Genomic DNA, 72089 nt, shown 5'->3' with positions numbered 1-72089 from the left:
GAAGCAGGTAAGTCCCGACTTCCATAAATTGCAGAAGCTGCCTGCAAACTCGGCTTTAGGCCTTCTTATTTCTCCCTGTAGCATGCGAGGCATTTGTATTGTCTTAACGATAATGGCAAGTCGTGGGTATGTAATACGAGGTGGGCAAATATTTGTGTCTGTTTGAGTGAGTGAGTGTGTGTGGTGCGGTGGTGCGACTGCTTCTAGGTGGTGCAGGGAGCTGCAAAAGCAATAGCAGAGGCAAAAGCAGAAGCAGAAGCAGCAGCAGCAGCAAAGGTAAACTATTATATTTATATGGACGTCTGCGGATGCTGCTCCGGCCCAACTGTCTGCGCACTTATCTGCAGCTGAGTGGAAAATAAATTCCTTTTAATTAAAACCGCAGCACAGCTCGTGATTTAAATGGCTCACGGCTCAGCCAGAATCAGCGGCAGAAGCAGAATCCCAATGCGAATCCGAATGCGAATGGGAATCCCGATCCAGAATCAGTTTCCAGAATCCAGAATCCAGAATCCGAATCAGAATCAGAAGCGCTGTGCAAATTTATTGGCTTCCATCCATAAATCAGCGACACTGTTCGAGACTGGCCGGCCAAAAAGGTGAATTCATTTTAATTAAATAGAAAAATGTTTTGTTGTTTACCCGGGCTGATGGGCGTGCTAACAAACCCTTGCCGCATGGAGTGTCCTGGCAGAAGAAGGCAGAAGGCAGAAGGACATCGCATCGAGAGGAGCGAAATTCATGGCAGGGAATTCGAAGTTTTCAGTAATTGGCTACTTAAGGTCCTTCGATTGGGGACAAGGACGACAAGCCAGCAGCCAGCAGTCTGGGGACGAGTGCAATAAAAAACATCCTCGTGTTGTAAAATTTTATGTGTGATTGTGTGTCGCTTTACGATATCCTCTTGCCATCCAGCCTGCTCGTCCTTCTCCTCCTCCTCCTCCATTCTTTACTCCTCCTCCTCCTCCTCTGAAGTTTCCTCCATGACCAGGACTCGTTACTGTCCGGAGACAGGATATGCCGGTGTGGTGGGTGGCCAAAAACGGGGCGTGGTCGATGGGCAATGGGCGGTGGGTGGTTCGATATTTGTTGTCTCAGCGAAATTCTCCGGGAAAACGATGCGATTGCCGTTACCTGCTCACCTACGCCCTGGGGGAATATTTCACGGCTATTTGGCAAGTCAACAGCTTGTTTTATTTTGGCATGTAATTTTCGATGAGTATTTTTATGACGGAAGGGCGACAAAAGCCAAAATCAATTGGAAATCAATGTTGCAATAGTTTTCGCTGCTTTCACTTTCACTCACTAACAGCTAACTGCTCTAATTAATGGAACTCCCAATAAATGGAAGCATTTAATAAATTAATTACTTTGTTATGTTATGGGGATAATGGGTGCTAATGAATAAAGTATGCACCATTTAAAATCTCTGCACACTTCTGTGCACCCATAAATAAAACTTCCAAATTAAAAGCTCTTTGACTGACATCATTTTGAACTTTTAAAGTGAGATTTATGCTTACCAAAACTCATACAAAATCAAATGACCAAAAATCAAAACTCAAAAAATTTTGCACTCGCTCTCGACCAAAAAAAAAAAGTAAAAGTAATTAGGCTTACATTAAGCTGCCGTCAATGAAAAATACTCTGCTTCGCCGGGTGATATTTTAAATTACGCACAATTTATTTTATTTTATATTCAATTTAAAAAGTGTCAACTTTCTTCCTCATTTCGACCGAATTTTTGCGGGGCCTGTGCGTCGACCTTCTGTCCATATAAAAAGCCCATATGAAACGCATAAAAAAAGTTATTTATGCCCCGCGGTCGGTCGGTCGCTTTTGTTGCAGTTCGTCGGGAGCGGTCTCGGTGGAAATCGCTAAGCCCGCCCCCTCCCTCTCCCGGAATTTTCCGCAGCCACGCCCCGCGGCGGTGACAAAAAGCTAGAGGCCTTTTTCCGCAACTCTTTCGCCTTGGCCGGTGAGGTCGAAAAGTTTCGCAGCATTGCAACAATTAAAAGTGGCACAAGGGTCATTCAAACAATTGCCCATTGTTGTTTTCGGGGCAGAAGTCCTGGGATGTCGGAGTGGCGGGATGGGGCATTTAATTTATGCCACTAATTACTTTAAGAGCTTTGTGGCCGCTGCAATCCTGCAGATTGCGTTGCCCTGTATAAGATTTTCCAAGCCATTATGTACGCCAAAAGGTTCCAGGTCCTCTCCGCCCCCCGAAAAACGGTCGAGCACTGGCCAAATAATATGCAAATTAGAATTATATTCAAACCGCTTTTTTCCATTCTATGCCACTAGGTAAACGAAACTAAGCCAAAACTTTTACAACATCTTTCGTTTTGGTTCACTGTCTGCGGCTTTGCCGCCTCAAATGACTTTTGCCAAGTTGCCCAAAAAAGGAGCCAAACTTCCAAAGGTTTTTCAGGCTATTTACACTCAAGAGTTGCTGGCCATCTGCTTCGACGAGAGTATCTCGTACTTTCTGACCCAACAAAAAGCCAGCCATCTGAGCGCCTTTGGCGACAATAAAGCTGCAAAACTATAACCGGAGCGGCAACTTTAAAATGTAGTTTATTTTATTGACGTGTTCTTTTAGCCCTGGCAGAGACCTTGACATGTGATTTGCCATAATTACAGTGGGACATCCACCGGAAACGCCCTTTGTGAGGGGTGACACTTCAGAAAACTACGTAAAATACTTTTTAATGGCTAAAAATATGTCCCTTCTATGAAATTCCAATTTAGAAGTAAAGTATCCTGACTTAAAAATTCTCTTTTTTATTATTTATTTTAATTAATTAACATTTATTTATTGAGTTTCTTAATGGTCAAAATTAAATTTATTAATAGATCTTTGATTAATTTGTATGTTATATTACTCCGCTTTTGAATAACATTCTCTCCCATTTTTTCGGACAGTGCAACTGCCCCCGTGACCACATAAATCTCACCTCCGGCACACACGCAACCACATCCTGGGGAGGATGGGTGTGTCAGGATGAAGCTCATCATCGAAGTGCAATATTCTGCTTATCATGCGCTTTTTGCCCGGCACAAACACACAAACAGAATTACATGGAATCTAACGAGTGGCACTGGAGGAAGTGCTCGAGGAAAAAGTGGGCCCATTGAGCATCGACATGGGCATCGGCATTGGCATCACAATTTGCTGATTGCTCGAGTTTTGCGATAGGAAATGAAAACCAAAACCGAATCCCGAATCCGAAACCGAAACTCATTTAAATCAATATTTTGTTGGGCACGTATATGCAGCAGTTGTCCCGCTGGAAAGATGATGTGTGGACTCGATCGGGACCGAGAGGAAAGAGGGGAATTGCTTCTCGGGAATCCCCGAACTCAGCACAATTGTCGGGACTGGTGTCCTAGGCCTTGTTTTAGTGCCATTGTGTCTTTTTGGCCAACTGGCCACATGACCGAATGGCCAGATGACCACCGCAAAACCCCAACCAGATGACGCCTGCATGCAAATGTCCCGAAACACACACGCAATTATATTTGCCTTAGGTCGGCATTAGTTGAAACGCCCAGTAGCGCAGTCGAGATTCCGGAATTGGGAATGCCGGAATTGGGAGAACCGGATCCGAATGCGGATGCGAATGCGGATGCGGATGCGGACTCAACGCTACTGGCCTGCTGCTAAGAGTCATTTCCGTTTCCTTTACGGGCGACAGGCGACTGTTTTTCATATGCCCAATGCCCGATGATGCTTCATGTGTGCGGTTTGCGGTGATTGTTGCGACATCTATTTGATCGAAATGGGATTGTCGAGAGTGGACCGGATTGAAGATTGCCTGACAGCGGGAAGATGGAAGATACACTCCCCGTTCCCCCATCCGCCATCTACTATACTATATATGTACACACACATTCACATCCCGAAATTGGGAGTCAGTCAATTATTTGGGCCAAATATTTGCCACTGACTTGACATATTTCTCCACTTTACGTAGAGTGGCGAGGCGATAAGCACTCGACAAGCCCCAACTCTTGGCTTTCGTTGATAGTGTTTCAGCCAGTGTAAATAGTCAGGAGTATAAAACTTCATAAATTGAATGGGGAAAAAGGAAAGGGAGGTGGGAAAGTGTTTGGATTGCGATGGAAACTACTGATTTCTGGGGATGATTGCATCTTTGAATGCGAAAAACCCTCGTTTCTTGCCGAAATTGAAACGCCTTTAAAGGGTTATTGGGTATTTTGTTCCATTGTTCCACTTCTCCCTTTACGATGTCTTGTCACTAAATGTGGCAATTCGGATTTACTCAATACAAAGTATAATAATAAGAGAATGCTGAAATGGTTAAGTATTTTGACTTAAGCTTAAGCAAGGCATATATAAAATACACAGCAAACAAGGTTACAAATTATCTTCTTACTGTGACAAATCTCTCAATTGCAAAACTATAAAAAATCATACTTAATTCCTTGACTGCGGCTTTCAATTCACGGATTTAAATGCCGGTCCCATCGCTCGTTTCCGTTGAAGAAAACTGTCTTCCTTTGTGGCGTTTTCATTGCGTCCTCCCCAGGGTGAATGTCCCGCCTAAAAAGGACTTCCAGGCTGCGTTTTTTTCCATTCCCTTTGAAGGAGACGTCTGATATCTTGTGCATTCAACTCGGTTACTACGCACTTATCTCATCTCCGTTACTGTGCATAGAATTTTGACAGACAATTAGCAGTGGAGCGATGGCAACGTTGCCAACTGAGTCTTTGACTCCTGGCTTCAAGATGGAAGATGCTAGATGAAAACCAAACCCACCTCCTCCTCCTCCTCCAATCCAGCAATCCTCCTCCACTTTCATTTGCGGGTCTGGTGCACAGTTTTATGGGTGTTTTTCTTTTTATTGTCCTACGCATTTTCTATGACATTTTTGACGCTTACGATTTGAACATTGTCTTAATTGCTGCTTTATGATGTGTGCTCTCAAATGACACGCAGCATTTGCCAACGTTTCCCGTGATTATGATTTAGTTCAGCAAACTGGTAGACTTCTTTATGTTTTTCGAGGGTTGCGGGATGGGGGGGTTGAGGGGGCAGAGGCGCCATAAAGATTAAACACGGGTGTAGTAACGGAGATTGTTGCTTTTGCACCCGTCGGTGAGCCATAAAACAGTCTCTTCTCAACCAGTTGAGTTCACATATCAAGAGTGTGAAGTTCTTTAAATATTTGCCGGCTGGCATAAAATATTTACAGCGTGTAGCATGTGTGGCAATTGTCAGTCCAAACGGTTGTAAACGGGATATAACTCTGTTATTGATTTACCAATTACTCGGGAATATATATCTGACAAATGGGGTTGTCACCGGAGAAGTCATGGCAAAAGCGAAAGCAAAAGGAAATTGTTGATTTTGTGTCATCAAGATCCAAGCATTGGTACCTTTAAACAAGAAATTCATCTTAAATGTATAAACATATAAAACAAACAACTAATTTGTCTAGACAATCTTTGCGTGTCCAAATTCCCTGCCGAAATTATAACATAAATCTAGATCCTTCATTTCTAATCCGCTGAAATCTTATTTTCTCTGATTTAATCACATTTGATTCAATTTGCTAGCTAGCGAGTACCGACAAGATTGATTGGCTTCTCTGACTGCAAAAATTCAATCTGCAAATCCTGACGCCGCTCTCAAAGGACACCCACATGAAGTATTTCCATATTTACGCAAATGAACGACTTGGCCAGGGTCCGGGGAATCAGGACTTGGGACTCAGGATTGGGGAATGGGATGGTTCCAGTCAATTACCCGCAGCGCATGCATCTAAATCAAAGGCCACAAAGGCAATCGCAATCTCCCGGGCTTAGCAGTCCGGAATCCAGAATCCAGAATCCACAATCCAGAATCCGGATTCCAGAATCCGGAGCCATTCCTCACCTGCTGCTGCTGCTGCTGCTACTCGTATCCCGGATCCCGTATTTCGTATTTCGTATTTCGTATCTCTGGCAAATTTATAGAAACCATTTATATTTACGTACCCAAACAGCGATATGTATTTGTGCATTTGTGTTCGTTCGCATGAAAGAGTCGTATATTTAAAATTTGCATTTCAACATAAAATTATTTGGGAAGATTTTAATGACAAATTATGGCCGCGTAAATTATGGTGGCTGCCAGGGTTGCCCTCCCTCCCATCCATCGCACACCTTTCTCCCTTCCTCCTATTTATATTTATATTTATATTTATATTTATATTTGTATTTGTATTTGTATCGTAAAGGCGCGCACACAGATACATCCGCCCACGTCGCCAAAATGGCAATAAAAATATTTCGCTACAGATCTTATTCAGCTTTATTTCGCCATTTTTATTTGTTTTCGTGTTGGAGTTATGTGTGTATGTGTATGTGTCTGTGTCTGTGTGTGTGTGCGTCTGTATTAGGTTAGGGGTAGGGGGAAAGTCTCCCCTTTCCAGCCGAATTTCCCTCCTGGCTTTGTTATATTTGTTTTCTTGCTCGACGTTTTTTATACATTTTGCAGCGTTGCCGGCGAAAAACCTCTTTTATATGTACGCTCTGTATCTTTACGCTTGCCTGGCACTTATCCCGGGGTCCTGCTGGTCCTTCCTCCGCAGGATGCCTTCGTGTTTGCACCAGGAAGCCAGGCCGTGTTCACCTTGCGATTTGTTTTTAAAAGCCGCTCAGCTGTGGCTCAAACAACTTTCTGTTGGCTGCCTTTGTTAAAACAATAAAATTATTATTATTGCTCCACATGTTGGAATTCGAGGACTTAAAATGTTTCTTCCCTCCTCCTCCTCCTCCTCTCTTTTCCTTCGGGTCTCCATATCCGTCTGGTTCTTATGCTCTTATAATCATCATCGTCCATCATTCCTTTGGACCCGCGTCTTGGGAATTTGTCATGCAATTTTAACTTTTTGTTGTTTTCTTGGCCCGCTTTTTTGCGCCATTCAGCAACAATTTTATGTCATTTGTTGATTGTGTAAATTTCGCGTTTAGCCGGTGAGCCATTTGGCCATTCAGCCATTCCTTCAGGCCAATCGGGTTGGAATCCCTTCGTCCTCGGATTCGAAAGGTGCTAAAGGATTTTATGTTCGGCCTAACCGTGGCTTATTTGCGTTTTTAGTAGCCCCGGCCAGCTACTTATGGCCGCGATGTCCTCTCCCCGACTTGGCTACATAAAAAATGATTTACTATATGGCGGGTCTCCCTTTATGACAAGTCGTAAATTGCATTTTATGTCGCATGGTGGCGGGCTTTTTGTCTTCCCCCTCCGCTCCCCTCATCCTCCGCCTCATCCTGCTGCTCGCACTTTTATTCGTTTGTATATTTGTTAATTAAGATTGAGAACGATGTGCGGCAACTGCACACAGAAATGGCCAATTATGCAGCGTGTTTGCATCTGCATCAGCATTTGCATTTGCATTTGCAATTTCAGCAGCAGCAACTAGCCAAGTCGGACTAATCCGCGACCTTTCTTAGCAAAGCTGGCTTGGCAGCTTGCTTATTTTAATTAGACGCTGCCCCAGGATCCCAGCTCCAAAGGTGGCAGCAGGGGCGAAAGCCAAAAATATTCTAATGGGGCTTCCATTACCGAATGTCTTCGTAATTGTATAGATATTGTGGTTCAACCTTGGTATTCCCGAATTCACAGCTTGGTTAATTAAAAACAAGAAGCCAGAACCCAATGAAAACCTATTTGGAAACTACATTTGGTGTTTATTTAAATTTAAGTTGAAATAACCAAAAACGGTTTTGATTTCATTGTAATATATTCAAAGATATATACTCATCAAATTGAAAAAGGAATTTATTTCAGCATATTGCCCAAAGGAATTGTTTATTATTATGGCTCAACAAATATTTTTTAATTTAAAAAATATATTTATTTTTAGTTTGAAATTTCCTGAATAGGTAGGCTAATTCCAACCCCTTTGGATTCGCCACTGGCTAAGAGCAGATGCGCTGCCTTCCGCTGCGGAAATAGCACCTCCTTGAGGAGTCCTCCAAAAAGCACCTGCCCCGCCTCTCCCATTGCCACGCCCACTTGCAGCGAGGTACTTAGATGCAGGTATTTGCCTTTGCATCCGTATTTGTATCTGCATCTGCATCTGTTTCTGTTTCTGTTTTTTAGCTGCACCTGAATCTGTAACTGGGCTTCTTCGAGGATGCGAGGATGTCGTGTGTGGTTCGCCGTCGCCTGCTTATGGAAAATGCCAGCGAAAGAAGCCTTTCTGCTTTCCGCTTTCTACTTGCTGCTGCTTGGCGCTTTCTGCTTTTACCTGATGCCAACCAGCCAAGAGATTACGAAACGTGTCACAAGTGCAGTCTGCACCTTTTTGAAGTTATGTTTAGAATGGCAGCGGACTCTGCTCGCCGCCTAATGAGTGGAATTAGAATTCAACATATGGCAAAAAAGTCACGTTTTGTGAAATTAATGATTTGGGGCGACGGCGTCATCCTCATTGCCTCTGACAGGCACTTGACGCTCAGATTCCTCGGAAGCCTTCTCACAATTGGCCCAAAACAACACACACAACTGAGCTAAAAGCCTTTACAAATCTGGAATATGACATCTAAATAAAGATTGATTTTCATAGATTTTATGGTATTAAAAGTCAAACTTATTTCTTGATTGTCTTTATATACATATCTTTCTAAATAACAAATAACAACTTAAAATAAAATGCAAGCCAACATTAATGGCATTTTCTAGCAAGGAATGGCGACACATTCTTCAGATTGCAGGTGCATCTTAAGCATCGAAGAAGCCCATTATTAATTCTTGGCATTGCATCATCTTAGCATGGCAGCGATTTTTGCTTTTAAGGCGACCCAGTTAGGTCAACAATTTATGGCTTACAAAAGCACTCTGCATTGTAGCAAAATTTATTGAATGAACGTGCCCGCCATAAAGGAGCGTTGAAATCAAAAACCAAATTAGATCGTATTAAGCCCTAATTTGGCTTTCAAAAAGATCAAGCATAACCGGAAACTGGACAGATGTCAAAACTAGTCCCCGACACAATAATGAGTGCCATAAATTTATAATCTGCCCACTCTGCTCCGTTTCATAGCCCTTTAATGATGAAGTGCGATCATAAATTTTAATTCCGTAAGCTTAAAACCTGATTGAATGTAAGCTCAATTAAGATATTTGATTTGATTTGGTTATTAATTCGGCGGCTTTGAGTTCGTTATTAGATGGAATTCAAGTTGTGAATAAATGCGATTATAAAGTTCTTACAAGTAAAATATATTTAATCAATTAAATTGCAGAATACTTAATTCTGATCAACCAAGCGAAACACTCCCCGCATTAATCTACCTGTGTGCAATCAAACAAATAAAATAAATCCACTTTCGTGTCACATGCCGAAATCAATTCGTAATAAATAGTGTGTTTCTTCTGATTAAAACTATTCGGAATCTATCTAATAGATACACATGCTCGACGAGTTGCTTAGCCACACGCACACAGCCGCACCGAACGAAGAAATATGAGTATGCAAATAGGCTTAAAGCGCACAATCGCAATCAAAAACGACAAGAACAATGGCTAACGTAGCGGTAAAGTGTTTAGACACGCAATGTCAATAAAGTATCTTATCTGCGGAGCATACATTCAGCGGGCGATGGATTCGGATTCTCTGATTCGGTTCGGATACGGATACGGTGCGATACTCCCGCTCGTTCTCGTTCTGAATCTCATATAAGGCACGACATCGGCGTTATTCTTTTCTCCCCCCTTCTTTCCTTTGGCGGCGGAAGGGAAAAGTTGGAGGGAAAGGGAAGTGGGGCCCATTCAATAATGCGTGCCTACGAATTCTGATTATATATCGCACGGGTCGAGCTCGGAACAAAAACCAAAACAATGTCAAAGGGTTCGGTTTCTGTGGCGGCCAGTCGGCTTTGGCTCCGAGTTTGCGTGATCCACTTGAAGAAAATTAATCGAGAGTATAAAATTAGTTTTATTTGAAAGTATTAGAATGGTACCTAATTTTATTATATTTCAATTTCTATTTAAATCTTTTAAGCTTATTATTTTCGTGACACATTTGCGCAGTATTCAAAGCGATTCAAGTTCCCAGAATTTGCAAAAATAACTCGTTTCAGTCTTTGCCAAAAGTATATTAACACATTTGTTTTGATGTTAGCAACATTTGTATACAAAACTTCTCTGGAAACCCGGGTATTTTTGCTCTGCTTTTTACGACTGTTTGCCTTAATTTTCCAAAGGTTTTCTCCGTGTGCCTTTGGTATAAACGTGGATGGAAGAGCGTTTCTGTTTGTGGCAGTGATCTTTGCATGTTTGAAAAACATTTTAGCATTCAGGGCGTGGCAAGTGCGTAGCGGACATACCATACCAACAAAACGGGGCGACAGATGGGTGAAAAGGGGGGAAATTGGGGGGAGGAAAGACGGATTTACCGGCGGATAGACAGACAGCGGGTCGAAAATTGCAAATTGAAATGTTACAGTTAAGCACGTATTTGGCCATGGAGCCCGCGGCTCCATTTTAGCTATATATGTATGTGTATCAGTATATGTGTATGTGTGTGTGTTTTGGCAGCGATAAATCGATGCGATGTATAGATTTCAGCGGCATTCACTCCAGCGAAAGCGGAATCATTCCCCATAAACGCTAATGAGCCGCAACACGGCAGCATCGCGGATTCGAGTGGCCGAGATGGAGATACCCTCGAAAAGCTCGAATTACGAATGCCACGCGTTGCAAGGTCAACTCCGCGTTAAAGAACCCACTTAATATGCAGTTCGATCGATTTGGAAATTTATTCGAACGTGTGATTTACATGCTAATTGATGGCAGCTTTATGGATTGGCCGTCCTCCCAGAAAAGTGCGACTTTGTAAGCCAGCGCCTTGCCCCATTGATATGCTAATTTTAATGGCCAAATAATCGCATGTATCTGGCTTGTAACAGCCTAATAAATTGATTAAATTCTTCGACTCTGTGGCTTTTATTAGGAAGTTGTCATTAAGTCATCGGTGCGTTGCTGCCATTAATTGCTGACTTCGACAAGCAATTCGTTAGTCGGAGAACAGCGCGCAAACACGCCGAAAAACAAAGCCAACATTTGGCATACTCGTATGTAAATTAGCCAGAAACACAGAGTCGCAGGCACTCCTCCAGCGATTGGTATAATAAATGTTGGAGCCGAGAGAAACACATGTAAGGCATGTGGAAATGGGTTTTTAAACGCTTAAGCCGAAGTAGCTGCTGCTGCTGCCGCTGCTGCTGCCCCCCGGCTCCAGTTTTGCATAGATAGTATATATCCCCGGTGTATCTGATGCCGAGATGAGACCCGGAGACCCATGACGAATGCCCGGCAAATGCAAATGCGAATAGAAATGCTCGCTGCTCAATGCTCGCAATACACAATGGACTTGAGAGTCGAGAGTTTCCTTGGAATCGCCCCCAAGTATCGCTTGCAGTTGCTCCTTTCTCATCTATTCTAGCACGCGATCCATTAGCTACGCAGATGTATCTTTCGGTGCGGTGCGGTGCGGTTTGTTTACGTGGCGCGTATCTGCGCTCGCTATTTTTACATTGCATCCCACATAACTCCGTTCAATTCTAAATATTCCGTGTATTTCTTCTTAATTTGCTCGTTGCTCTTCTTTTTATTGAACAGCCCCCGGCCGTCGAGGGATATTTATTGATGATATGACCACACCTATTTTACGGGCCAGCCTCCCAGTTCACAGTGGGTGCCAAAAATAGACACAAATCCCTGGTGCTAAGTCCAAAATAAAAGCCAAGTCGGTGGGAAGTGGAGAATGTGACTGCGGCTACCGCAGCAGATTGGTATTTGTGCACTACGAAAAAATGTTTGCCACGAAACTGGAAAGAACTGATATGAACAGGAGTCAAAAAACCTACCTTTACCGAATCGAAAATTTAAGGCCAGTTCGTTTAGGAATTCCATCGCAAATGTTTAAAAGTATGCCACTTGGAAAGCGGGTAAAAATTATGGGAGTTATGGTTAATAATTTTGGTAACCTGTTGAAATTCATGGAAAATCTGGCATGAACAGGAGTCAAAAATTCGACCATCTCCGATTTTTAAAATGTGAACGCAGCTCGTTCAGGAATTCCATCAGAAATATTTAAAGGTATGGAGTTGGATTAAAATTGGGGGAGTTATAGCTTCTGAAAGTGCGAATTTGAGTCTCCTGTTGCAATTAATCAGAAAATTCGAATTAATCTGACATGAACAGGGGTCAAAAGTTCGACCATCTCCGATTTAAAAAATCTTAACGCTGTTCGTTCAGGAATTCCATCACAAATGTTTAGAGGTATGTCACTTTATAATTGGATTAAAATTGGGGGAGTTATACCTTCTGAAAGTGCTAATTTATCAGCTCCATCCAAACAAACTCCCAGATCCTTTTTTCCAGTGTTCTGCATGAGGGAGTCTGGCAGTGGGCGGCGGTGGATGTGGGTGGGAGTGGGAGTGGGAGTGGGGGAGTGGGAGTGTGGGGAATGGTCTGAGTGCACTGCCATCTCACTTGAGAATTCTCACACCTCGTGGCTGTCAGTCCAGGTTTTTCGGGAGTTTCGGGAGTTGCATTCGGTTTATGTGGGGATGCGCCGCGGCGCATTCACGTGCCAGGCTTTTGATCTGTTTAGCATTCCGTGGCACATCGGAAAGTCGTAACTATTGACAAGATCTGGAGCACCGGCGAACTCCCGGGTCATTGGAGAGAAATTGCTGGGCGTCGAGCGCATTTCGTGCGGCACTCGTGTATTTGTTTGCATTAATTTGTATATGTTACTTTAACGATTTAATGCGCAGCACGGCACCGACCCGACGCAGATTCCCTCGAATCGAAGGGGGAGTTGGGAGGGGAATCGGGGAATAGGGGAATCGCTGATTCCGAACACCCAATGGAGTTCGATCCCCCATTCCCGAATCCCGATGCCCGATCCCCGATTCCCGTTTCCCCATTCCCCAGGTGATTGCACTCCGCAGAGGATTTTATCTGGCTTTTTGGTTTTCGGGTTTTCTGGCCGGGCGCAAATTGCTCGGGCGCTTCTTTACTACTTCCTTTCCAAATCAAATTGTGTGGATATTGCACATCAATCACTTGATAAAGAACAACAATGGCGCACTCGCATGATGAATAACATCTGCTCTGCCCGAATCTGAATTAAGGCGCAATATTTTGCCGCAAATATACTGTATTTTGTATGCCTGGCCATATGTGTATGTGCCTGAGTTTATGGAAATCCACTTGAAAAGCCCCACCGACTTATGGACTTGTTTCGTCAAAGAATAAACACATTGATTGATAAGTGAGGAATTCCGGCGAGCAAATATGTTCGCTTTAATTAATTTCCAATTGGCTGTCTAGGGAATTATTATTAATCGCGAAGACCGTTTCCCGGCAAACCTTATTTCCCGCGGATTTTAAATATTTAGTTTGGCTTTAATTTGATTTACACAAAGGTAAGGTGTGATGAGGAATCTTACAATTTGGCGGATATTCACGCATGCAATATTATTATAAACATAAGCAATCCATTTGAATCAGATATTCAGATGAACCAATAAAGCTATTTCTTTGAAGCAATTTTGTTTTTTTTTTTTGGGTTCGATAAATTTAAGTAATTAGAAAAGTTTTTTGACTTTTAATTTTGTAGTTTGTTTATTGCTAGATTTAAAATTCTCAAAGCATTCTATAAAAATTTAATGAATTATTCAATAATTAAAAAAAATATTTAAAATCTTATGTTATACAAATAAATAAGCTTGCTTCAAATTGCTCATTCTGAACTTAATTCTTCTCTTTAGAATAATCTTTATCTGAGTGCAGTAAATTTCTTGCAAACTAAACCCCATTTTTAGGCTTAGCCTGACTTTAACTGCCTGCCAAATCTTCCGCAATCCCCGGAAAGCCCTGAGAATATTAGGCGAAACAATTATTCATCTGTTAAGTAGGCAGTATCTGCTGCCGATATGGAACATGGTGTAATCGTGTCTAGCTCTAATTACTTTTACAGCGACAACTTTTATCGCCCATCGCAGCGAATATCTCCGGTTTGAGGGGCAATATTTACGCATAAATAAGCACAAAGTCGACGGAGACGGGGAAGAAAATTTGTCAAAGCGTGTTTTTGGTAGTGGACTTTAAAGAGGCGAACACAGTACGATATTCGCGGCTGTTAAGTTCCGAATACCGTTTTCCAAGTTTCCCGGCAAGCCAAGTGCTCTTTCTCTTTCGGGGTTTTCTCTTTGGCTGGCTGTTCGAATCGAAATTCGAACTCAAATCAAAGCTAAAGTCGCGAAGAAAACGCATTGACGACCAAAACGACGAAGTTTGGTTTCAGTCCGTTAACTGGTTCGGACTTTCGGTCTGAGAGAGTTCGAAACTCCTAACAGAAATACGCTTAACAGAAATTGAACAACGTTTTTATTCATTTGCAGCGCAGCGGTAAAGTTTGTGGTCAAGATTTTGACGCTGTTCTTAAAATTGTTGTCCAAATCTGTTAAGCATTTCTGTTAAGTATTTCTGTTAGCAGCTCGAAAAAATCACCTCCAGCACACGAAAGAGACTACAGAATCTTTCGGGTTTCGGTCTTGAGCATTTAACGGACTTACACACCCGACGATACCACTTTATACTCCACCATAGTCGCGAGGAAAACGCATCGACGATGGGTATCCAGTAGATACGCGAAGCTATAACGGTACACATGTTGCTGTCGGAAAACGCGAGCGGTCCAAGTGGAAATGTAGCCCAATCCGTTCGCTTCAGGGTTTCCATTTAAAGCGCTCCCTCGCACACGTACACACACACATACACACACATTCGTACATCGTAACGCACACCAACGCGCACCCACTCACACACAAACACAGACACACACACACAGAAACCCAGACTGGCACGCACAAGTGTTCTCGGCTCTTGTACTCGAGCACGCACCACTACAGGCGCACAAGTGCGGTGTATCTGTGTGAGTAGAAGAGGTGTTTGGCATTGTGCTCATATACAGGATTTAGTGGCGAAGTGCTTAATAAAACCCATCATAAACCCCAAAACCGTCGAAAGTGATAAATGCAAATTATCCCTAATGAAATACAACCAATCGCAAAAGTGTGTGGCCTCGAGCAGCTAACGATAATCTCAACAAATGGCCAAGTGGTAATGCATCGCCGGAATTCATCTTGCCGGTTTTCAGTACTCGAAATTCTAGGCCAATAATTTGATATAATAAACCCAACTAAAATATGCTGAATCCCAATAAGAAGACGTGTGTATCGTAACAAACTTGAATGAATTAGTAGACAAGAAAATAACCTTGACTTGCCAATCGAAATGTCCTATTAAAAGTTAAAGAAATCACGAAAACTTTGTAATGGATTGCTGTCTGGAAAACAAAATAAGAAGAAGGAAAATCCAGCAATATTTGTCCAATAAATACTTGTCTGCAAACAAGAAACAATTAGCTACTTTAATAATTACCCAAAATATTTTTTTTGTTTTGAAACAAATTCTTGCAACGACAACTGAGTCTTGATTAAAATAGCTTAAATTCCCCAAAAACCGTTAGCAAGTATTTAAATTCTTTGATAAAACCCTCGACAATAACTCGTTGGCTTGTCTGGCCGAAACTTCAAGGATTAGCCAAAATAAAATAAAATGAAATGTTGGAAAAAATCTTATGAAAATCCCGGCAGACTAAAATAGCAACAAACGTTGCCGCGGCTGACTTTGAAAATCGCTCCAGCACTCGAGCTCCAGCTCCATTTGCCAGTTGCCAGTTGCCACCACTTCAGCGGCTCTCCACTCGAAGGAAGGGCTGGCTGCTCGGTTTGTGGTGCCGTGCCTCGAGTTCGTCGATAATTGGAATTTACGACTGTGGCATAAAAAAAAAAACGAAGAGGAGAAACCGGCAGAATACGGACTACAAGGCTGCAAAGGATATAACCGTGGCACGGGCTCCTCGCCGTTGTTTGGTGACTCGTGCTCAAATCCCATTCCTGGCACCCACTTCCCAGCTCCCTCCCACCTTACTGTTCCCTGTTCCCAACCTGAATCCCCCAATAATACCAAACCCGTGCCCCTTAACCCCAAACCCATTGCGATAGTCGGGTGCCGTGTAAATATTTTTTTGTCGTCGCTCCGTGTGCGGTTGAGTTCAATTGGCCCTGTCAGTGGCAGGCGCGCTGATTTGTTATGGTAATAGTTGTCAAAACGAGAGGAGATTCGAGAGATCCTCGGCGGCACTTGATTACACTTGGCCACAATCACACACGTGCGGATAGTGAGGATGCGGATAGTGAGCTTAACGCAATCAAAACTAAGTTGCAACAGCAGGAGGTGCGAACGTAAATCTTGGCCAATTAGGCGTGCAATCAGTTCTGTGCGAGTTTCGAGTACCAAGTTACCCGAGTTCGAGTTCCGAGTTCGTTAAGAGGTTCGAGTTCCCTTGCTTACAAATGTTTATCTCTCGGTTCAATCGCAGATTCCGTTCAGACGGCGTGTCTGTGGCTCATTAGAAGCAAACTAGCCAGAAGCTGGCCGAAAGCAAAACAAACCCTAGTTTCGGTTCCAGTTCGAAGTTCCCCAAAAGCAAAAGCAAAACAGCAAAATCGAAATCAAACAAAGCAGGGCAATAAAAACAACATGGAATATTGAATGAAATCGGCTGGCATATATGCACATACATTAGCAGGTGAGTTATCTGGCTGCTTATTTCCCTCAAAATTTATGCTCATGCATATCTGCATAATCGCAAATTAAGCTACATAATTAATAAGCCAGGAGCCAGCCCCATCGCTGTCACTCGGCGTTGATGTAGCACTTTGGGGAGCCATCAACTGCCTTTAGCCAGCCTTTTGCTTTGGCCTTTTGCTTTGCCGGCCATCTCTTTACCTACATTCCCGTCGTATCGGCTCTTACTATATAGTCGGCGTGCTATATGTGTACGTGCCACTGCTTTCCGAAAAGTATCGATGTCTGTAATCTTAATTAGCAACACCACAGCAACCGGCAAACAGAGACAACATCAGCCAGCGACCAGGCCCACAAAAATCTCTTAGCATTTCAAGCATGGCGTATCCGTACACTGCCGCCTTTTTCCTCTGATTTTCTTTGCACTGTAGAAAAAAAAGGGATTAAAAATAAGAACTTATAATAAGTCAATAATTAAACCTATTTAAATATACTTGTTACTCTACTGGTATTTAGCAATTCTTAAACAATAAAGAATACGATTTTTAAACCAGAATTGAGAATACCTGAAAGTCATCTTCAGATTATGAACAATTAGGTGTACGAATAAGCTTTGTTTTTGAGTCTTCATTAGTCACCTTAATTATCTTGTTTATAACAAAATTTATCCCCACATCCGGAATTGATTTTTATTGGTTCCCCATCTAGGACGTATTTCTCCAAGTGCTAAGCATTTTTTCTGGACATTTCTCACAAAAATCACATTACATTGAAGGCCGAAACCGGTTTCGGTTGATTTCTTGTCATATTTCGTGTAGAAGCCAAAGGTGTTTTGTACAAATGGCCAGCAAACTAAACAAACTTAGTCGCCGGCCAGCGGCAACCCGCAACCGGCTGCCCATCAAAGAGTTATTTATACTTATTAATGCCGACGATGAGTCCGAGGAGAGCAAAGCCCCACCGGTTTCCCCCCTCCCCCTCAAGCCCCCCTCTCCTCCCCAAAGGTCGAACGACATCCCTAGTTGTAGTTTATTCGGGGTATGCAAATATCTTTGATCTGCTTTCAGGCTGAAAAATTCGCACCTCCATGTGCGAACAAAGCGCCCATGGGGCCCACGATTTGAGTGCATAGGAAATCAAGTTTACGACTTTTGCGGATGGGCTGCTCCTCGTTTTAGCCGCAGAGAGAAAGGGTAATATATTTAGCGGGGGCCCAGCGGTTTAATTGCTTCCATTAGAAATCGCTTAGCGACTTTAAGTGGCAGCCGGCGGACGGAAATTGAAATTACAGGTGTAAATTTACAATCCGGTTTATGCGATTTGATGGCTATGATATGTTGGCTTTTTCAAACTCAAATGAGGCTCGACACCTTCAATCAAACAATCGGGAAAATCGCTTTGTTTGCCGCCTTCCAGCTGCTTTTTGTGCGCTGGAAATATTATTTCATTATTTGTTAAGTAAAAACGAAATAAATAATTAATAAATCAACGCATCCATTGTTTATTCTATGTGGCAATAAAAACAGATAAAAGCTAATGAATTTTAAATAGCGAAGAATTCAAGTTCAGTGAGATAACCGGTTCTCTTTGGTGGGGTCAGCTTGTCAGCATTCAAAATATTTTGTTGGAATCGACCAAAAGTGGTTAACAAAGGGAGCTCTTAAAGGGCCACAAAGAGGCTCACAAATACCCTTGGAAATCCATCACAATAAAGGTAGTTTGAGATACATATAATTACGGAGGCAGTTGATTGATATGACTGTATTTGATTTTCATTTTGAATATTTATCGATTCGCTATGGTTCTTATTAAATGGGTTTTACGATTTTCTAAGAAGCCATGAGGCAGGGTATATGGGTATATATCTCTCCCTATCAAAATCGAGTCTGGGCCAAGTGTTTGTCTATCACATTCATAGGCAAATTGCGGACGGCATATTGATGAGCAGCTCTTCTTTTTCGACCGGGGGAAATGGAATATCGTAATAATTAATTAAGTTATAACATTAAATGGCCATAAAGGGGCATTAGGCCCATAACTTTGAGTGGACATATGAGCATGAGCCATGCCACTTGACTGGAATCTCGGATATTCGTTAGCCATAACTCTTTCCCCCTTTGTTATCGCAGTTTGCGATCTCAGCCGAAAAAGGGGGCAACTTGCCCATATGTCTGGCATTCCGGTCATCATCACCATCTTTTACGACTTCAAACTGACTGGCCAACCAGGGACATACTTTCCCGGCCACAATCCGGATAGCTCACTTCACTTTTCTCGCCTTGTCAGTTTTGATTTTTCGGTTTTGGCTTTTTGGCAATGTCAGCTATGTGCCAAAACAAATGACTTCACATTTTTTAAAGATATTACGTTGACACACAGCACCGTAAATTGGATAGTCGACCGCAAATGCGTCATGAATTCCAACCTGGCCAAGAGCTAAGAACGCCATTCGTCAAATGGGGTATGAATACATCTAAAAGCCAGCATCCGCAGTTATTACCTCAATAAAAGTGTTAGTTACACTTTAGCGACTTTCTATGAGACTTCATCAAATCGCCAAAATGAGTGGGACGTGTTGATCCCGGAACGCATTGTTCTCTTAAATACGTGTGATTTATTGGCGAGATGAATGGAATTGACAGCGGTTATTAATTGTGATTTGGTAGACAAAAGACACGTTTACCCAAAAAAATATTTAAATTTTTGCCCTTGGTGCTGACCAATTAAGTTTAGCAATCACTTTGATCGAAGATGGGAATCGTTCTTTTTGAAATGGTGCATATCCTAAAGTTGTTGAGAGCATTGCAAAAGACATTCATTGCAAATTGAGTGCTCGAATTCGGGAGCTTAATAATGCTACGATTCATATCTTAATTGCTTTTCCCCACAGCAATATCAAACTGTTTTACTCCCATTGATGGTAAATGGAGTTGAAGGTATTATGCTTAATGCTATCTGCGCCACAAATATAATGCCTCCCCATTATTCACACAGGCCACATGAATTTCAGAGTCGGTTTAAACTTTAAAGGCCATGGGCAAACAAAGTTTTCCGTATTTTAAATATTTTTCTTCGTGCTGTATATTTAATTGGGTTTGCATTATAGCAGTTACTTTTTTGGCAGTCACCAGTTTATTAGTTTTATAAGTGACAGGCGGGATTTTGCAAAATAGTTTGCGTAACCACAAAATTTATGTGATTGAAGCCAAAAACCTAAAATGCTGAAATTCATTTACAAATATGCGGAAAATGTTTTCCTATTGGTTATGTATTCCTTTGTTTGTTCTGCTTTGAACGTTTAAAATAATTTAAAATTATGGGCTACAGCTGATATGCAAATATGCAAAAAAAAACAGAAATCAATCAACCATTATACATACATTTAAGAATTTAAATATAATATAAAACATTAGTATACTCCAAAGTAAAATGTTGAAAATATATCCTAACGACCTTATCACAGTGTAGTAACTAATGACTTGAACTATTGCATTGTGCAGCTAAAGGATAGCCAATCACCCCCCGTTCGCCCACAAGTTCCGCATCATGGATGAAAGTGCGATAATCTATCAATGGCTATGAGAAAGGTCAAAAGAAAAGTCTTAGCAAGCGATAAGTTTGAGTAAAAGAGAAACCGAAAATCATGCATCACGAGGAAACGTACCAAGTAGTTTGCCGACTGATTGAAAAGGAGGAGCGGGAGGATCGGGAGCCCTCCTCCTCCTCCCGGAGAAGAGCCACCACATCGCCCCACTTATTCCCCAGCTCGAATGCCTGGAGGCAGTTGCTCCTGCCGCTGCTCATGCTGTCTGGGATTCTCCAGGTGCTCGGCACGTACATCGAACAGGATGAACTCATGCAGAATCTCGACCGACCGGTTCCACTCAGCACCGTGCAGGGAGTCCTTGGGCGGCAGGCGATGCTTCCTTGCGACATCTCGCCGCAGGAAAGGGACGACGCCGTCTACATGGTCCTCTGGTTTCGCGAGGGCGATGGCGAGCCCATCTACAAGTAAGTGGAAAGCCAAATCAAATAATCGATATAAAGCTTGAAGCATTAGGTGGAAATTCATCTTTCCTTAGATTCAACTGTTCGTTTTAATTTAAAAGCTTTCCTTTAATCCTGTAGGAAGTTTTGTATAGTGGTCATTAGTATTAATGTTTCAAATCCAGAAACGAATTAATCACGCAAAAACTTAATAACAATTAACAGGCCCTGGGGTGTAATTAAATACATATTATGCGGAAACATTGCAGAAGCAAATTCGCCGCTGAGATTTATGTCCTTGCAGTTTTAGTAATAGTGATTTCGTTTAGTTAAATACTTAATTAGAAAAGTAATAGATTAAGTTTGCTTTAAATAATTGAAGTTTGAATTTTTGTCTTTGATAAATTTTATAGTTATTTTTTTATTAGTTTTTTTTATACCCTTGCAGAGCAAAGGGTATTATAATTTTGGCCAGAAGTTTGCAACGCAGTGAAGGAGACACCTTAGACCCCATAAAGTATATATATTCTTGATCAGCATCACCATCTGAATCGAAATACGTCTGTACGTCTGTCCGTCTGTCCGTCTGTCCGTCTGTCCGTCTGTCTGTCTGTCCGTCTGTCCGTCTGTCCGTCTGTCCGTCTGTCCTCCTGTCCGTTTCTGCCCAAACTAGTCTCTCATTTTTAAAGCTATCTTGCTGAAACTTTCCCAAAAGGTGTGTAGCTATTGCACGCAGTATATAAGTCGGAACGGGCCGGATCGGGCGACTATATAGGATAGCTCCCATACAAGAGATTAAAATACAAAATTCTAACGCCGTTGTTTTTGATCAGATCGACTTGATTTCTTCCACATGGCGTTTTCTAGTTACTATTGAATTTCGGGTTAAATTTTATCGAAATCGGATAACTCTATCATATAGCTGCCATAGGAGAGATCAAAAAATATATAAAGAATTAATGGAAATTAATTGATAAGGTGATTGTTTTTCATCACACGACTATGATTTTTTGAGTATCAAGTTTTTTAACTAGCCTTGGTTTATAAAAAAATGTTCATAAAAATCGGACAACTATATCATATAGAAAGATCGAAAAATCTATATAGAATTAACGGAAATAAAATGATAACATCGTTATTTCTCATCAGAGAATCATGATTTTTGGAATATAGAGTTTTCTAACGACTCTTGAATAACAAATAAAATTTCATCAAAATCGGACGACTATATCATATAACTGTCATATGAACAATAGTCAAAAATATGAAAAATTAGTAGAAAAGTCGTCGTTGCTTCGATGTTGTTTAGCCTTTGTGTATTCTGTTCGAAATATTTGATGACTGCAAGGGTATATAAGCTTCGGTTTGCCGAAGCTAGCTTCCTTTCTTGTTTTATTAAAACATCAGTTAAATTATTAAATTTAAAACCCTTTTATTACAGTTTTGATGTGCGAGGTCGTCAGTTTGGCCAAGCGCGTCTGTGGTCCTCGCCGTCGGCCTTCGGCACCCGCGCCCACTTCAGCAGCACCACCCACCCCGCCCAGCTGAAGATCGACAACATCCGGATCGAGGACGAAGGAGTCTACCGGTGTCGCGTCGACTTCCGCAACTCTCCCACCCGGAATCTGAAGATCAACCTTACAGTCATCGTTCCTCCAGACAGACCCATCATATATGGCCAAAACAGGCACGAAAAAGCTGGAAATGTGGAGTCCTTCAATGAGGGAAACGACATCGTCCTATCCTGCGAAGTATCAGGAGGTAATACATTTGATTGCATCTTGTAAATTAAACTAAAAGTGCAATTATGATTAATTTATAAACCGATACAAAATTCAACTAAAAACCCAAAAGCTAACTTATTATATCTTTTATCATTTTTATCAGAAAAACCTTTCCTCTATTAGACAATTAACTTTCGTGAATTTTTTACAAGTTGAATAATTTATTGAAATGCCCATGTTATTCACTCAACCCATGCAATCAATGTAAAAAAGCTTTGTTTTAAAGTTGGGCAATTAATAAAAAATGCTCGACATTTAAATTTCGTGAATTTTACAAATTGAATAATTTATTAAAACGTGTTTGCTATTCACTCCATCCACTCCATCCACGAAAATTCAGGGCGGCCGCGGCCCAATGTCACCTGGTACTTGGACAACACGGCCATCGACGAGTCCTTCGAGCAGCGGCCCGATGGCAAAACGATTAACCACCTGTCCTATCCAAATGTTGGCCGTCAACACCTGAACTCCCGTCTAATGTGCGTGGCCAGCAATACGAATCTGACGCCACCGAACAACAAGGTGGTTGTACTGGACGTGAATCGTGAGTGAAGCTGGCTAGGATCACCTTTTGTTCGGAAGTTCTAATGGTTTCTGTTACAGTGAAACCCATTGCCGTGCACATCCTCACCAAGGATCGATTTGTATCCGCGGATCGCACCTACGATGTGGAGTGCAAGAGCTCCGGATCGAAGCCTCCAGCATTGATTACCTGGTGGAAGGGCAGCAAGCAGCTGAAGAAGCTCACCAAGAACGTAAGCCCAGCTCGTAATGAGAATGCGCCGACCAAGTCCCGAAACTCATTAATTAAACACAAATTAATATTGTGTACTGTGTGCGTTGCTTATAATTGCCACAAATTTCCCTTCCATTTTCGCCGGGTTTTTCGGTTCGGTTCCATTCGCCTTGGCCTTGGATATCCCAAACTTTGCTTTCTGTTCCGTTCGGTTCGGTTACTTTTCGGCCCCGCTTCCGTTCCATTATTCATTTCCTAATGGACTCTGTTTGCGTTTCTTTTTTAGTTTAATGAACCCGATAATCAATCTCTAAGTATACTGACGTTTACGCCCGGACGCGAGGACGATGGCAAATATTTAACATGTCGGGCGGAAAATCAATTCATCGACGGCAGCGCCATTGAGGACAAATGGCGACTCATTGTCCATTGTAAGGAAAGCTGCGCCGCAGTTGAGAAAGTGAAGCCTAATTGCAAAAAAATCCTTTCTACTTTCTCCTTTCTCGCCTCTCGTTTCTCGATTCTCGTTTCTCATTTCTCATTTCTCCCATGTGGCCACAGACCAGCCGACCACAACGCTCAAGATTGGCTCCTCGCTGAATCCCGACGACATCAAGGAGGGCGACGATGCGTACTTCGAGTGCATTGTGCTGGCCAACCCGAAGCCCTACAAGATGTCCTGGTTCCATAATGTAAGCATGTCCCTGAATAATGGGGCCAACTACTTGGCCTCACTGCGAAAAACAAATCGAATTTTCATAATTTACAGAGTACTTTCACTCTTGATTTTCACTGTATTTCTGATAGTTACAGAAAGTTCGAGAACTCAGTATAACTATATATTGCATTCACCTAAAGTTGAAAAATAAAATCTTGATAAATTCGCTTTTATTTGTTGTCAAGCTAAATGACACGGATTCAAATCATTAATATTTATAATATGTTTTGATATAAACAACTTGCGTTCTTTACTTCAATAATTAACACTAAATCAAAGCCTATGGTGATTAATATGTTTTTTATTGACATGCTAATTATGAGATTTAAATGACATACGAACAGTTTTCATACAAAAATATTATGTATGTCAGTTATTTTCTTGTGATAAGTTTATGCGCCTATACATTCTTTTTTTGATTTCTACCTACTTTATGACTGATTTCCTCCCTTTTTTTCTCTCTGTGCAGGGCAAGGAGCTGCAGCACAACATATCCGCGGGCGTCATCCTGTCGGATCAGTCGCTGGTGCTGCAGAGCGTTTCGCGCGCCTCCGCCGGCGACTACACCTGCCTGGCTGTCAACTCGGAGGGCAAGGGCCCCAGTAATCCGGTCACATTGCGCATACGCTGTAAGTAAATCGCAGCCAAATCCCAACCGTCTCCATCCGACAACCAACCGAAGCACCCTCTCTCCGTCCCCCCTTCCCGTCGCTTCCATCGAAGTTAGCCAAGTTTGGCTTTGAACTAACGTCTCTGTAATTTCCAATTTAATCCTTGAGTTTGAATGGCTCTTAATGTATTTAGAGTACGGGGCTCACTGCTAAATTCTGGCCCGAAGCCAAGAACAAAGGCTGAGTAGGTGTGTCGTCCCAAGTCCCCAGCATATACTTCTCCATCCCTCCCCTTTCCCCACATTTTCCACTTTCCCCTCTTTCTCCACTTTCCCTGCAGAAATTCCCACAACCCGCAGTCCTTGCGACTCACGTTAATGACCAAGATTATGGCGCAATGAATGCATTGCCTTGGCACTTGCCCGGCCTCCTCCTCCTCAAAATTCCCCGACTCTGGCACCGAATGATATTCCAAATGACCAGGAGCTTGGCTTAGGCATCGCAATGCCCAAAATGCGGCAGCCAAATTCGAAATTCGGCATTAATTTCAAGTCCGTTTAAAGTGCATAACTGCGAGAAATTATGAGTTGGGCGGAAACATTGCAAAGATTAAGAATAAGTTGGTAATTCCTCTTCGATGCTCGGTTTATTATTAAGAAGTTTGCTTATTTGGTAGTGCAGAAAGTATTTTCCTTTATTTCTTTTCACTTTTATTTTGAACAATATCCTTTGACCCAATTTTTTTCGAGTGCATTGCCAATCGCTTCCGCCTGCATATCGCCAATCGTTTTGTTCGAACGGCTTGATGGGGCGTTAAATATTTCAATAAGCGCTCTGATTACTCACTTGTCTTCGATAGACGCCCCGATCTGTGCCACGGACCACGAGGAGCTGCTGGGGGCCCTCAAGCACGAGACCCTGCCACTGAAATGCGAGGTGGACTCCTCGCCGCCGGCGGACTCCTTCCACTGGACCTTCAACTCGTCCGGCGAGCAGACGGAACTGCCAGCCCGCCTCCACTCCAGCGAGGTAGCACTTGCACTTGCTAACTATCTGTGTATCTATCTATATACTCTATATATTCCACTCAAGACGGGCATGTCGCGACTGAACTACACACCGAGCACGGACCTCGACTATGGAACGATATCCTGCTGGGCGAAGAACTCGATTGGCACGCAGAAGAGTCCCTGCGTGTTCCAGATTGTGGCAGCCGGTAAGCAGCCCTCATCATCAGCGCCATTATTTGATTTGGCCCAGTTAATCAGGGGTGAATATAACTCTATCCGCAGGTCGGCCGTTCCCCCTGCAGAACTGCTCGGTGACCAATCAGTCGGTGGACTCGCTGCAAGTCGACTGCCTGGAGGGATTCGACGGCGGACTTCCGCAGGGATTCATGCTGGAGCTCGTCGAGCTGAACACTCTGCGGCTGGCCAGGAACATCACGGTTTCGGTAAGCCGACCGGTCGTCTTAATTACTGGGCGGGTGGCGCAGTGGACCGCTTTATCGGGATGCTTCCCTAGCCAATGAGGGTTCTGTGTAATTAATTGCCGTGAAGTGTTCCGGGGAACCGTAGATAAGCGCCGGAAGATGTTGCATACTTTAAGGCGCCCTCTTTTTTAAATGGTGAATTCCCGTAAAAAAGCAATAATTGGTTGAATAAATTATTTTAAAGATGTTAGGCCATGTTTGCCAGACAATTAATGAAGTTATTTTGCAAGAAAAAATAATTTGAAGGGCGCCTTAAAACGACTCCAAGAGTTCTGTTCAAACTATGTTTTATGGGATCTAAAATTTCGCATTAAAGTCAGTGCTTTAAAGTTTAATTATTTATGATGCAACCTTTTATGTATTTTCCCGAAAGCCTTTGCCATAAATTAAATTTGTTTAAATACTGAGCTGTAATAAAATGGGTCTTAAAGAGCGGGTCAAAATGTACTAAACATTTTTAATGGCATTTCAATTTAAACACTCGAAAACTAATTCATAAATTCGTTCGTTCGTTGTTTGCATTCCCCTTAATTATTTAGCACACGCCGGTGACCTTTGTGATAGACAATTTAGACCAGGCGGCCACCTATCGCATGGTGATATTCGCCGTTAATGCCAAAGGTCGTTCGGAGCCCACCATAATCGACGACATCAACTTCAAGGGCGTGGCGAAGTTCACAGGTGAGTGCCGCGGTCCGAGAACCCTTGGTAATTGGGAATTATGTGGCAATAATTTAATTGCGGCCTCGCAGGCGCCTCCACCGGCCTCTCGATGCCCCTCTCGCCATTCCTGGCCGGATTGACCCTGATGTGCGGCCTGCTCTTCGCCATCTTCTGCATCATGTTGGCGGCCATCTACCGGAGGTTCTCCAATCGGTACGAACCAGCTAAGAGCTAACAGCTACCGGCTAACAGCCACTGGCTAATGGCTAATGGCTGCGGCTTTGCGTTAATGGCCCTCCAATTTAAATTGCAGGCGCAGCGACAGCAATCTGAAGGTGGCCAAGCACACGCAGCTCACCATTCCGGCGGACTGCCAGCTGGACCCGTTGCATCCTGGCGTCCAGCCGGACGGATCCGGCAACCACCAGCCCCACCACAGCCTCCTGCCGCTCAACTGTGACGGTCGCAGCGCGGTCGACTGCCCCGCCCTCGGCGATGTGGGCGGTGTGGGTGGAGGAGGGGGCGTTGGCCTAGAGGGCGGGCTGAAGGGCAGCTCGCCCATCGGCTTGGTGGCCATGTCCGGCGACACACTCCGCTCGACGGCCCGCACTCGGCACAGTCCCATGGCCGATCAGGCCGATATAGACGACACCGATCCCGATGTAATACCAAATCAGTATGGTGAGTATCGGTTGGTCAAGAAAATATATGAGCCTTACACTAGTTGTATTACTAAATACAATTCGTTACAATGTAATCAATAAGAAATACATTTTCGTAAGCTTAATTTTCACTTACATAATTTCAGAATAATTAATAAAAGGCTAGGGCACCAGCTGTTTTGAACCTTACCCAATCCTCAGTTACTTATTTGGCTTTCCTCATTAATATTCTTGCAGAAAAACGTCCGCTGAAGAGCCTGGTTTCCCCGCCGGGCTTCGCCAGCCCCTCGAATCGACTGATGCAGCGCGATTACCTGCGGGATGCGGAGCTCTCGAAGGGGGCGAGCGAGGGGGGACTGGGGGCGGCGGAGGGGCTGTCCAGCATCGGGCTGATGAGCAGTTCCGGGAACGAGGTGCTGCACTACACTTTCCGGCCCAGCAAGCAGATCGTGAGTATCTGAATCTAAAATAAAAGCTGGCAAACTTTCAGTTTTTCAGTTTTTTATTGTATATCTAAAAAACATCGATAGATTTCGATAGTTTCGATAGTTTGCCAGCTTAGGCTTAAACGCTTTTGGTTGTTGGTATATCATACCCTATTTCATGGTGCTCATCTTGTGGCTTTCCTCTCCCGCTTTCTTCCCAAAAAAAAAACCAAACCCGATTACCATACCGCACAGAGCTATGCTACACTGAACAAAAAGGGCATCACCACGTGCAGTCCGCCGCTGGGTTCGCTGAACTACAACGTGAGCACCTCGACGCCCTCCTCCTCGTACCACCTGACGCCCCAGCCCATGGAGGTCAGTCTGCTGAGTCCGAACAATCCGTCGGTGACGTCGTCGCTGAGCGAATACAGATTTCGCACCGGTCCGGAGATCGTAACCACCTCGAATCGCATACAGGAAAGTTGTATATAAAGCTCTCACACACCCATACTTACTTCTGAGTGTACAAAAAAAAAAAAAAGAAAGTAAAACCAAAAGATATAGAGTGGCAAATGTATTAATACATGAGTATCGTACCGCATCGTATCGAATAATATCCTAGCAGCTAGACGTATTTATTCGCATGGTTTGAGGAAAGACTTCTTCTAGCTCGTAAGCATCTTGTGTACTTAATGCAATGCCAAAAGTGTAACTGCAATACACTCGTTTTGTAAATAATCGTTGTCATCTGTTGTTGTAATTAAGCCCGATAAGGAATATTCTCATCGAAAGGAAGGGAAGAGCGAACGAAACTACTTCTAAAGAACATATCGTTTAACGTTTCACCCACACACCATATCCCCCGATATCCTGTTTCCCTAACATATCCTATATCCTGTTTCCTATATTCCGAAATCAAAAGCTGTCAACTTAACATATCGCCGACATCCTAACGCTCGCTAAGCTAACCCAAGGTCATTGTTGTGCGCCAAAAACCAACACAAACAAACAAACAAACAGAAAGCAAACTGAGCAGGCCGATTGCAACTAATTTACGCCATATTTAGTATACCAATAAACGTATATATATATCCATTTAATCTGAACAGGACCTGCACTCTTCCAGAGTTCCCGGCAGAGTGCTGCGGGAGTCGCATTTGTGAGAATATCATGTCCATATCCTCTATGAAAGTATTACCTATTGATTTTCGTTTCGATTAGCCCGAGTGTTTAAGTGTAGCTACCACGTACGTGTATTTAACTAGAGCTAAGTTGTAGTCCTAAGTATCGGTTATAAGCGAAGTGTACATACATGATTACGATTATGATTATATAGCAGGCCGGGACTCCCTACACAGACTCTCCCTGTAATTTGAAATTGTCTAACTGCTCCAACCGAACACACAACTGACAACTGACAACCGACAACCGACAACTGTACATAGGTCATAGGTCATAATTTATTGTGAGGACGAAACGCCGTTCGCTTCGATGTACGTTGTGTTGCCCCCCATCATCTAGGAGTAAATTAAGCATTTATAAAACAATTGCTACGCCGCAACGTGTGTACAAATCTTCGGAGCGATCCGGAGGGAGTGTGTCCCTTCCAGAGCCCCGCCATTCTGAACTCTGAACTGTGAACTCTAAACACTGAATTCTGAATTCTGAATTCCGAATCTGGCCGTTCTTCCCTGGAGCGGACACCCAACAGCTTGAGGATAGTTATATATATCGGATTAAAAATGTATGTATCTTGGAGTATTGCCTCGTGCAATACGAACAGCAAGCGCAAAGATTAGTATAATTTGTCAAGCCTAGTTTTTGTAACTATTAGGAGAAATATTAAATACAATTAAATTATAACTAAATGGAATCGAATCACTGGTCACTTCTTCATTGATGGACAACTCGTCGCTTTAATAAGCACTTGGGCAGCAGGAGGTATTGCGGATAGGAACCTAACTCCTGCGGCACTAGTACTTAGGAAAGCGAACTCGGTAAGTAATCACTCGTTAAATATATATCCCATAGTCACCCTTGATCTGTGGGCCTTGATCTCCGCTCCCTGGTTGCAAGTTCTGAAATGATAAATCAATTAGTATGGAAGTACTTTCTCTGGATCGCTCACAATTGACAGCTTGAAGATGCTCCATCCGTTCGGAGATAAATGTAAATGTGTGTGTTTGTGCAAGGTTAATGTATTCTGAACTATGCCTCTTATCGTTTAGTTTTTGAGTTATTAATATCTATCTGTTCGAGATACTTAACCTTCTGTGGCAACTGTCTGCTCGAAATGCTGTCCTCCCCCGAAAAATATTTATATTTCCTCACCCGCCCGCCGCTCGATTCGAATGTAGATGTGTATCATTGCAAAGTCGTGTACGGCTAGTAACCTCTTGCACATAATACATAAGTTTATTAAATTTAAATTGGCTTAATTGACCCTCATTCGTTTTCCGTTGCCCGTTTGCCCGTTGCCCGTATTTGCCGACAGCGTTCAAAATTGCTCCATGACAGACGACAACGTCGACAACATCGCTGTGTGTCTGTGTGTTTTTGTTGCTGCCTTGGCTGCCTTGCTGCCTTCATTGCTGGAGCATTCAAAGTCAATTGAATTTAAACGAATAAAACGAATATAACTACATACAATGTGGCTGTTGCTGCTGCTGCACAGTCTTATTGTTGCCGCATCGCATCGCCCGATTATGATTGCTGTTGCCGCCGGGGCAGGAGCGTCAAGTACTTGTCAAAAAAACATCAGAGGAGCTCTCACATTCAACAATTTGTCAGCGCAAGATGCACAAACGGAGCACAATAAATAGCTGGCTGAATGCATTCATCAGCTAAATTAGAATATACATAGATTAATCAGAGTACAATAACACTTAGTTAAGTGAGTCCATTTAAGCAGCGGCCATAAGAACAACAACAAGCCAGCAACAACAAAAACAACGTTGAAAATCTGTTGCATTTCCTGATTTGCATTAACTACGGCTATTGTCATCGCAGCCAATTTTGATTTGGCTTAATAGAATTTCATCTTTAAGGGCGTCAATTGGTTGAGATTCGAGTGGAATTTAATTTATTGCCAGTGATTCAGATACTCAATAGGTTTATATCAAAGAGATAAATTCTTATCTCAATTAAATTATATTTTTTGGAGAGTGTTCTTAAACAAAAATTTAATTAAATATGAAAAATATGCAAAAAAAAAAAAAAATTCATAATTTGGTGAAAGTCAAATGATTTCGTCAGTTTAAAAATCAGTATATAATTTGTTCATTAAAAATTAGGTTATGGTAAAATTTCAAATTTTTCAATTAGATTAAAATTTTATATTTTCTTTCTTCATTGAGCAGCTCTTTCCTTTTAATATTTATACGAGGCCTTTTAAATAAATTGCATTGCTTTAAGCTGAGATGAACTGAATTATGTAGGAAATGCTGCAGTATCACATACATACTTATATATTCCGGAGAATCGGGAAGAGAGAGTGGGTGTGAGATAGAGATCCGCACGAGGCGAACACTCATCGCTGATGTTGCTGCTTTCCATGTTGCTGCTGTTGCTGTTGGTGTTGCTGTTGGTGTTGCTGTTGGTGTTGCTGTTGGTGCTGCTGTTGGTGTTGCTGGTGTGCCTGTTGCCGCTGTTGACGACGAGAACGATGATTGCGATTATCGCGCCATGGAAGGGTCTTAACCCCGCTCGGAGAATTGACCAGTAGTCATCGATCTCAAACGTATATGTATATATTTATAGAGTTTATAATTATTGAGTATTTTGAAGGCAAAAGCTAGATTGTGTTAAGCACCGAGTTTTACAATTCCTTGAAGAGATTCGATTTGGAATTATTTCACAGTTGGGGTTTCGGTGGTCCAAGATATGAGATCTGCGATCTGCGATCGGAGGTCCGAGTTCGAGAACGCGGAGAACATTGCCGGTCGAGGGCGATTCCACAACTGATTTGTGCAGTGATCGCGCGGACAGTCGTTGGATTTTTGAAAATAACCATCAATTCATTACGCTCGCAGTGTGTGTGAAAATCCGTGTGTGTGTGCGAGAGATCGCCCTCATATATGCGTAGCATTGGGTATTTGTATTGGTGCGAGTCAATTCCGCAACAAGAAGAGCGATTTCCCCGCCCACTTTCCACTCGACGACGACACTTTCCACCCCGAACTGCAGTTGATTACTGACTGACTAAGCCGGCCATCTGAACTATCCCGCATATAGTCGAATTGAAACTGAAATTGAAATAGAAGCACTCGACTCGCCTCGAAATAGCCGCCTTCCATTCAGATGCGAGATTACTTAATCGGGCTCTCTCGCTCGTTACAATTTCAGTTCTGTTTTTGAGATGGAAAACTCGGATCTTAAATCACCACCGCCGACGGCTTTTCACACGAGCAGATTGTCCAGGCGCATAATAGATTAGGCTGGTCCCCTGTTTTTCCCCACTTGGTTTTCCTAATACGCTTGCCGGGATTATATCCACACGCTGGGGAGATTCAATTTTTGTCCACTTATGAGTCCGGCATTATGCACTTTTAGCGCTTAAGACGATCAAGTGCCATCATGTGGGTTCCTCAAAGGTGCCAAATGAATTACCGAGACTCTTATGTTCTCACCCTCATTTTATGGGGTCGCCATGTCCCGTTTGACCGCAAAATAAATGTCTCAAGTTGGAATTCCAAGTACTTCCTATCCACATTCATTAATTAAAAGGAAAAAGAAGAAAATGAGTCAGAAATATTTTTATTCATTTAAATTTTAAATTATACAGGAACTTGAATGAAACATTTTATACTTCTAGCATCTGCTTATTAAATTTAATCTTTAATGTGTTTGATAACACTTGACCCAAATTTAAGTTACGTTTAAGATACAACTGGCCTTTTGTAACGAAAACATCTCTAGTTGCCAAACTAATAGAAAGCTACATAGAACTTTTGAGATGAGATGAAATGTCTGTAATTAATTGAAATTACTCATCCAATCGATTCGAATGCAAGTTGACGCATCAATTATAGAGCTTTACTCCATTGCCTTCTTGTTTAAATTACAATTGCATGTATGACCTGAGGAATTACAATTCTGGCCCCTTCAAGTGTTAAGTTTCTATTGATTTTGGTTTGTGTAGAATTTAAATTATAATTTAGCCGATTGTAATCCTCAAATTAAACGGAATACAGACCTATCCACATGCCCCGCACTGTGGAGCTGCCCTAAAAATTAAGACTTGAATGAAGGAACTAAACTTGTGATTGCTGCTCGTATTTACAAGTTCTCATGAGCTCACAGATTCGTTTTTGTGTGCGGTCGCTTAGTTGAGCGAAGAATTTCAATTAATTCAATTGAAGCGGATCGCCAAGTAGGTAGTGGGCATCGTCAACAGCGCTCCGTTGTCCATTTCCATTTCCATATCTAGTGTGAATTCGAGATTCTTTTCGTAGCCACAGCCATACGAGTCTGTATGTACAGCTTCCTTATTACGGGGCATACATCATCAAATAGGCCACGAAATCTACACACATAGTACACACTTGTATGTGGAGCACGTAATTCCGAATAAGCGATTGTAAAACTCGAGGGCAGGACAAGTCAACTTAAATAGCTCTTACGGCTACCTCGGGGATCTAGGAGCCACCGTAGTACCACGGCCCCGCCCCCTTTTTTGCTGGCCACAAAACCAATAAAAAGGGACGAGGGCGTAACCCTTTCCCGGCCGTAACTTTTAGCGGGATAAAATGGAGGAAGTGCAAACCCACTCAATAGGTACATCGATTTTCGCACACTTTGTTGCGGGATGAAGTGGGCGGGGGGAAGGTAGAGCCATGAAAAGATTAAGGTGAAATCCACAAATTTGGCGCAAATGAATTTTCTTTTTATGTTTTTTACACATCTTAAATTTTTTATTATTATGCCATCCTTTGTTGTACGTTTTCGATCCTCATTCTATTACACTTCGCATCGGTTTCGCATCGCCAGGTGGCCCCTTTTACCCCACTTTTCCAGCGTTTCCCTTTTTTTCTCTCTAGCAGCGAATTGGAGAAATTTGCGTGCGTGTTTTGAATGAGAATTTGTTGCATATTTGCCTGCCTGTTGGCTTTTTTGGGGTTTTCGTATTTTTGTATCCTGGGCAAATGGAAAAAAATAGACGCGGTAAGTCGAAAGTGGAAATAGTAGGAGCAAAGATGGAGCCGGCGCCATCTGTAAACCCCTCTGCACTCCTCGGTCCCTCTTTCATTGCCCGTGTCTGCTGTTGTACAATATATAAACATTTACACACAGCCACACACACGCATTCGCATATCGTAAAAAAAGTAGCAAATTCCCCTGTTGCGTATGAATTTTTGGCTTCTTCGCTGAAGTAGAAAGCATTTTCGCTCTGGGTAAATGTGATTTATATTGATTGTAATCGCGGGAGTGGCGAAGGGAGTCCTGGCAAAGGCGAATGCGAAGGCGGAGGCGGGACTGCTCCTCCTCGCATCCTAACTACAATATCAGTGAGCATCCGACAAACAGCGATTCAGTTTGCAGAAATGAGAAAAAATATATATCCTCTCAATTTGTACACACAATCTATTCTGCAGCTATAGTTATGCCCTTGCCACCATGAGCGCAGCTTTTCCGATGCTTGGCTCAGTGCACTTGGAAAAAAGGGGGGTGTAAATATGATGTCTAAAATATTATTTCGATTTTTCTACTAATATGTATGGTATATACAAAGTGCTGATACAATACTGAATGTAAAGTTATTGAGAGTTATCAAAGCAACAACTATCAATCATTACATGACTTTCTGCTAATGGTATATTGATTTTAAAAGATTTGAATTGGAAGTAACACAATTTAAATGTACTTACATTTTTTTTTAATTTTTGTTTGAAGTTGTTAATTTTTTTAGTGCATATTTAGCGACTTCTGTTCGGATGCAGATGCAGATACAGATGCTGGCGCACTCAGCTCGAAGCCCACCGCCAGCCGCCAGCCGTCAACCGCCGAACGTCAACCGCCAGCAGCCTTGGCTGCAGTGCCACTTACATTTGACATCAAGACAACGGCAGCGTGTGCGGGTACGAAAACACCCCTGACCTCTGACCCCCCACCCCCCACCCCCATCCTCATCCATATCCCTCTAGCCGTAACCCCCATTCCGCAAACCGTTGCGAATCCCCTACCGAAACCCTCCAGTTGCCATTAGCATTAGCACGTTTTGTGTGCGCATTAGAGATGCCCTCATCTGGTCATAGGTGTACCATAATACTGGCTATGCACTTCAAGAAATGTGGTTAAATTAATTATAATAGTGGTTAAAGACATTGGATAATGAAGTACTAGAATGCTATTTTCAGTTAATCAAGGGAAAGCTATTTTTTTCTGAAAGGAATACAGATTCTTATGTTATAAACCTTGTTTCTTCACTCTGAGTATAATCTCATAATTTTATTGGATAGTATAATTAATTAGATGAAATTTTAAAAAATATCCCTCTTGGTATCACAGCCTAATCCTCTTTTTTTTAAGTGTGCTACGGATACGTCCATGTCTGAGTGGCGTTTCGCTGGAGGGCTGCCACGAATTTTGACTTTGTGTGACGTATCGCTGGCTCTTCTGAATGTCCCCCCCCTGCCTTCCCCTTTCCCGAGGACTTGGTAACCCCCCGCTGGGTGGTCGTGTCAAGGACTCGAAGTCCTTTTTTAATTTTAATTAGGTTGTAACACGTTGCTACGTGCTATAATTTGAATGAAGGCGTCGCCGGGAGAAAGGGAAAGCGGATCGGATGGATTGACAAACAGTCTGCCTAATTGTCTGCAACCGGGACAGCGGAAAGCCCAAGGACAAGACCGCCCCCAAAACCACCGCAACAAACGCCCAACGCCCACACACCCACACACCCGAGAACATCGCCATCTCACACACGCCCACACATAAATCAATCCTCTAGAACGTCGACTTACCAAAACGTAGATACATATATATAAATTTGTACGTATATATATTCGCATTCGGAGCAATTTGTCAATTTTTCGGTGCTCGCTTTTTTCGTCTGTCCCGTGATTAACATAAACCGCAATTTTCATTGCCGACAGGGCGAGACGACAACGGGCTGGAAACTTTCTTAATAATGTGGCCCGGACAACCCCAGCACACGCCAACCTATATATCTCCATATCCTCTCACCCACATCCACACCCACATCCCCTATTCACATCCACATCCACCTGTCTGCCAGGGGTTCGGACCCCAAAAAACCACCAACTCTCACCTCTCCCCCCGTCGAGAGGCTGTTGCTGTTGCAAAATTTATTGCCAGCAAAATAAATACGCAAAAGATGACATATGATTTGACCCGAAAGATAAAACTGTCTGAAAACAAATATTTCCGCTTAGAGTCCATCCGTAATGCGAGATGGGCGATTCGAGGATTCGAGGCGGTCGTGTTTATTTAAGGTTCTGGTTTGCTCCTTCATTATTAAGGACATCATTCAACTAGTTGAATCGGCCCCGTGCCCTTTTACCCTTCGACCTCTTTGGCCTCGCAGCCCCCTTAGAGCCAACAACCAACAGCCAGGCTGTCTGTCAGCCAACCATTCTTTTTGGCCGTAATTTGTACACGCATATGGATGTGGAAAGGCGACGCCACTCCATTTTACCCAGCAGCGAGCTGAGCTACTTATGCAAATAAACATAAGGAAACTCGCATATGGCGTGGATATACTTATTGTATATCCTTTCGCAAAGCATGGGGGCGGTGGTTCCCCCGGAATTTGACTTGTTATGAACGGTGGTTTGCGGAGCTAACTTGCGGCGCTCGGAAATACGATATTGTTAATTAATTTACGCCTTTATTGGAGCCCTCGCCTTGGCCTTTAGTCAGCACTTTCCCGCACCCATATCAAACTGAAATCATGTCAGGGGTCAGTGTGGGGAAAAAGTGTATCAAAAGCTCGTTAACGAACTGCTGCTGCATTGGATCCCAGAAGTTGGGGGCTGGAATAACATGACCAACAAATGATTAGGAATGCCGAGTCGAGATATGGAGATGTGGAGATATGGAACCCGGCCTCAGAAACACACCGTAATTGAATTAGCAACCGGATCAGTGCATCGAATTACTCCCGCAAGCAAAGCCTTTTTCAAGCACACTTGTTGATGCTCACTCATCTTGGCAATGTTTTTAAAAAGAGAAAATAAGGCAGTTTCTCATAGAAACCCCTCTTCGCAGACAATTGTATGTTAGTCTGGGTTAAAATCGATTGCAGTATCATTTGAAATAAATTATGTGATGAGTTTTAATTGGAAAGCATCCAACAGATGTTTAAATAATTGGTCAGCTAACATGTAATTAAACACAATGTGCGCTAAAGAAGAAAAGTAAGCCAAAACTCTTATACACCAAACCAAATTTAACGTATGTTAATCCAAATGTTCAGCTGGATTTTTGTTGCATTTGTTTACTAAGTTTTTTTAAAAGACCATCAAACGTAAGAAAGACTTTATTTAAATACAAGAATCACATTTTTATAAGATCCAACTTTTGAGCTGTGTATATTAGAATCTTTCATTTTGTGTAAAATAAATGTAGAACATGTAGATAGCCACGAATTGTTGCGCCACCTACCGGCTTTTAAACTATCTGGCAACCTCCATGCATTTAACGGTTCTCAGATAAAAAAAGAAATATTAAAAACAGATGAAGTGTAAATTTGTTTTTTATTCACAATTTGATATTTAGTTTTTCGTAAGTTTTAAGTCCATAAATTCTTTCTGTGTCTACTGGTTTCATATTTATCTGCCCACAAACACACTTTAAAGGCGCTAAGACTCATACAGTAATTTTCCCCTTTGGCTAAATGGAAACCGAATTTATTAAAAATGATTTATGGCCTAACTGAGCACTTATTCAAGGCGGCTGAATTAATTGAAGCAGCTCGTTTAACAAAGTGTGAATAATGGCGGCCAAATCACAGACAATTATTTTGTTACATCCCTGATTGGCTGCTAACAAGATTGGCGACGTGCAGTGCATTTTCATCCGCTTTCATAATATTTAATATCATATTTCCCATGCCTTGCCAACTCTCGTGGCAATATATTTTGCAATTTACTTCACAACACCTCGGGTTACCATCGGACATACTTGTGGATGGCCGGCCGGCCAATACATATTCATTGGCCAATCGATTTGTGCGCCAATATTTCTCGCCAATTTGCGGCCCCAGCGCCAGGGTCTAGGTCCAGTCGCCTTTTGTGCCAAGACCTGGCCTCCACTGCCCGTTCCAAAGTGGCAATAGATTGGTGGAGAGAGGAGGGGGAGGGGTTGGCGACTGGTTCCTGTTTCGATCTTTCTGCATGGGCACATTTTTCAGCTAGTTCTTCTAATCAATTGCCCCAACTCGACGTCGATTACTGCCAGCGGTTGCTGCTGGCTCTGGGCCTAAATCCTTACCTCCCCCTCCCCACCCTTCTTACCTTCCTCCTCCTCCTCCTTAACTGTCCCCGCCCCAAATTGGAGGCATGTCCTGCTGTCCGTTGTCTCTGTGCGTCGGGCACTCACGGCATTTGTTGCCAGTGCCAGACTCTCTGGGCCTGCACTCAAAAAATTGCACACGAATGTCACATTGGGTTTTTATACCACATTAAATAACTATTAAATATTGAAAAGATAAATATTAAAGTAAAATAACACTATTATTTGTGGAACTACTATATTCTTGATTTTTTGTCTTTAGATAAATACCATGTGTTCAAATATTTCTATTCAATGGTGATGTATTTAAATTTGTGTTCATATTTTTTAAAATGTAACTAGGTTAAAAATATATTGTCGTTTTTCTCACTTAAAAAAAAAACAGATTTAAAAATGTCGTTGAAAAATGAACGCTGAAAATCAAAATAATATTTTGAAAATTTGCCAGTGTCGGACCCCTCGCTTATACCTCTTTTCTCCACCTCCCCCTCCCCCTTCCCCCCTCGACTAGTGTCCGGTGTCCGCCGACAAAAATGTCCGTCGTCCGTCGACTGTCGACCGTCGGACATCGACCGTTTGCCCAGCGGGCGGGTTTCAAGCGCGTGTCAGCGGCAGCCGTAAATGATGTCCAGTTGGCCATAGAGGCATATATTCCACGATATATGTATATCCGTGTGCGTGTGTGTGGTTGTGCAGGGTCTGAGGCTGGGGGATATATCGGGATATATCTGTGGGTGGGTCGGAGGGCGTTGGCTGGCGAGTCCGTGACAGAGTGCTTCCACTGGCGACTGCACGCTGCGTTTTGATTTCGAGTTATTGCAGTCGAACGGACCAGCAGCAACAACCAGCTGCATTTATGGCTTGTAATCTGAATCTCAGTTGGTCAAAAAACGGGGAAAAAATTAATTTTGCACACAGAACAAGTTTAAGTGGCAAAAGGGGCGAAGGGCGAAGGGCTGCAGTTTTGTTTTTGCTCCTTGTTGCCCCTTTGGGCTATTTTGCCAAACTAGTTTGCCCGGTAACAAAACTTAAAAATAAAAACAACCACCTAGCTGACAGCAACAAAAACTGTTGCACATTTCGAAAAATAAAAAAAAAAACAGAAAAGGTGAAAAAAACTAAGAGCGAGCAAAACAGCAAATTGCAGAACGAACTCGAAACAGCAGAAGAAAAATAGCAAACAAATTTACTGCCAATTTGCTGCTCATTTCGTTTAGAAGGTGACATGGCCATGGCTCCCATGCGTGGTTTTTACTGTGGGTTCGGGGGGCGGCGCTGGTGGGTGGGGTGGCGAAAGGGGGCGTGGCAGCTGAAAGTGCGCTTCTGGTGGTCGTGGTCTTGTGTGCACTTTGCGCGTATGTGTTTCGCATTTTTACACTTAATTGCTCCGCTTTGCTCCAAATTGAACTGCCCAGAAATACTGAGGAGAGGCGGTGGGGGAAAAGAAGGGGGGCGTGGCAGGACAAGCCAAAGCTCGACCCGTGCACAAAAAGCGCAACTGCAACTGCAACAACTTTTTGGCAGGCAGCAACATGCAACACGCACACAAGCTCACACACACACACACTCATTCACACTCACATACACATTCGCATGTTCGAAGGGCTTATAAATTTTTGGAGCACATACACACATGCAATCGGGGTTTTTGGGAGTTTTCGGTTAGTTTCCGATAACGTTTAAAATGCCAATAGACCCAGCGAGAAACCTTTGAACAAACACCGAACAGCCAGCAGAACAAACAAAACTATTTTCGCCGCGATAATCGCCGTCAATTGCAATGCAGCAGTTGCAACTGCCCCTCTTTTTTGCCCTTTTACAACTTTCCTCGAATTGCGCAATTTGCGGCAAGTTGTGTAAAACATAATTTTTGGGCAATTTATTGCGTGTTTGGATGGGCGGGCACCGATTGTGGGTATATCGAGGCGTGGCAAAAAGGCATAAGGGCGGCCAAAGGGGGCGTGCCGCACCCATCACTCATCATCTGGCCATCCACACATTGGTGAATAGCAATGGGACCATCATTTCATTCAAATTTATGCGCTAAAACTTCCGTTCATTTGGCCCTTGAATCAAGTCAAGAGAATTGGCAAAGGAATGGTGGAAACAAAAGCAATGAGAGATAGTTCTGCATCAGGGGAAAATCTTTTCAAATAAGGGAAAGGTTATCCCTACTGAAATTATAACAATTCGAGTATAATACGTTTACTTACTGTTACCTATGTTTAATAGATAACTACAATTGAGGTTTCAGTACCAACAATTTTTTTAATAAATCAAAGTGCTTTACATCTTTATATTCTTTCTATCTAAAACCCCCATTTAAGTCACATTTTTCCTGCAGTGCAGTCGAAGGAGATTGGAAGCAGAGAGGTAAGAAATGGCTGGGTTATTCATTTAAATTATAAATGCATTCGGAATGTTTAATTTTTGAATGGTGTGTGTGGCCGGGAATGGAGGAGCCATGCTGCTGGAACCGGGGACCTGCACTCCTTTTCCTTCTTACAAAAGCAGCACATTCGATTCGCATTAATCTTCATTTGTTTTAGAATAGACTGGCGCTGCTGGTCGGCTCCTCAGCTGCCCCTCCCCCTCCGTTTTTACCGCCCTTCGTGGCAAGCTGGCTCCTTGCTGCAAAAGGACAAATACAAATCTAAAGCAGAAATGTCTGCGGAATCGATGGACGACGACATGGTCGAAGGACGAGATTGGGGGAGCTGGGAAAACGCAACGAACAGAAAGCCATAGGTCATAAATTAGATTTTCCATTAAGCATATAAAAGCACCTTTTGGTTATCCTCAAATGCGTTCGCCCTCTCCTGCCCCCAATTCCCCCCTTTTCGCCCTTTTCCCTCCCCTTTTTCCCTTCGTCGACAAAAGGAGAAATCCAACTTTGCTGCAGAATCGAAGAAAAGCATTGAATAAACGAGTGAGCTGGCATGCGACAAGCGGCAGCAGGCAGCCTAAGATTGTCCGCAGGAGGTGCTCCTTCCTGTGGCCCTCCACATCTCACCTCGTCCTTTTCCCGGAGACCCCTTCCCCAGTCGAAGCTGTTAGCCGGAGAAAGGGCACACAGGAAAAAATACATTACTATATTAATAGTTAACCAAACTTTTCTCTCACACCTCTGCATTTTAAATTTAAATTTCTGTAAACGTCTTAAATATTCTGTTCATTTGGTCCTTGAATCAAGCAAAAGTAATTGCCAAAAGAAAGAGAAAATAAATATAATAAAAGATGGTTGAAGAGATTATCCCGTATTCCAAAGTCTTAAAAAAAAAATAAATGCTATTAAACGCCTCTAAATGTAGTTTCATAATAGGATTATTATTCTCTTTGTCCCAGCCACACTATAGAATGTATATCCTTTCTGGCCATTCGGATAGATAAAATCCTAAAACAATATTAACCAAGGACTTTTTTCCTGTGCAGTGGAAGCGGCAACGGCAGCCATATTGAATGGATTTGCACAAACGTGCAGAAAAACTTTTGCTGACACAAAGGATGCAAAAAGGTGAAAGACGCAGCGCAGTTTCCCCCAGGGAAACTTGGACAAAGTAAATTTAATGCAATATTTTTACATACCTATACATACAGTCGCTTCGCCTTCAAGTTGGCAATGGGGGGAAACTCTTATTCCAACTCGCACTTTCCCTTTGCGGAGACTTATTGGTGCGAATTAGTTTAATCAGCGACTGGCGCTCCATCGAAATCCCGTTAACGTAATGGGCCTTTTTGGCAGACCATAAAAAGTCATATAAACATTTCAATTAACGAGTCGCCCACGTCGCATTTGGCCACGTTTCGCATCTGGATGGAGGTGGCAGTGGAAATCTACCTGACAGGCATCGACGAATGAGCCGTGGATTTGATAAATTGAAGGCAATACCAGACGCTGGCGACCATCGTCAGCAGTAGCAGCAGTTAGTGAGCCATCCCCATGGAGAAATCGCAATCGGAGAATCGCAGCTAGCCAGCCAGCTAGCTCGTTTCAATTCATGCCATTGCCTGGCTAATTTAGTGAGGAAATGGACACGGGGGCGTTTGGGGTGAAAGGATCCAGGGAGTCGCAAAAAGTCGAGGGGACGAAGGCGACGACACAAAAGTGTCGTATTCAAGGTCATAAAACGTGCGTCATGGCCGGTAATCAAAGCATGAAATTAATTTCCAATTGATTTTGGCCCCCCAGTCGCCGGGGCCAATCGCTGCAGGAAGTTGACCGGCGGAAGTGCGAAACGATAAACAGCAAGGACGAAGGACGAACCCAGCCACCCAAAACGGGTGACATCCTTCAGCGGTCGAGGGAGCAGCTGGTGCAACCTGGAAAGCGGCAAGGGAAGAGGGGAAGGGAAATGGAAGGGGATTAGTGGACGCCTGGTCGAGAATGTGCTGAGGGGGCATTAAACGATCAGGCATTTAATGACACCCGGTCAGCCATTGATTTGCCAAATACATGTACGATGTACGAAGGACTCGAGGTCCGAGGTCCTTGTTCCTCGCTCCTCGCTCCCCAGTTCTCCGCAGGATGACGAAGCGGAGGAGAACACTGGTGATGACTTCGACTCCGTTTGAGTCAACACAGCCGCAGGGATTGTCAATACCAAAAAGCCGGTCAGGCATGGCACATACTTCATCCACGAGGGGCGACACACTTTAATTGGGCTTTGACCTAAATTTGTACTTCCTTTTTTGCAATTTACCTAAATTAACAGATTAAGCTTTGTGCTAAGAACCAAGAAAATCAAACATTTATCTTTAAAATTATGTATAAGTAAATATTTTATCAATATTTTTGTGAGAATGTTAAGCAATTTATTAGTTTGCATATTTCATTTTGAGAAATTATAATTCTCTTTGCTTGTGAGAGGAAGTTATTTTCTCTGAAATAAATGTATAGCCTCAATTATCAGCAGGGCTGCATATTTACTTTGGGAAATACTTAATGTTTTCATTCTATAAAAAGCCATTACCCTAAGCTTTAAAATTGAATTTATTTTGCTTTGTTGTTTTGCCCATCATGTTTTTAATTCCAGAGTTTAAAGTTCAAATATTATTCCCTCTTGTTATTATTTGCGCTTCGTTTCCGAAAAATGTGCGTTAATCAAACTGCATGTTTTGATTTCATCAACTGAGGAAGCGGCCCTCGCTGCTCGTAAAACTGGCGACCAACCGCGCAGAGTCGGCCGAGGCAGGCATTGTTGGGAGGCGCCACTGCCATCAATTCGAGCGGAATGCGGGATGAAAGAGGAGGGAGGAGGGGGTAGAGGAAAACTGGGGGGAGTGGAGGATGGACGGCAGATGGCCATCTGGCCAGCTGACAGACCCCGCTCTCCCGAAACCAAAAAGCTGATGCTCTGCATCTCCATCTCCATTTTCGTTTTCATTTCTCAGGCCTAGACCACAAAGCACAAACAACTGAAGCGGGGCATTTAATGTCGCTCTGGCTGTCATCGCCAAAATCGAATAACCAAAAACAGAAAAGGCAAAAAGGAACCGGCTGAGAGAGAGAGAAAAAAAACGAAAAAGGCCAAGTAGTGGAAATGGTCGGAATGGCTAGCAAAACGAAAGCGAGTGCCTGACGAAAAAATATGCACAGCATCCGTGACGTTTGTTCGCTCGTTGACGCCCAAGCTGCTGCAGCATGGGGCAGCTGATGTTGTCCCGCTTTCCCCCCTCCTCGCCTCTTCCCCTGCTTTTCCTGCCGCCGTAGCTTTTGCTGCCACCGCCGTTGCCACAACCACCAGCGGTCCATTCCCCAGAGCTGTCACTGTCGCCGAGGCTCAGGCATAGGCTGTTGCTCCTACTCAACTAGGCACTCAAAAAAAAAAACCTAGACTTCAAAAAATGTAAGAAAGTAAAAATACAAAAATAATTATTAAAATAGAAAAATATAATTCCCGAACTTTAAAAGGATACAAGTTTCCATTAACATATTACTTTTATTCTTTTCTGTTAATCTAGGTTTATATTGGTTACAAGTTATAAAAAAAACTAATGGCAAATCTTGTGATTTTACGCCAAAAGCATAAGTGCCTTTATCACACACACTTACATAGCAGTTAAAAGTTTTATTATGCTGTCAACCCATTTTTTTTTTTAGTGTGAGCTCTGGCCGAGATGTGTTCATGTCTAATGTCGAAATGGTTAGTTTCACTTTTTGCGTCAGAAATCGTAAAATTGGATATAAAATTTTACGAGCGTGTGGCTGGCTCTCGTCCCGATTCCCGATTCCCTGCTCCCGGAGTCCAGAATCTCGAGTCTTGAGTGTTCTGTTAGCTCTCTCGTCCTGCGTGGGCCTCACACAGATACAAAATGCCCACTTACACACAGAGACAGAGGCAGAGACACAAAGAAAGCACAGAGTGAAATTTGTCCTGCAAATGGCCGCCTGTTTTTGGTCACGGCACAAATTTTGACGCTTGACTAGCAGTGGCAGCTGAAGTTGAAGCCGAAGCCGAAAGCTGAAGTGGCAAGCAGAAGCGGCCAAAGACGAAAAGCGTCGACGGCATTTTGTTTGCGGCTATAAATCATTTATGCAAGTTGCCCTGCCCGTTTGCGTTGAAATAAAAATTTAACAGAAATTTGTTTAGCAATTTTGCTGGTTAAAAATGCAGCAGCCCTCCCAATCTCCCAATCTTCTTGTTTGGCCTTTTGTTCGAACGCTGAATTGTTGCATTGAGAGGGCTATAACATGCAATAATCTCACATCACACAAGACGGGAATTGGGGGCGCCCGCTCCGGCAGGATACATATGTCTATATGTATATTCATGAGCAATATATTTTATAAGCATCATTGTGCATATTGGATAAAAAGTAAGCTTAAAATACAAAAATATTCCCTTGCAGGCAGCAGGCAGAAGGCGGAGGCAAGTAAAAGCAATCAGACGCCTAGCCAGCCAGTTTGCTTTCCCGGGCCATTTTTCTCCTATCAGAAGTTCACCATTGTGGGAAATGCTGTGCGGGGCCCCAAACATCCTTTCCCTTTTCCCCACAACCAGAACCAGAAGGCAGAACCCAGAATCGAGAATCTAGAACTCAGAACGCAGAACCCAGAAGCCAGTAGCCCGAATACTGAATACCCAGGGAGAGGAAGGATGTGCCGAGTTTGGAATGTGTTTGTAAGTCTATTGTAACAGCAATATAAGTGCGAGGATGTGGGGGCGACTAAGAGCTCCAAGTCTACGGCAGCACCAGCAGCAACAAAATATTTACAAAATTGTAATGGAATATCAACAGATCATAAAATCATGCACATTTTATTTGTCGTAGTCGTAAAATGTAAAAAAACATCTACCCACACACATACACACACACACACACACCCATAGAAACACCCACTTGGAAATCCTGGCTGGGAATGGATAAAGTATATTGAAAATAAAATGAAAATATTTTATGTGCATTACAATGGCAGCGTGTGGCAATATCTCGAGTACAAGTACAAGAAGGACGGATAGAAAATTGTGGCATTTATTAAATGGCTTTGGCTTTAGCTTTTTCTGTGCCTTTTCATTCGACTCGGCTTATTTCATTTTACTACCGCACAAGGCTGGCTGCTTAGCTGCATTATCCTCTGGGTGCCACGCCCCCTTTCCACGGCAATTACTTGATTGGGCGGCATATAGAGCTGGGCTTTAAATTGAATTAGGAAAAGTGCAGTGGCGGTGCAGGAATACGACCAAAACAAAACTCAAGCCACAAAATAAGCTGTGCACGGAGAAAAATTAGATTTATTAGGTATAAAATTTTAATACTAGGTATATAAATAAATATATAGTTTAATTTTTAGGAAGTAAATAAATAACACTCTCATATAAACTTTCAAAATTTTTGATGATAAAAAATTACAGAAAATAAAATCATGTTCCTTATTGCCATATAATATTTATAAGGTTATTCCCTTAAGTGTACCAATACTGCCGCAATAACACGGAAGGCCAAACGACTTAAACAAGTGTCGCCTTTCAAAACTTTTTAGCTAATTTCCAATTTTAACGAAGAATTTTTAAGCATCAGGCACGCCCTGCTTTTTGGGGGGCGTTCGAAAGCCTGGACAGCATCAAATTCACTTGGGTGCTCGCAGTTAACGAGAAAATGTCTGGCAAACACTTAAACTTTTACGATGAGATGCAGTCAACGCGGTCTGCACAGTGGGCTGAGTGGAAAACCAACGCCAAGTTCTTGAACTCAATTAATAAATATGTATTCAAACGAATATAGGGAAATAAAATAACTTTAACTACAGAGAAACTAGGACATTAAAGCTGAACCCACAAAACCTACTCAAAACAATAATGTGAAAGTAAAACCTGATTGCTTGTATTATTCTTTTATGTGGGTAATTAAAATCAAGACCGAGATATACAAATACGACACATTCATAATCAAGAAACAATCTACGGTGACAATCCCATAAAAATCTGTTTTATAGTTTAAACAACCTTTCCAAAGCTCATAAACAGTTTAACATTTATATACCCATACTTATCTTTATATGTGCATAGATGGCTTAAATGGAACTCCGATATGAATATCTGGATTTGTCCATTTAAACGACACTTTAACTGATGTTGATTGATTGCCCAACATAATGAGTTGCAGGTGCATTTGTATGGGCCGCGGTCAATGGGCTGTGAAATGTGAAAACTAATCCATTGGAACGCCATCGGTTCAATGACAATTGAATGGCGGCCAAGAGGAGTCATGGGGGAAATCAATTAAGTGGGTATATGCGTAACAGCCGGTCGCCATTAGCAGTTAACAAAAGCGAGCACCGAAAGGGATTTATATAAATTAGGTTTCCTTAATTAGAAAGGTAAAATGTGGGGGAAACGTATCCCGGAACAAACTGCGATACGAAATCAATTACCTTAACCGCAGGTGCTAAATTATGCATTTAAGGTAGCTCCACTTTGCGATTCCGATAGGATTTCGAGTCCACCGTGCGATTTTGAATGCTTTCAGCCCTCGGGAATTGGGCCTTATGTAATCGCCTTGGAAAACAGTCAGTGTCGACGTCAGTTGAGTGCTTGAAATAGCATTGAAAGGCTAATCCCAAACCAAAACTATTAACTGAATGCTAATTATTGGCAGCGCCTGAGCGTCGGAAGTGCCGAGTGTCCCCGTAAAAGGTATCCAGCTATTTTTAGGCCATTCTCTGGGGCTGACAATTTCACTTTATGTCCGCTTTATGTGCGGCCACGCCAAAGAAAACAGAACCTGGACAAGTGCCGAAACGAAACCTACGTAATTGAACACGACTGACACTAAAAACAACCAACCAACCAACCAACCAACCAGCCAACCGACCGACCAGCCAACTGGCAGACCGACCAACTAACCGAGTTACCAGGCTTTCGACCAGGTCGAAAACATCAAGCAGAACCCCAGCTAAAGAAGCGATAAAAAGGAGATAAAACCCTCAAAAAAAAAAAAGAGCCTGGAGTGAGAGATAGAGGTAAGAGTGGTAGGAACACTATACTATTCACCGATCCCCCATTCCGACCGATACCGTAGTTATGGCCACAACGCAACTGAAGTAAATAGTCTTGTTTTATGGTTTATTTAAAAGTCAGCCGCCGGGTGGCCAGCAAAGCGATAAACAAGCAAGTCACTCCCAACTAGACAGGACCATTCCGCACTCTTCTCAACTCAACTCGAGTCGACTCGACTCCACTCCGTTTGACAATTGAACACTCGGAGCTGGTTGACCTGCAATTCCAGCCAGGAAGAGCAGCCGGCAAACCTGCCGAACGCCTGTCAGCCAGCTTCCTCCACATTCATCCTCGTTCCCCTCTGGCTTCTCACTCCCAAAGCCAAAAATTCATTTGCCCGAAATTACAAATTACGGCACTTGCAGTCACTGCCACTATCGCAGAACCATGGCTCAGACACCGACACTAAATGGGCACACCGAGAAAATTTACATCGAGAACTTACAAATAATGCCCTCTTCAGTTTTAATTTGTATTCCTAGATTGACTGCAAAAGAAGCTTGCTTTTTTATATTTTAAGCTAGCTGGAAAGTATCTAAATAAATTATTTAATATTGTTTGGATTCTCAGAAACTTAATTCTTTTTATTTGGAAACAAAAGTTATGAAAATAAAGAATATAAAAGAGTCATCTCTCCAATTAAAACGCTATAAAAAGACATTAATCTATTCCTAAGAAGCTCATGAGATAGTGCTAATTTATTTATTTTCTAAAAAATCCTACTCATTAGAAAAAATAGTGTTGATATATAAAACAGAAATAGGACAAGTAGAAATAAGCTTATAAAAAATCTACCCCTGAGAATGAAATGCAGATGGTAAGCATTTTTAATCTAGTTTTAACCTACTTGCCACGCAAAACGTGCTAATTATGAGAGAAGCCTCTTTTCTCTGGCATTTAAGCCAGGTTTTTTTTCCCCTGTGTGCGGGCGATTGTTGGATTGGTGGGGGGAGTGGTGGGAGGGGGAGGGGAAGGGGGAGGTGGAACGCACCGAAAGCGGTAGTTGGCTAGCAACTATTAACTCAACAAGCATAAAATGAAGCAGTCCCAGTCCAAGAGGATGCCCAGGTCTGATTGCGGTGGGTTTTTGGGTGGCTGCTCCACCGGGTGGGGTCTGTAGGATGCTGGCTGTTGGATGCTGATGTCTGGGGGCGAAGGTCGGCGGCTGAGCCCCGGCAAATATGCCGACAGGAGCGGCTGATACCGTTGACGGGCGACCCGGTGACAGGAGACAGGAGCCAGGAGACCGGAGATCAGGGTGCAGACAAGCGGAGAAAACTGAAGCCAATGCCAGGGTTATTACATTTGCATGCGGACCCCATTCTACCACCAGCCAGCAGCCAACTTACTATGGCCCATATTTCAAAACCGTCGACACTCTCTTCACGCAGGGTGTTTTAAAAAAAGAAAATCCTGCAACCCACGAAAAAGAGAGAAAAAAAAAAACAAACTAAAAGTGGCGAAGGAAAGCGCACAAGTCAAAAGGAGGCGCAATTATGACAAAAGTATGCCTGGCATAAATTTCCCAACAACCTCGTTTCGCACTTGTTAGTGTTGGTGTTGATGTTGATGCTGATGCTGATGGCCTTGCCACCGAGCCAACCAGCCAACCAGCCAAGCAGCCAACCTTCCAACGAGCCATCGAGCCACCCAAAAAGCACTCCACACCACCCAGCACCACCCACTCGAGGATGTTGTTATGACATTTGTTTGCTGCTAAATAAAGCGAGGCATTAAAGTTAATGACGCCCGGGCAGGTTGCTTAAAGTGCCAACCACCCGCGGCCAGCCACCGCCATATATATATATATGTATACTTATATATATATGTATGCACACACTTAACCCACAACCGCCGGGCAGGACAGACATTCATCCAACAAACCAGAAAGCACCCGCAGGGGCGTGGCACCGCCCACTGGCAGGGCGGAAATTAGAAATTAAGTCGCGCGCTGTTTGAATATAAATTTAATTAATGTTACACAAATGCTTAAAAGCTGTAGTTTGTTTGTCCTAGACCGCCGACACGACAGCCGCACCACTAGCTCCACCAGCACCACCCATTGGGAGCAGTAACAACAACAACAACAGCAACATAAACAATAGATGGGGACCCACCAGCAGCAGTCAACTCTGACAGGCAACAGCACGCGCCTTCCGCCTTCCGCTTTCCATTTTCCATTTTCCGCTCTCGGTTCTGTGAACTTTGGACGCTGTTTAATAGTTTTCAAACGCCTGTCTAACTGACGCCTTCCGTCACTAATATGTAACCGCAGGGCGAGGGTCGATCCACCAATTAGGCTGGCAAAGAATTAAATTAATGCAGAGCAGCAGAGAAGTATCTTAACTCCAAACAGAAAGTTGCTCTTCATGCGTTTGCATGTATAAAGTATATATTTTTTATGTGCAAATCATTTGATAGAAGATCTTTATTATAACAAGATATTTTCAGACATTTTTTTATAATTAGTAAATTTATAAATTACAATTTAAAAAAGATAACTTATACTTTTTTTATTTATTTCGTTGTATAGTACAACCCCAATTACATTTCATTCATTCTGATTTAAGTACAATTGTGCATTTGGTTACTTTTTTGTAACATCCTAGGGCTTTAAGAATTTCGCTTGCAAAGATAATGGGCCAACCCTCTGCTAGTTAAGCCTGACTCACAGGGAAAGCCACTCGGAGTGGTCATCGCATTTCGGGATTCGTGGGAAAAGACCAGTCCGAGTGGGTTTATTTGTACGGAACTCCCGCTTGCGTCATGTGTTAACCACCTCCAACCTCCCGCTGATGCAGTTCATTAATTATTTGGCCGAAAGACCAGCGGGTTGTCACTGCTAGTCACATTTCCCCAACTCGACCAACTCGTCCAGCTCGTCCAGTTCGTCCAGCTCGCCTTTTTCCTCAGCTTTTACCCTTCGCTTGTTTGCTCGTGTGTGAGAATCGCTTTGGCCAGCGCAAAGTCGCTTAATTAGTTTCAGTTGAAGTTTATTATTAGCGCAAACTTTGACATCGATAACAACGTAAAGTCATTAGCATTTGCAGCCAGAGTTTGTCACGGTGACTTTTGCTAGTTCGTTCTTACTTTCGTGGGAGTGGAAATGTTGATGGACTTGCGATTGGCTAAATGGGATTGCCGGTGGAATCGGAGATGGCTGTGGAAGTGGCAGTGGAAGTTGTTGGCCACTACACGACAATGCTTTCAATGCCACTTGCTGTTTCTTCGTCCAACTTTGCATACAAGCCAAATTACATTTCACTCCCTGCATTCTGCACCCCGAATTCTCCATTCTGCACTCTGCACTCTGCAGATTTCGGCCATTTGCATCTTACAACAGGACGCCGCTGGCCGCGTTTCATTAGATTCGGATCCAGATTCGGATCGGGAGGCTATATGTCTCATCCCCGCGGCGGTGTCATTAAATCATGCTAAATGTCACTGACTGTTGCCGTCACTCCGAGTCGCGCGCTGCGCCAATTGCCCCAGGCGTTGCATGCCCCAACACCCGCGATTCCCCGCACACCCCTTCTGCCCAACAAACAGACCCTGCTGCGGTCTCAAATGCAAATAGCAGTCGCGCAACAGCATTTCCATGGAATTAGTTAACGTTTACCATCGCAGTGCCGCCGTTGTTGCCGGCAACAATAACCACTAAGCACACGTAGAGAATTGCAGTGCCAAAAACGCTTGGCATTAGCCAAACACACTTATCCCACTATTAAAGCTGATTCCGAAATGGCATACAAGGAATTCCCAAATACTAAGTATAAAACGATTCAAATGTTGGTTAAACAGGAGGAAGATGTGAATGTTAACAAACAAAGTGAAATGATAATTATTACCAGTTACTTAAATTAGTTAATTTGTTGAAGTTGCAAAGTTGCACTGAAAAAAACAAAAACAGACATAATATTTAAGATATATTTATTGGTTCTTCATTGTAAATTGACTTGCACTCACTTAATTAACAAATAAAAACCCAATTAAATATTTAGTCAAAAATAAAAGCCAACAGAATACTTCAAGCCAAATGTTTACAGTTTGTAAATAAATTTTGTTCGAATATAAATTTTAGCAAGTATTTGCTGTTCAATACTCAAAGACGTACGATGACAACTTAAAAATCTGAAATTTCCTTTCAGTGTCCAGATTTTTCGAGTGCAGTTGAATCCTCGGCTGCATGTCGCCGCTGTAAGCCGGACAACAAATTGACAGTGTTAAATTAATTTGAAAATACATGCTAGTGTTTGATGGCCCATTGCCCGAATGCGAATGCGAATGCCAACTGGCAACTGGAAACTGGCAACTGGCAACTGGCTGCTCGATTCTGGGCCACTTCTCCATAGGTGGATGGATCGGATCCGCAGAGTTGTGGGCCAGACTAACTGGCAGGCGGACTGGCAGGCCCTGATGTCAGTTAGATGCTTTCCACTGATTTTAATTAATTCATCTGTCAAATAAGATTAGTTTTATGGTTTACATTGTACACACGGGCGGGCAGAACACATGGAAATAGCAATACAGTTGCCGTATTTGGTTGCCGGCTCTGTGGTTTTTGGGTTTTGGGGTCTGGGGTTTTCGGTCAGACGGGTTGTTTTTGGGATTCATACCCTAAACCTAGGATACTCAAAGTTCAGTTTGCCTTGTTGGATTTCAATAAAAATGGCTTTAATAAACGACTAATTGATGTGCGCCCGAGCTAATGCCCTATATCTGGCTAACAAGCTGCAAATGTCACCGATAAAGTTCCGGCGGACAACAAACAATTCCCCGGAGTCCAGTTTTCGGGGGTCGAAGTCGCATTTCAGCAGGCCCATTAATGAGCTATAATAATTCAATAAACTGAAGGCAATATAAATTAACCTGTTGCTGAGTGCGCTGTTGTTTCGCCCATTCAATTCGAGCCCCTTCCCGTCCCTTCCTTCCCTCTGGCAAAATCCACAAATTTCATTTTGACATGCATTGCAGACCACCTACACATGTGCACACACAAACAAACTCACCCACACACATACATATACAGGGAAGTGAGAGGGTAAATAACCAGCACAACCGCATACTTTGGCCCGAAGAGAGATTGCCATGGGTATTTATACACAGTCATACGGCCCATTAGCCACAGATTTTGTAAATTATGTCAATAATTCAATACAGATATGCCTGCGCTGCTGACATTTGTCAACCACCCAACCAGTGGACAACCCACCACCCACCGCCCAACTCCAACTGCCCCACTGAACTCCACCACCCCCTCGATTTTCCTTTACGACAGACGCAGCCGTAGTCGTGTCAAATTTGTGCGCCGCTCATTGTTAATCGCCCGGCCATAAGCCCGAAAACAATTAAGTTAATCAAATGCAATTGAGCAATGTCATTTATGATTGTTCTGCCACTTTCCCTCGCCGGGCAGCGATCCCTTTCTTCTTATTGTTTCCACATCCTGTCGCAGGATATATGTGCTAAGCTGCTCAGCTTGTAAACTTCCTTGGGTAACTCATCTCTGCAGGGGAACTCATCTTGATATAAGAAACAAATAAGGAAGAAAATATATATAATATCTTTTTTATTCATAACAAAATATTATGTTTTAATCACTCAAATTAAACTTCAAATTCTTTGATTATTAATCTACTTATAGAATTTCCGTACAATTTTTAAAGCCTCCCAGCGGGAGAACCCTAATTATTTATTAATTGAAAAGCAAACAAAAGTGAAAATTTTTTAAATTTCTGAAGAAGTTCCATCTGCTAATTGCCTCGATTTAAGCCGCACCTTGTTGACTTTGGCCGAAACGCAGGTGAGCCAGCGAATAATTCTGCTTAACGAGATCATACGCACTTCGGTTTGCTGGATGTATAATACGTTCACCATCCTGTTTATTTATGCCGGCAAGTTGAACTATGAATGCTGCCCAGAGCTTCTGGCTGCTCTTGTTATTAATAGGATTGTCAATCGCAAATTGTGGCCCTGTCTTTGCGCCAGATTCACTAAATAAGCGTAGAATTCGGCCCAGGATTTCGGCTGGGTAGCAAGTCCTTTGCCCCCCGGTTTCTCAATCCTCGCCGACGACGACGACGACGAATGGCGCCATCATCATCATCAAGAACATTGTCAGCATTGTTGTTCCCATAGCTCGATTTTGGGGCCTGCTGTTGCCAGGCTTTGGCGTTGTGGCTGAAAATTATTATAGCGGTTATTATTCACAGTCAATTACATTGCCACACAAACACACACACACACAAACACAGAGACAGAGAGGCATTGGGATATAGATCCGTCGGTTGGTGGGGGTTTATGCCGTAGTCATAGACAATCGCCAAAGGAACCGCAGTAATCGCGTGGCCGTCGGTAAGACAGCGAGTGACAATTATGGATGCCAGTCGATTAATAACGCCAACTCGACTCCCGATTCCTGGCTGCCGTCATCCAAACTGCTCTTAGTAGCGACAACAAAGTGCCGTCAATTTATGGCTCCCGCCGCCTGGAGAAAATATTTTCGAGTGTATTAAAATTGTTCTAGTTGGGAGGATGGGTTTCCCCACTGGGTGGTATATAAATGAAGCTCAATCTTCTGTCAATTTCACCTTACTTAATTTCGCATTTCTTGCCAAGTAAATGGAAATGAAGAGGATAAAAAACCTTCAGCTTATTAAATTCTGGATTTAAGTTATATCTTGGAGGGAGTTATAATTTCAGTTAGAAGTTGGCAGAGAAGTAAAGGAGACACCTCAGACCCCATAAAGTATATTTATTCTTGATCAGTATGGCGATCAGATTAGAATTTTTGCTTCTATATAACTAGTCTTCGAAATGTAATTCCATAGACCCGCTTTAGTCAAAGGCGTAATTTAACTAAGCTTCAACTTAATTTAAAGAATTTTCACCAGCTGAAATGTGTAGTGTAATTTGGATGCCTTCTAATATATATCCTTTCAGCGCAGAGCAAAAAGTTTGATTGATTGCGAGTGGCTAAAAAGTTCAATTAATTGCTCCTTAAAGTTTAAACTGCTATCCATTCATCAGTACTTTTGGAGGGGCTATCCGATTTCAAAAATGCTCGCCAGCTTTAAAATTTAATTTATTTATAATCGCAGTGAAGGGCCAGAGAGAGCGTGTTGTGAAATATATTTAGCCGGCTTGCGATAAAGTCGCCATCGCAACAGCCAGCTCAAAGCTATCGACGTAATTTCAATGGCAATTATTTTAATAGATATTTCAGGGGATTACAGCTCCATCATCAGTAGCCGAACTTCCATTGCTGTTTCGTACCCATTGTGGCTGATTATTTATTTCGCCAGAAAATTTCTTGAGCGACAGGCGGGCTTAAGTTGTAGCCGAGGACTTTGAGTTCGCATTGCTGATGTAGATGTTGCTGCTGCTGTTGCTGTTGTTGCTGTTGCTGCTGCTGTTGTTGCTGTTGCTGCTGTTGCTGCTGTTGCTGCTGTTGCTGCTGTTGCTGCTGCTGCTGTTGAGCGCCAAATCGTTAGCGCATTTTAATTAAACTCTAAATTAGTCATTTTCATTGCCTTTTGGCACAAAGTAAAAGTGCCCTTCTGCTTCCTCCGCGGCGTCCCTTTTTGCCATCGGTTGGTCCTTGCAATTCGTTTGAAAGAGTGAAGATGGCGCCGCATTGCGTGCTCCCTCTGTTTGTCAATGTATGTGTGTATCTGTATCTGTGTGTATGTTTTATCTATCTGTGTGCGTATCTCTGTGTTTGCCATCCTTGTATTTGTATGTTTATTGCTGCGCTTTTTGCCGCTTTTGCTTCTGCTTCTGCTGGTGGTGGTGCTTCTGCATTTTCATTTATTTCAGACGACAGATTCCATGGCTGGCTCTTGAGTCTCGCAACTAAATTAAGGTTAAGATTGCAAATAAAATGTATTACCCGGCTCCGATCCCGGGATACCCCGTATTCTGCTCCCCGCCTCACGCCTCATTTGAAATGCATAAACAACTTACAAAGCAAAAAGTTCAACGACTGTCGCCATTTATCTCTTTTAGCTTGTCTCCTTGTCTAATGACACGCCCACCATGGAAAAGGGGTGAGGCGGGGAGGGGAGAGGAGAAATTCGGGGCAGCTTCATGGAAATTCATGGCAAGACAGCGGTGGCAGAGACCGCAATTTAAGCCTAAATGCTGTGCGTTTAAATAACATCCAGCCGACGGCTGCGGACATGCAATGGAGCTCCGTCAAATTCAAGACAAACCAGAGAGCAAATTTGCCGCCAGGCCAAACTCTTGCCTGCCTCTGCCACTCCCCCTTTCCCCTCCTGTTACCCCTTCCAGAATCTTGGTATATGTATCTCCCTGGCTGCCAGATGCTGTCAGCACGCCTCGGGCCTTTCTGTGCCCAGACCAATGCGGCGTATGCGCAATGTGTGCCCCGTTCGCCCCTCGCTCGAATGGCAACGAACTGCAACTGCAGGCCACTAAATTTAACTACAGTTAAATAAATTCCCTGAAATTAGTAATATTTATGCTACATTATTGCACCGACGGCGGCAACAAATGAGAGCCACCGAGTGGAGCAAAGAGCAGTAACAAAGCAGCGGCGTCGTGCGGTTAAGTAACCGCTCTTTATCTCTTTCAATAACAAGTCCAACGACAACAGCAGCCACATCACCAGCAACTACAGCAACAACAACAGTGGCAACTGCAACTAGAACTATGCGGTGCGACTATCCCCAGCCAGCCAGCCTGCCTTTTGTTGCTGCCCCTTGCTGGAACCACTCGGCCGACATGAATGAATGACATAATGGTGGAAGACCACAATTTCAAAAGCATACTTAACAAATATTACGAAATACTACGGAGAAAAGTGCACGCAACAAAAGAATAACAGGGCAGGCCAAAGAATCGCAGACGGGCGACATGGTTGTGGGTAAGGAGATGCACGCCAGCAACATCAGCAGCAGCAGCAACATCAGCAGTAACAGTAGCAACAGCAACATCAGCAGCAACAGCAACAGCCTAGGTGAGCTAGACAAAAAGCGCAAAACAATGCAAACGACACGCAGTGGACAAGGGACCACAATAGACTTTTGAGGGCCAGAAGTCCAGAGATGCCAGCGTGAACGTGAGTTCATTGGCCGTGAATAAAAAACCATTCTCCTAAAATGAGAATATAAAAAAAGTAAACATATATAGCAATAAATAATTAAAAGGAGTGAATAAAATAGACATAAATATAATGAATAATGCAATTACTATTAAAACAGCTCTTAAGTACTTACATACTTGTTGCATCTGTAAACAGACTTTTTCAAATATTTGTTGATTTCCAAACATAAGTTATGCCACCTCCAACTATTTGCAAAACCATTAAGATCTCTCCTTTAGGATGTAATTACACCCCCTTGATTTCATCTCAAGTGTAGGTAGGTAATTCGAAGTTACCTGCTTCGATCACGAATGGTTGGTTTCCCACCGCAGTCATCTCCAATCCAAAGGCGGGACAATGGAGTAACTGTTGCTGTTGCTGCATTAAATAATAATCATAATAAGTAATGTTGGAGACAACGCTCTCGGCCTGCAACATGTGGAGTGCAGTTGGGAGAAGCTATACAGTAGGGTCGAGGGGAAGGAGGAAGAAGGGGAAAGCGGACGGAGGACGGCACTCGGGGCAGCTAAACGTCATGCAAAGTGCGGTAAAAGGACACTACAGGATGCCAGCGCTGATGTTACACTTCCTGCTAGCTGGCAGGCTGGCTGGCAACCAGTCAGGATGGCAGGCAGGTCCTGCCTGTTCATTTGCCAGGCGGCTTTGTGCAGCGAAAATACCTTATACCTTATAGTTGCATGTAGCTGTTGTTGTCGCAGTTGTGTGTGTAGTGTCTCCACTCATCAGCTCTGTTGTTTTCAGCCTCAGCCTCGGCTTCAGCTTTAGCTCCTGGCCACGTCCTCATCCTCACCCTCTACGTCCTCCTCATCCTCATCCTCATCCTTGTCAGTGTCCTCATCCTTTGGCCTGTCATCGTGGCGCGGCCCCTTGTTAAATCCTTTACCAGGTTCTGCATTGTTGCTCACTTTTGCCTGCCAGCCGAGCCATTGTTCATATAGACAAGTTGGCCTGGCCTGGCGTGGCCTACACTGTCTCCTAATAGCTTGGCTTTACACAGAGAGCAATAATTTAGGGAATGAAGGGGATAACTGGGTAGATGGTAATACATCACAAGTGGCTTTATCATTAGTATTAAAATGAAGGGAAAAGTTTAGTGTACCCCCAAAAAAACTAAACTGGATGCACCATAAAAATATTTTAAAATATCAATCATTAGATTTTATATTTTTAATGTGAACAATCATTAAGATTACAAACATTTACTAATGTTATATTTGTTTTTATTTATTTTATTTTATAAACAGCTTACAAAGGTTCTGCATTATGAATGATGGACTATCCACAAGTCATATCTGATTTGTAAACAATTTTCGGAATTATTTTCTTAGTCTCATATTTTCTTACTGTGTATTTTTCTAGCATTGTGCGGTTTATAGGGGCCCAGGTACTGAAAGGCAGGCAGAAGATTTGCACGGGAGCAGTGGCTGGTTACAATGCCTTGGCACACATTTCGCATTCGCCTTTACCATATTAAGCTCAAATGATTTAATGAGCATGTTTTACCCGAAAATGTAGTAATTGTCACGTATTACGTGCTCAGCCTGAAGATTGCGTATGCAGGGCTGACAAATAGCTAAATCTTTTGAACTGCTCTGCTCGGCTCGGCTGTCTATTTGCCTGGTTTTTCAGCTCGGCTCAAGGAGGAACTCAAAATATGTATATTTGCATATGTAATTTTATGGTAATACTCGTTAAAAATATATAAATCTGCGAGTCCCCGTTTGTGGGTAAACAAACAGGGCCAAGTACGAGGACTTAGCCGAGTTAGTTGTTGCCATACTATATACACATATACTGCATATGAGGGCATAAAGCTCAGCATACTCACTCAACTGATGCTTCTTCTTATTCATTCAGGTTCCCTCGCTCACACAAAAAAAAAAAAAAACCAAATTAGAACTTTGGGAGCCGCACGTGGCGAAAACTGTGGCTGCCTTTCTGCCGTTCTGCCGTTTTGCTGTGTTGTTGTGGCAAAAACTCTTGACGAAACAAATTTTCATGTTGAGTGCATAAAAACTCTAAAAAATTCATATAAAACCGAAGAACGCACTTTACACGCTCTTCCGTAGAGCGAAACCCCCGCAAGCTCATAACATAGATACAAATAACCACAAAGGGACGCTGCGATGACGTCCACGTCTGAGTGACATGTAATAAAAACGAAACAATATTGTATGATAAAGTATACGCCCAGTGGGCACACACACACATGCAACCGGGGACATGTGTATATGAAAACTGAATTAAACGAACTACGAATGGGAAATAATAACAGCAGCAGCAGCAGCAACAACAACAACAACAATGCCTCGTGCTGAAGAACAAGAAAAGCAATAGCGGCACAAGACAAAAGATAATGGCAGCAGCAAAAAATCAAGAAAAAAAAATACAAAAATACCGAGAAGGGTCAGCATCAAGCGAAAAGAAGCAGCAGCAATATGAATTCGCAGCGTAAACAGGAAGCACACAATGGAGTCAACTCTCAACTGTCGTCGGTTGGGGTCACCAACGAGCAACGACCAAACAAGGAGAACAACGACAACAACAACAACAAAAACAACAACAACAAGAAGAAGAATGAAAACAACGATAACAACGACAACGATTGCAGGTCTTTCGGTCGGTCACTTAACAGTTCTGCTTCACTTTTGAGCTGGTTTCGTTACGTTACGTTACTGCTCCTCCAGCTTCTTCAGCTTGGCCAGCTTTTGCTGCCTTTGCCAGCTGAAACGACAAGCAGCATACTTTATTTGATGGTCATAACTTTTTCATTAGAACAAAAATATATATTCGAGCACAATATGTCCCGCAGCGCCGTAAACTATAAGTATATAAATAAGTACGGCTCCACGAGTGCCACAAGCAGTTCATATAGTGCTCTTTCCTTATACATCCCTTCATATATATGTATATATATATGTGTGTGTGTGTTATGAGTCCTGGGGTCTAGCATTGTGTTTACTGTGGGTTGTGCGGGTCGTGAACAACAGGAGCCGTAGAGCGGCTGTCATACTTTTTGGATGACCATAAAAGTCGCTGTGAAGTAGGACGCTCTTCTCGGTTCGCCGTTTGCTATTCGCTGTTCACTGGATTCTCTGACCCACGGCTCAAAGCCCAGCGAGCTGGGCGATGAAAGTTTAAGTTTAACTCCAAGTCGCCCACAGGGGAGCGAGCATGGGCGCTAAAAGTCTTGAGAGCCAAACGAGTTTAAAGATAAACAAAGCTGCACTAGAACGCTCCCCCCGCCCACCTAACACCCACCACCCACCACCCACTGCCCAATTTCAGGCTGAGCGGGCTGCCCAAGGCGAATCTCCTTAAAGTCACGCTTAAAGTTCCGTTTCAAACTAAGACAATGGGATAAATTGAATTCGTGTAGTTTAAATGGGTTGCAAAGAGCACTCAAAAAGAAAAAATAAAGGACTTAAAATAACACTATCAACAGAAAATCAAGCAAAAAGTATTTAAATGTATAAAAAATGTAAAGTACATTTCCTGATTTTAACTTTCAATTTATCAATCCGTTTTAACGAGTAAGAACAACACTTAGTGCATCAGTAATTTCCCCGTGTCACATGCCACTAACTGTTTTTATCCAGCGAACCAGGCGATTCTTAATTATTCCAATGCCAATTGCCGATTCCCCACCGTTCGCTTGTACTATCTGGATGTTCTGGCCATTCTGACTGTTGGCTTTACGTCGATAGGGCATGCAATTTTCAGATTAAACAGCAACTAAGGAGAAATGTCTTGTGCTAACGCTGCAGTGGCATGCAACAACGCTCCCGCCCAACTGCCACTTCTCCTCGGATCCCCAGATCCCCAGGTGAGCTCCCCGAACATCTAAGCGGCACATTCCTTTGCATGGGGAACTTTTTGCATTCGAATATCAAAATCAACAACTAGTTTCGTTGTTGGTCCTCGCTCCCGGTGCATTCTAGGTATGAGTACTATACCCCTACATATATCTCCAAAATGGTAGAAGTGTTTCCCTAAAAATATTGTGCTAAATAGTTTATGGTTCCCAAGATACAGTTTTCCAAATCAAACAAATTCTGGTGAGGAAATGCAAGAGCACTCTAATTCAATTCGCTGCGAGGTGTAGTGTTTATATGGTCCAAGATTTCTTGAGCATGGAAATGCTCTCTGCCACAAAAGCCCCAATTAATTGTAGTATATTTCCTTAAGTATGCAAATACTTGCTATTTTGCTGAACACCGCTGTCGTGTAGTATTTCCTTGTGTCTCTGCACTCGGCTTGTATTTGCTTGTTGATGCTGTAAAGCCAAGGAAACTTTTGTCCTCAGTTGCCCAAATAAGACTGTGTACACAATGTGGGGAAGCGGGTGGTTGGGTGGTTCGTTGGGTGGCTGAATGTTTCGGGTGGTTTCTTGGCTTGGTGGATGGGTTGATGGGTGCAAACACAAGTGTACAAACACTCGTGGCGAAAGATTGTCCTGGGAAATACAGACATCGCCGCTGTCTCTGCCGCTGCTGTCTCATTCTCCGACTCGGAGTCGCAGTCTCGGCGCAAGTCGCATATAGTTGAATGCCCCAGAGGGAGCTTACAAAACTATTATGCTCCCGCGCAGCAGTGCCAAACCGAAACAACAACAACAACAACAGTGAGAGACAGAACCAGAACCAGTACAGCAGCAACAACAAAGAGAACCACAACAACTGTACTAATAACAGCAGAAACAACAATACCGCCCGAGAAACATGGCCATAACGGCAGGAGCAGCAGGAGCAGCAGGAGTGGAAACAGGAGTGGAAACAGGAGTGGAAACAGGGACTCGCATATCAGCTTACAAATGCAATGAGAAACTGCAAATGCAAAATACCAGCGCGACTGCAGCCGAAGGATATGGAAGTGGGTGGACCAGGTGGGTGGTCCAAACGGGTGGTTCAAAGGATGGTTACCCACCATGGGCAGGCTTCAACTGTCCGCTTAAGCCGAGGGGAACACACCGAACACACAAACACACACCAAACAACACACTCACGTGGCCAAGACAAAAAGCCAGAGCACTACAAAAATCAAGCCCTAAGTACACCCTCAAGATATTTTTTCAGCTTGTACTTTTTTAATTTGGTTGTTTTGTTTGTCATTCCCGTTTTGTTTATTGTTTTTGTTGCATCTGCTGATGGTGCTGCTGCTGGGCGCTGTTGCTTTGTAGTTGACAAATACATTCATGTGGCAGTATGACTAGCATGGATTTGCTGAAATGGACATGAAAATGAGAAATACGTTCAACGAACCAGCAAAGCGGCTAAGCACATAACAACGTACACGTACACACACACACACACATATCCAGGCAAGCAGTGTGGAAAATGTGGAAAATCAGGGGGAAAATGGAGGGGGTGGAGGCCATATCTTGGTGCTTAATTCCGCCCCACTGACAAGAAAGTATGCGAGAACGTCTAGGCCAGGCTTCATCTGCAGTTACGCATTCAAAACTCATCAGCGGCAATGCAACTGATGACGCTCAGTCTGAGTTCTCAGCAGCATTTCAGCATTTCTGCATTTCTGGCAATGACAGACGGTGGCACTGCGTATTGTCTCTGGTCCCCAACCAATTTTTTTCTTAGCCCCCTTCGGGGATCACTGGAATTCAGGCAAATGCATGCCATCAAGCCTGATTAATGCCCATTTGAGGCACATCGCTGCGTATACTTAATAATGTGCAAAAGCTTTTGACAATGAGCAGCATATTTTGCCGGTAAATTCCAGCGCATTATTTTCAATGGAAAATATTAAAAAATTGTTCCCAACAACAGAAATCAATTCTCTTTGCAAGCGAATACAAAAACTTTTAAGCTTTTTATTATTTCAATTAATGATTGATTAACAACCAAATAGCAAACGATTTTTTTTAAATAAAATGCTAGTTTTTCCATGTTAATTGCGACTCTTGAATTTAAGTGTGTCAAAGGCCTTCTGCATATTTCAGTTTTCCCTGCAGTTGCAGCTGAAAATATGGCTGTAATCTATCCCTAACAAGCTGCTAAGACGAGGAGTTTTTCCTGCTGGGGGAAAAAGAGATTTCGCTGTTCAGTCATCTCTGCAGCTTGTCCCTTTTTTAGGGTCGGCAAGCTAAGTAGAAAATATTACGTATACGCATTGTTATGCTTTTTGCCAAGACAAATAATATGGCGGACAGAAATCACAATGTGCATTGTTATATGGCTCACAAAAATTGTATACCCATCGGAGAGTAGAAGCTTGTGCATGTGCGTGTCGTTATTAGAGTCAAAATTGTATGACAAACAAGTTGAAGCCAAATGCACGCATAAACCGGGCAACAGCCACATCGCTGGAGGATTATCCCAGGGGTGGAATCGAAAAAATATATCATATTGTAAAATATTATAAGATTGTAAAAAATATTTTTTATTTTAAGCAGCTTCGCGTGACATATAAATACAATTATGAAAAATGTCAATAACGAATTCTAAAAACAGTATAAATATTTTTAATTATTTATTTGTATAAACTGCTTTTTACCCACCATTGAAAGGGGTATTCTGTCTCCTCTTTCTTGAGACCGCCACTGGACTTTGAGCATTTTTGGGGGTTGGGTATCCAAAAGACAAGACAAGGCCATGGACAGCCAGCAGAAACAAAAATCTCATATCTAATGGATGTGCTCGCTCATGTGTGCGTGTGGCTCTGCAGGCATCACGTAATCATTGCACAACTAAAAGGCAGCCATTATTATTTGAATGAGAATGTGAATGCGAGTGCGATTGTCAGTGTGAGTGTGACTGCGAGTGTGAGTGCGAGTGTGTTGGGAGCGTAACAGAAAATTACAAGCAAAAGATGTTGGCATTTACGATAAAAGCCCTGGTAATGTTCTCCTTACGACAAACACATACACACACAAACACAGAGAGAAAGTCCCTAAGCCGGTCCGATTTGGCTCTGCTTGTTAGCCGAGTTTCGAGCTCCCAGCTACAGGTTACCATTTCGGTTGGAAGAAGGAGAACGGGGGAATCCCCCTTCTGAATCTGGGCGATTTTTCAATACTGCGAAACGAACACGTACACATGCGTGTGTAATTGCTCTTTGTCTGCATTTGTCTGCAATTAATTTCGTTAATGAATGCATAATCGCATTTTTGCGCACGCCTCGAAGCCATTTGGCCCCGCGGCCGCCTGAAATTATTGCAAAAGAATTCAAATGAAAATAAATTTACGTAAAGGAAAAACTCATTAAAATGAGCCCAGACGTAAGGAGCAAAAAACAACGAAAAAAAAAAAAAAAAAAAATAAACTCCCAACTGAGCTTCCTGCATGTGTACACACACAAATATGTGCATTATTTTATATCATTCGTTTGTTTGCTTTCGCTCCGTTCTGTTTCGCTTTTTTCCAATTTGATTATTACTATTTTTTTCGAGAGCGTACGAATAATGAATTTAATGAACCATTAAGATGCTCGGCCAGTGATAAATTTCAATGCGGGGCATAAATTAAATGGACCCTGGAACCAGCCTCATTCGCTCCTTCTCTCAACTTTTGATTGGAACTCCCATCGTCGCCGACCGCCAGTCTCCGTTTCGCGTTTCAATATTTGTATTTGCTGAGCGCCCACTCTCGTGTGAAACGTATATATAAGCCCATCCCCCTTTGGGAGGCCAGTAGCCACGTGTTTGAATTTTTTAATTTTGATAATTGCACCACAAATAAGCAACACCCCACTCTGCCAACTTTTTGCCAACTTTCAAATGCGACTTAAGTCTGCAACTTGCTGCTGCTTCGCTGCTTTTGCTGCTTTTGCTGCTTTTGCTGTTGCTGCTGCTTTTTCTGCTACTGCAGGAGCAACAATAAGTCGGGCAAATTTTTTTGACAAATTGCTGCAACAATATATTTTACTTTTTCCCCCCCTTGGTTTTTTGCCCTGGCTTTGGGCGTAACAAAAGTGTTTTACATGCCAACAGATTCATGGTATTTACACGCACGCAGCATTAATGTCGCAGCTTTCCAGGCTCCACCCACCAGCCCCCAACCCCCCTTTACCCTCTACCAATTTAACCCCCCTCATCCACCTCTCATTTCGCACATGGAAGTCTCACGTTGTCTGTTTGTCTGGGTCTGTGGTAAAACTTTTCTTACATGCAAATACAAGAGCCCAGGGGGGTGCCGTATTTGCTCACCCCCTTCGCCGAGAGCACCCCCTTTATCCACAGCAAACTCTGTACTTTTGCATTGCATACTTTTCAGGTTGCGTGCGTGAAAAAAAGGAAGAAAAACGAACTTTTAAGCTGCTTTAATGCGTTTGGTGCGTACGACGAGGGTGTCCAAAGGGGGGAAGGGGGTGAAAAACTGGTGAAAGGGTGGGGGATTGTGGTCGGCAGTGCGAGCGTGAGCCACCTTAGCCAAGTTCAAGCCGTTGAAAGTGCTTTTAAAGACGCAATTTACATAAACAAAGAAATGGTGAAGCATCGACTGAAAAATACCTCTTCTGATAAAAAACTTTACATACACAAAATATGTATTAAAAACAAAAATGATTTATATTTTTTAATTTATACTGTACCCGAGAAGTCTGTGAAATACAATAATAAAATAATTGGTATTTGTTATTTATTGATAATTGATACTTTTCTATTCATATAAAAGGATGATACGAAAAATTTACATTTGAATTCATTGAAATTATTTTTTTAATTTATTTTGAAACTAGTTATAAATTACAATTGATTTTCGCTATTATTCATGCAAGCAAAACGAATATATGCATTTATTTGGAACATAAAGTACAATTAAATTGTCGAAGTATTCGTCAACCAGTCGAACAGACCCTATTAAGCTCTTTGGGAATTAAAATGAATAAATAAATAAGAATAAAAGCAAAAGTTCCCATTTCAACTTTAATTACATTCTGCTCTCCAGTGTGTCGGTGTAAGGCTTTTTTGCGAATGTGCTCCTGTGCGGAGTGGTATTTTCAAGTCAATGCTTATTTAGACGCTTTCATTGTTACTGCCCTGGCAATAAAGTACGTGAAGCAGGCGAACCGACGAACAAATAAGCACCGAAAAAATGTAAGCAGGCACTTATACTCCCACTCGTCTTTTATGTTTACATTTTGACAGCTAAGGTGGAAATAATAATAATAGAAGCGCTGCTTTGTTATAAGGACTTATGCTCACCGTTTAAATTCGAATTTATTTGCTAGGAAACGCATACATTGAACTTTATCAAAATATATTAAGAAAGGATTTATTCTTTGAATGGTAAGCAGTCCTTCCTTTGGGTGTTACTATTTTTTCGCACACCGCTGTTCATATATAGTGGCTGACTCTTACTGTTTCTGGCTGCCACCTTCGTAATGACTTCATTCAAATGCCAACCAACTTGAAATGCCAAATGAAATAACTTGTGCCGGGTAGCAAAAGCTGTAGAAGCAGCAGAAGCGAAGGCATGCTGCAACAACAAGCTGAGTTATGAGTTGGCATATGACTTTCATTTTGAAAACCAGCACACACACACACACAAATGCACACTCAAGCGCAGACACAGACACACACACAGAGGCCAAAAGCGGAAACGGATGAGATGGAAACGTTGTTGCCATTTGCGAGTGCAGGGACCAAAGTCAAAGTCGGAGCGGAACAGCGTTCACACATAACGTGTGAGCCTGCTGCTGAGTCCATATCCTTGTCCAGGATCCCCCTCTCCCCTCTCCCCTTTCCCCTGCATCCCTCCCTCTCCTCCTTTTATTCCCCCTTTTCTCAATCTCCATTCGTTGCCCGCAAATGTTTGCATTTTTGCACATTTCTCCTGTCTCATTATGCTAAATACATTTGCATTGTTTGCCCGTTGTTTTTCTAGCTCTTTTGATGCATATGTGTGTTGCCCCTGCTGTCCTGCCACGCCCCCTCCCCAACCCCTCCCCCTTCCTTTGCCCAAAAAAAACCCCCAAGTGCGTGGCCCCCCGCCTTGACTTTATAGTTGTTTGCTTCCGCTTTTGGTTATTACGCATTCATGTCTTGCCAAGTGCGCTTCACAACTTTGCGTCAGCAGACGTATGCGAAAGTCTGTATATGTATATGTATATGTATATATACATGTATATGTATATGTATATGTGCACTGGCTAAAAAGTCAAAAGCAGCAAATGCCAGATTTTCAGCATCGCACACACACACATTTAAGGAGAGTTGCCATTGCAGCTCAGTCGGTTCGGTTTTGCATATGAAGTGCCGACTCAACAATCGAAAATTTGCGCAACAGACTCGCTAAGTGGGAGCCAAACTGTAGCATACTTTCCAGCCAAGTTTATGCAGTGCCATTGCCAGTGGCTTAATGAGGCTCTGCGCCAGCTGGCTTTAACCCATTAAATACCGTTCACAAAACAATGGACGACAATCAGAGACGCTCTTTAGCGATGCACATATTGGGTTTTATGCATTTACTTAAAGGTGAAAAAAGTTCAGCCTAACAGTTTGTTGAATTAAAAAGACATTTAAAAGTTCATGAATTGTGTGTCTGGAATTGGATTTCAATTACATATGTTCTTGAAAGTTCCATTCTATCCTCTTTTGAAGAAATTTGTTCTTGCCATTTAAATTTTTAATTTTCTTAGTTAAATGCCTTTTATGTATTTTATTCTGACACAAGGTAATTTCCCAGCTGGAACACTATTTTTTTAATTTTCATCTTAAAATGGGTTAAAGTAAAGTCTGGCAAGCGACAAAAAGATGACGGCGTTAGAAAAGCCGAAGGACACTGGGCAACCGCACAAACGCAGGCAAATTAAAAGCGACCGGGCCGCAAGTGAAACTCCACTTCGTCCTTTTTGCCCGTTATCATCTATGACTTTGTAAAAGGCTAATTTATGCATTACAGTTATAAGGGCAAGCCAGAAATTTTTAAGCCACACACACACACTATAACACGTGGCGCCATTCTGCAGACAATGGCGACCGTGGCGGCTTTCGAGGGGACTTTGGCATTAGCCAGGACAATCTACATAACAATAAGCGACGATTAAAAGCTTTACGGCTTCAGCACAGCCCACTTCACATGCCCTCCGCACATTATCTATTAAAAATTTATAGCCAGACAACAGAAACGCCGCCGAAATGTCGTCGCCTGCCTGCAGCCAAAATCCGTAGCCGAAGCCAAACAAAAGCCAACAAGTATGCACAAATTTAAAATGCTGTCCCCGAAAAACTGACAAAAAAACAACAGCAACAACAAGAACAACAGAAAATAAAATGAATTCGAAGCGGCAGGAGCAGGAGCAAAAACAACGATACAACAAGAGAGCTGAAAAACCAAACGCAAGAAAATTTCAAATAAAATTCACAAGCATGAAAGCGCCATTACACACAGGCCACGAAAACAGGCTAAAGCCCACAAAACCCACAGAAGGCAGCAAAACCAAACCAAACCAAACCGACACAACAGCAACACCAGCAGCAGCAGCAGCAGAAGGAGAAAAAAAAAACGAACACAACGAAAACAAAACAGCTTCTAATAATTTTTAATGAAATTCCAAATAAACACGTAAAAGCCAATGAATGTCATTTCAAAAAGGTAAAAGCTTACCGCCAGGATCCAGCTCTCCAGCTCTCCGGGTCGAAGGAGCAACAAGGTGCGCCCGGCGAGGATGTGCGATGCTTTCCCGTTTGAATAACACTCACGGAAACAACAACCACAACAACAGCAATAGCAATAGCAATAGCAGCAGCAACAGCAATAGCAGCAACATCATCAGCAGCAGCAACACCAGCAACATCGGCAACGGCAATTGCCGGCGGGCAGCTCAGGGCAAATGGAGTGGCATTTCCACCCGAAATTTTTCCGGAGGAGAAAGGGGGGAGGATTTTGGGGAACGGTATGGTAAGGAGGGGGTGTGAAGTGGGTGGGACAGGCGGGCAGACAAAAAGCGAAACAAGCGCCACAACAACGGCCAACAAAATTTATTAGTCCGCACAATTTGACTACTTTTAGGCGCAACAACCGCAGGACAGCGCAGGACACACAGGCTCCCTCTGTCCTGGCAGCCTGAAAATATGTTTAGTCCTGGCCGAAAAAACCGAAAAACAAAGGGGGACCAATAACGGTCGCAGCAGCAGCACCAGCAACAGCAGCAACAGCAACAGCATCAGCGGCATCAGCAGCAACAACAGCTTCGGCATACAAATACACAAATTTATGGCGCAAACTGGAGAAATATTGTCAAGGCAGGGGGGCCAAGACAAACAAGTGGACTGTGGACTGTGGACTTCAAGGCGCGTTAAAGCAAGTTGAAATTTATTAATTTTGTGATAAGGTAAACAACTGGCAGCGGTGGCCCAGCATTCCAGCTACGTGAAATGGAAATGAGGATAACAAAAATTCTAATTTAAGTTGCGCCACAGTTGCAGGAACTCCCATTAAACTTGTACGTGCGGTCGACGCAGCTGAGAGTCACAAAGGAATCTATAATCGCAAAAGATATAACAGGAAACCTACATCAAATAATGTATACAAATTCAAAATGTTTAAAGGCAAACTAGGAAGTTTAATTTAAGACATCTTTTTTAAGAACACAAACCAAAAATATATCAATGACATTCGGTAATGTAGAAGTTTACGTAGTTCTGTCACAGTTATTCTTTTATTTTAAAACCCACCCACATATCTTTTAAATGTCAATGACTTTCAATTCAAGAAAAGGAATAACTTTTTTGTGAAGCACCCAGAATTGCCTAAACGGCAGAAAAATTATAATAGCTTTGATATTTATGTCGTTTAAATATTTAAACATCAAAGTGAAAATTTTAAGACACCGCCAAAATACTTTTACTGTTCGATACTTTCCAACAAATACAGCATACCCTTCAACTCCACGAGTAACTGGTATAAATACCCACAGAGTTTTTTCGAGATTCAAACGGCGAACCAACTTTCTATACCCATTAAGTAATGCGAACAAATTTATTGACTTGTCCTGGCGGGGAGACTTAATGTCAAAGTTTCGCCGCTGCCACTGCCTGCATGCGTTTTTGCGGAGCTTTTAAATGTGTTTGGGCCGCGGCGGCTCCGTTGGCGGCTTTGGCGGTGGGAAAAAGTTTTTCATATTTAATTTGAGGGCCACCCACACCCACGGCCCCCGTCGAGTTTTCCGCGCGGCCGTACACAGCGGAAAATACACAGCGGCTCAGACGCACTTTTCGAAAGGTGTTTGACCGGCAATAAGTCAATTTTGTGTACATTTTATTCAGACGCGGGGGAGTTGTGGGTGGTTTGCTGGGTAGTTCGGTGGTTGGGTGATTGGGTGGTTGGGTGGTTGGCGCCCCCCCTCACGGGAGTTGGCCGCCAAAAATTCAATGATTAATGTGCGTTGGTGGAGCTGTTGAAGTGGGCGTGCTGCGAATGGGTTGGTCCCAAGCCGCGATGGCAAAAGGTGGACTTCAGCGGGCTCCGCTTCCCGTTCGCTACCCGCTCCCGAAAAAAAAGCCGAAAAACCGAAAAGCAACGACGCTCAGTGACCTCAGCGAATTTCCAAAAGTTTATTAATTTATTGGATTCATGAAGTCATTCGGCATTATGCGTGGGGAATCGCATTTCCAGCCAACGATTTGGGGTTGGGCCATGGCCAGTTGGTTATTTACTTTCGCCCAAGTATTAAATTTTGTTGGCTTTGTGTGTGTGTGTGTTTTTGTGTGTGGCAAGTCGGTGGAGCGCGGACGATTGGGCAATTCGATTTTAAAGGCTTAGAGCCCCAATGTAGTTTCCATTTAGCGGAGAACATAATATCTCATTGCTTTCAGTGGTTTTCAGTGGCGGGGATCAAAATCCATTCAATTTCTCCCGTTTCATCGAATGAATCCTTCTACTGCCCATCAAAAATAATTGCATTTGAGTAAGCATACACGCTTGTATCTATTTGTGGGCCAGTTTTGAAGGAACGTTGAAATGACGCAACATCAATAAAGTTAAGCGGATTAATTTCAACAAAAACACACAAGCAAAATTAAGCCTATGCAAATTCAGAGAATCTTTAAATGATTGAATTTGAATGCCTTGAGTAAAATGAAAACAATGAAATGCTTTTAAATTAGGAGTTCAACGCCTAGGAACATTAAAATGTTGAGTAAGTAATAAACGCTTAAAGGATAAAATCATATTGATGGTGTATGTAAAAAATATCTAACTAACTACACTAAATGCACAAATTTGGCATGTTGTTTTGTTATATGATAAAACACTTCTTTTAGTTTTGAATAAAAGAAGAAAGGAAGCTAGCTTCGGCGAGTTAAAACTTGATTATAATTAAAAATGTTATGGGCTTTCCAGTAGGCCATTTTACATTTAATCGAAACCAAACTAATGATGCAGCTTCTTAGAAAACATCATTACAATTATTTAAAGGTACCCAATCCAAAATGAGGTCTGAGGTGTATCCTTCACTGCGTTGCAAACTTCTAATTGAAATTATAAGACATTCAGCAAGGATAAAAAAATAAACGCCATGACATTTTCATACATTTTTTTCTTGTTATCCTGTTATTCTTCATAAGGTATCACTGTCCTCGAATCATATTTTCGTCTCGCTCAACGTGAAATGAATTATTCCACACCAATTAGCTAATACGTTGATATTCGCACGCGTTGAAAACTCAGTTGGCCTGCGTTTGTCACGGAATCCGGCGACTCTCAATCCGTATTTATTTAATTCGCATGCCTCCACCGGCGGAGTCAACAAATGCGGCTGAAGCGCGTGCTTTGTGCATTGAATTGGCAAAATGCAGCGTGCAGTGAACTCGGCTATTACACGGCAATTATTTAATTAATTAAAACTAGCCGAGAGCGTATGTAAATAAATGCGAAAACAAAAACACAGATAAAAGGTAATTAACTAATCAAAACACAAACTACAGCCCACAATGCACGCACACAAACATACACGCATACACACACACACACACCTGCATTCGTATCCTTGCTGGGCAATATCCTTTTGGCCCTTCTTGCTGCACTTGTGTGGGTAAAACTAATCAATGCACACACGAGCTGCTCTGGGGTAGGTTTAATTTTCGCTTTAGCATGCACATCACATGCGAGCCGGCCAACCAATCGGCTTAAACACATTTGCCAATACACGAGATAAACAAGCAAACAAACACAAGCAAACAGAACAACAACAACAGCTGCAAAAAAAAAAACGACAAAACATCACGAAAAAAAATGAAATGAAAATTTACGTAGCATTTTAATAG

At 42.7% G+C, this 72089-nt stretch overlaps 1 protein-coding gene and 1 long non-coding RNA gene across 8 annotated transcripts; one reads left to right on the top strand and one right to left on the bottom strand.

Annotated features, from left to right (window-relative positions):
• The first annotated feature begins 14683 nt into the window (after positions 1-14683).
• On the top strand, positions 14684-29650 carry LOC108091670 (hemicentin-1). Of its 6 annotated transcripts, none has more exons than XM_017190985.1 (18): positions 14684-14970; positions 16483-16692; positions 20192-20702; positions 22120-22439; positions 22803-23006; positions 23066-23217; positions 23485-23629; positions 23760-23890; positions 24386-24545; positions 25387-25556; positions 25620-25743; positions 25820-25980; positions 26559-26700; positions 26772-26895; positions 26996-27363; positions 27582-27793; positions 28025-28249; positions 28882-29650. In XM_017190985.1, exons 3-18 carry the CDS (start codon positions 20335-20337, stop codon positions 28933-28935), a joined length of 3060 nt encoding a protein of 1019 aa, XP_017046474.1. In that variant the 5' UTR covers positions 14684-14970; positions 16483-16692; positions 20192-20334; the 3' UTR covers positions 28936-29650. The 6 variants fall into 6 exon arrangements, with proteins under 6 accessions (XP_017046474.1, XP_017046472.1, XP_017046478.1 ...); XM_017190983.1 differs by having other exon boundaries at positions 14684-15158; XM_017190987.2 differs by lacking the exon at positions 14684-14970 and adding an exon at positions 15192-15267.
• A 518-nt stretch (positions 29651-30168) lies between these two features.
• LOC108091671 lies at positions 30169-31979 on the bottom strand. Of its 2 annotated transcripts, XR_001771409.1 has the most exons (3): positions 31236-31979; positions 30420-30615; positions 30169-30363 (listed from the first exon to the last, which is right to left on the bottom strand). It is a non-coding gene; the product is annotated as an uncharacterized LOC108091671 (long non-coding RNA). The 2 variants fall into 2 exon arrangements; XR_001771408.1 differs by having other exon boundaries at positions 30169-30615.
• Between the last annotated feature and the right edge of the window lie 40110 nt (positions 31980-72089).

The sequence above is a fragment of the Drosophila ficusphila genome, unplaced genomic scaffold (assembly GCF_018152265.1).
Source record: "Drosophila ficusphila isolate 14025-0441.05 unplaced genomic scaffold, ASM1815226v1 contig_791, whole genome shotgun sequence".
Classification (NCBI taxonomy): domain Eukaryota; kingdom Metazoa; phylum Arthropoda; class Insecta; order Diptera; family Drosophilidae; genus Drosophila; species Drosophila ficusphila.
Note: the sequence above shows the minus strand (reverse complement) of the source record. Positions and strands in the feature narration are given on the sequence as shown.

Bases quoted from the DNA above. Each gene is read 5' to 3' on its own strand.
- LOC108091670 (XM_017190985.1), top strand. From the start codon at position 20,335: ATGCATCACGAGGAAACGTACCAAGTAGTTTGCCGACTGATTGAAAAG. The intron at 20,703-22,119 runs GTAAGTGGAAAG...CTTTTATTACAG, and splicing joins GATGGCGAGCCCATCTACAA to TTTTGATGTGCGAGGTCGTC. The intron at 25,744-25,819 runs GTAAGCAGCCCT...CTCTATCCGCAG, and splicing joins GTTCCAGATTGTGGCAGCCG to GTCGGCCGTTCCCCCTGCAG.